The following is a 70629-nucleotide window of genomic DNA, read 5'->3' on the forward strand; positions in this document are numbered from 1 at the left end:
GGCTCCTGCATTAATGAGCCCGAAATGTCAAGTTCCATCAGTCAGGCAGGGCAGACACAAAATGCTGACATGTCCCAATTCTGGGAGGAGGTACCATTCTCTTGCTTTTTTCTGTTTCTGCAGCAACATTCATCACTGCAACACAGGGAGGGTCCCAGCCCACTCAGCAGGCTGATGAACAACAAATTTGAAAAGGGGCTGTCATTAGCCTAGGCCCCTGCTGGGGGTGGGCGAGGGGCTGAGTTGGGTCCTTCCAACTGTCTCTTCTTCCCAACAAGGTACTTCCCTAAGTCAGTTTCACCCTGGAATAGCAGTATCCCACAGCCACTCCCCCAAACAACAGGGTGATGGAAAGGTGAGCGGAGAGCAGGGCATTGCTCAGTGAGAGAGGAGGGGGACATCAGCTCTCAGGAGATGGTGCGGCCAGGTCCCCTGGCGCAGCAAAGCCCTAAGCCCTGTCCTGGACCTTTTCCAGCAGAACTCCTTGTCTCAAAGCCAGGAAGCTCCCCATAGTTGTTGGACCAATCCATTTTACTTTTGGGATCTCCAGGACAGGTTGCCAGGAATCTTGTATACATAGAACGTACCTTTTTTATATAGTCACGTTGGGGATCTTAGTTCCCAGACCAGGGATCAAACCTGCGGCCCCTGAAGTGGAAGCACCAAGTTCTAACCACTAGACAGCCAGGGAATTCCCCAGAAGGTGTATTTGCTGAATGTGTGCTGCACCCTGTCAGGGCTGGCAGGACGTTCTAAAAGTTTAAATAAATTACAAAAGTCAGCTCTTTTGGAGCTCTACTTTCTAATTTACTTGGACATCCTGCATTTTTATTTGCTAAATTTGGCAACATGACTCCCAGGATCCAGGCACTCTGAGACCACCAACCACACGACACACTGGGTGGGAGCAAGGGGTGTGGTTTCTGCACAGACCATGGAAGCAGCTGTGTGTGTGAGTGTGCATGTGACATGTGTGCATGTGTGTGCCCCCATGCCCATTGGGACGGTGCTCTGTGTGTGCGCAACTTTAAAACCGTGCAGGGCCTGGGCCTCTACCCAGCTCTGAACAAAGCATACAGGGCAGGGAAAGACTCACTAGAGGTCTAGGTGAATTATACTAAAAGAAAAGACTTTCCCATGGCCTTCCCCACCAGTTTTAAAGCTTAGGACCCTTCCTGCCAAACCCACCTGTGAGCCTGGTCAGAGGCTCCTTCTGAGGCCATTCTACACATGATGCTCAAGGTATGTCACAGTCTTATCAGGCTGAGAGGGTCCTGCCTAGGTGAGACCACTGAAGCCCAGAGAGGGAAAGGGCTCTTTCCCTCTTCACAAATCAGACAGCCCATCAGAAAGAGCTGAAACTGGAATCAGGTCTTCTGGTTCAAGCCCAGGTTCGTCCCACAGCATAAACTTGGACATCCTGCATTTTTATTTGCTAAATTTGGCAACATGACTCCCAGGATCCAGGCATTCTGAGATCCTGAGATCTCTGAGATCTATACATCCTGATAGCAGGATACAGTCAAGAGAAAGATGAATTCTTGAGAATTCAAGGGCAGTCATTTGCTCCCCAACTGTAGAGATAATTGCAGCATTTATTGAGTTCTTACTGCATGCTCTTCTCATTTAATTTACATGGCAACCCCATGTTATAAGTCTTATTATTGCCCTCATTTGTGGATGAAGAAACTGACGCCAAGAAGCTTACCCCAGGTCACACAGCTGCTGAGTAGCCTGTCCATGGTTGTTGGATCAATTCGTCTCAGACTTGGGGGCCTCTAGGACAGGTTGCCAAGACATGCACTTTAACCATGGTAGGAAACAGGCTTCCTCATGCTAAATAAACTGAGTCCTACAGTCAGTTTGTGGCTCAGTCAGTAAAGAAAGGCGAAGTGTTAGTCACTCAGTCGTATCCGACTCTTTGCAACCCCTTGGACTGTAGACCACCAGGCTCCTCTCTCCATGGAATTCTCCAGACAAGAACACTGGAGTGGGTTGCCATTTCTTTCTCCAGGGTATCTTCCCAACCCGGGGATCAAACCCAAGTCTTCCACATTGCAGGCAGATTCTTTACTGTCTGAGCCACCAGGGAAACTCTCAATCAGTAAAGCATCTACCTCCAATGCAGGAGATTGGCTGCAATGCAGGAGATGTGGGTTCAATCCCTGGGTCAGGAACATCCTCTGGAGAAGGAAATAGCAACTCACTCTAGTATTCTTGCCTGGGAAGTCCATGGACACAGGAGCCTGGTGGGTTACAGTCCATGGGGTCAAAAGAGTCAGACACGACTGAGCAACTAAACTACCACCACCATAGTCAGCTTTTCGGAAATCTGAACAGCTAGCACAAGTGAAAATCCATTAAGATGGGCCATATCTTTTTTCTTTTTTTTTTTTCTTTTCTTGGCTGCACTGCAGGGCATGTGAAATCCCAGTTCCCTGACCAGGGCTCGAACCCATGTCCCCCACAGTGGAATCATAGAGTCCTAAGCACTGTATATCAGCGAAGTCCCAAAATGGGCCATCATTTAATCACCAGGGTCTGAACCCTTTCCCTTCAAGACAAGAGCAGCTGCATCTACCAGCCACTTCTCATTGCACCCAAGTCATTCATTTCAGCTAAGATTTTTAAACTCACCACATAGATATTTTCCAAGACTGATGCCCTAGACAAGGGTGGCAAGAAGTGATCCTGTTTCTACCTTGTAAGCCCTGCCTGTCTACTTGCCCCATGAGATGAGACACCTTCCCCTTTTTCCTCCTGAATGGCCCGTCCCTGTGTACCCCGCCACGCCTGCTACTCCTGTTTCCCCTCAGACCTCAGCTCAGTCACTTAATTCAGCAGTGTTTGCCCAGCGGCCCCGACACCACACCATCGTGTACTATTGCTCACCTGCTCTCAGGAAAGTAAGTAGTCTTTTGGTGAGCAGCCAGGAGAGGGGACTGGATATGAGCGGAGAGGGGCACACAGACCCCTCCCCGGGGAACTGCCCCAGGCATGTTATCGAGTGTTCCTGAAACCCAATGCCCAGTCCACTGGGGCCGCCAGGTGTGCCCCAACACAAGGCTGTTTTTCCTCTTCTGGAAGAGGCCCCTCCTGCTGTGGAGAAAGGGGAGCTGATAAGGGCCTCTACTTTCTGCAGCCAGGCTACCTGGGCCGCCCTGGCAGGTGGAATCTCACCTCCGAGGACCCTCTGGCTAGGTCTGCTTCTACTTCGCCCCGCCTCCTCCTTCCAAGAATCTGGATCTGACTGCCTAACCCCCAGAAGCCCCTGCACTGACCCAGCCTTCATCCCCATCACTCCTCACTCACCGCTTGACATTCCTGGGTGGAAAGACCCCCTGATCCTCCTCTCCACCCTTCCCAGCATCCTGCTCCCCAAGGACCCTCCTGACCACTGCTGTCCCCAACAAGTGCTCTGTCCTTCCCAGGCTGAGCCTGGCATTCTTTGGTACAAGATGCAGAGGGGCTTATCAGAAGCCAAACAGCACCTCAGCTCAAACATCTGCTGTGTCATATACTGGCCTTGTGGCCTTGGACGAGACTGAATTCTGAGCCAGTGTCCTCATCTATCAAATGGGGGTATAGTCCCCACCTCTGGGGTTACTAGTGAGAGGATTAAATGAGCTCAGACACATAAAGGTCTGAGCCCAGCACAAAGCACACTCACTCACCATCACTGCTGTCACAGAACCATGACAGGCTCCTGTAACACATCCACATTCCAAATCCCAACCCCCGCCTCCCACCATCTTGATTCTTTTAATTTATGGTTTTCCCACTGTTAATTTTTACTGTTTTTTTTACATTATAATTGGTTTATATTTCATATGTATCTTGTTATTATTGTTCAGTCACTAAGTTGGGTCTGACTCTTTGCAAGCCCATGAACTGCAGCACACCAGGCTTCCCTGTCCTTCACTATCCCCCGAAGTTTGCTCAAACTCATGTCCATCGAGTCGGAGATGCTATCCAACCATCTAGTCCTCTGTTGTCCCCTTCTCCTGCCTTCAATCTTTCCCAGCATCAGTCTTTTCCAATGAGTCAGCGCTTCGCATCAGGTGGCCAAATGGTGCCATCACTATGGGTGCTTCGGTGTCAATATATATCTTAAATTTAATTATATTCACCTCAAATATTTTTTGTAATGAATTAGGAAAGACAGACACATGGAGACAAGCAGAAATGACAGAGAAGGAGAAACCAAAAATGGGGCTGAGAGAGGGAGCTGGGAGGAGAGAGAAGCAGGAGGGCTAGAGGAGGAAGGACCAAGCAGTTCTGGCCACAGCTGGGCACCAAGGAGCCAGCAGGAAAGACGAGGAGCAGCCCTGCTCCCACATGCATTCTTGGAGCCCACTGGAGAGATGGATTTACCTGATGGGAGAGGTAACTACCAGGGGCAGCAGGAGGAAATGACAGCAGGGTCTGTATGGGGAGAGGGCTGGCTGGAAAATCCAGGTGGACTTCCTGGAGGTGGAAGGCCTAGTGACGACAAGTAAGGGAACAGACGGAGGCATTTTAGGCTCTTGTGAGCCAAGACTGAGACCAGGAACGGAAAAGAAACCCTCCCAGGAAAACTCCCCCTCCTTGCTCCATTTCCCCAATGCACATACACACCCAGACACCCACACACATACATACCATATACACACACCTATGTACACACCCGCACACCTCCATATACATATATACCCATATACATCCATATACACCCACATACCCATGTATCTCCGTATACACGCACATCCATATACACAGCCTTCCCACACACATATACACATAGAGCTCTCTGGGGGGGCCTCTGCCCTCAGCACCCACGGTGTCATCCACACACACCTAACAAAGCTCCAGGCTCTTTTCCTGGCTGCAGCCCTGTGGACCCCCTCAGGCCAGGCCTTGCACCCGCTGTTGTCTGACCTTGGCGTGCTTCTCAGAGGCCACTGGGAGGGTTCCACACACAAAAGAGGGTGGGAGAAAGCGAGAGGTGGTCCCCTGGGGGTGGCCGTGGGGCAAGAATGTTCAGCGAGTCACAGGGACGTCCTGACTGGAAGGTCCAGAGACTCGGGACAAACACCACTGTTCCATCCTCACCTGCGTGCATTCCCTCTGCCACCCCCACCAGGCCTCTGGGGCTGCAGGTCAGTCTCTGACGGGCCAGTCTGGAAAGTTGTGGGGGCCTGCCCTCCTTGAGGCCTGCAAGGCCGCAAAAGCCCACTGACCAGCCTGGCCCCACCACAGCCCAGAGGTGTCCATTTCTCCCCCCACCTCTAGTGACAAGGCTTTGGAGGAAACTCGAGAGGATGGTTCTCTTGAAATGGAGAAGGAGGTTAAGACACATGCTTCCCAACTTTCAAAAGAAACTGTTTGGGATAATTAATCTGCACATCACCAAGATTAAGGGATTGTTTTATATCTGAAGACATATAACTAAGGAAACAATAGTAGGTTTATTGGGTATTTTGTTCCTAAAGAATGCTAATTATGTTGAGCATCCAGACACATCCAAAGGTTCTCCCCCAATATTTAGAAATCCTAAAAAAAACCTTGATGCTGGGAAAGACTGAAGGTGGGAGAAGGGGATGACAGGATGACATGGTTGGATGGCATCATGGACTCAATGGACATGAGTTTGGGTAAACTCTGGGAGTTGGTGATGGACAGGGAGGCTTGACTTGCTGCAGTCCATGGGATCGCAAAGAGTCAGACATGACTGAGCGACTGAACTGAACCGACTGAACTGAACTAACTGAACTGAAGTTGGCCTTGAGGTCTCTCTGCCTGGACTTAGAACAAGGCAGGTCGTGGAATGAAATGGGCTTCCAGCAGGTGCTGGAATGGGCTTCTCTGTCTGCAATTGCTGCCCAGAGAGGAAAGGCTAACTGCACTCACCATTGCTTCATGACACCTTCGGATCAGCACCTAATTTGCTTAGGGTGCAACTGACCTGGCATAGGTATAATTACTTGCCAGGGACACTGCTTAGCAATGCAGCCACAGCTGGGCCATATGGGGAACCAGGCTCAGCCCCTCCAAGTGGCCATAGCCCCACGGCTGTGGCTTCCACCCCTGCCCCCAGCAAACCAGAGGAAGGCAGCCCTGACCCAGTTGCTCCCTAGGAGCCACCGGGGTGCCAGGAAGCTCAGAAAGGTCCACCTGGAACTGTTCAGAGAGCAACGAGGAAGACCCTCCTGGGCTGCTGCTCCTGGTGGGTCCCTCCCCAGCTGCAGAGGTGATACTAAAGAGTGAAAGGAGCACTGCTCGGGTTCTGCCCCTCTGTCCTGGGGACCCCTGCTGATCCCCATGGGCACTCCATGCAAGGGCATGGCAGGGTAAGTAGTGGCCAGAGATGCCGGCACCCAAGGGAAGCAGGTTCATGACTGCAGGCAGCTAGACCCCAGATAAGGGAGCAAAGCTCCCTCTGAGTCTCCTCAGTTCCTGCTACAGTTTGTACTCTGGTCAGATCAGCAACATCAAGATCCACGGTCCCCACTAAGGAAAGGGAAGACACCTACTTTACCCTTCAACACAGACACACAGACTTTTTGGAAAGGAAATCCTCCAAATGGGAGGAGGGCACCAGCATTTATAGATGGACCTGCCCTGGGTCTCAGATGGGCTGTTCTTCACTATACTCGAGGGGAGTTCGCACCCCAGGCCACGAGTTACATCCAGACCCCTGTCTACTCACAAATCAGCCCATCACCTCATAGAGAGGAGAATAATTAAGGAGTCATGGTATTGTGATTAAGCTTCTAAAAGAATCCTGTTTAAAGTACATCCTAAAATTGTCACTAGTGAAAGATAGAGTGTCCAGAATGACAGATGCAGCAAAAGTGACCTTGATTCATCATTTGTATTCATTTGCTAGGGCTTCTGAAACAAAGTATCACGCCCTGGGTGGTTGAAAAAACAGAATTTTATTTTCTCACAGTTCTGAAGGCTGGAAGACCAAGATCAAGGTGTCTGCAGGAATGGTTCCTTCTAAAAGTCTGAAGGAAGGATCTGCTCCAGCCTCTCTTGCCTTGGCTTGGAGATGACTGCCTACTCTCCAGGTCTTCACATTAGCTTTTCTCTGTGCATCAGGGCCCGAACTTCCTCTTTTTAGAAGAACACCAGGTATAATGGATTAGGACCCACCCTAATGACCTCATTTTAACTTGATTGCCTCTATAAAGACCCTGTCTTCAAATAAGGTCACATTCAGAGATCCTAGGGTATAGAACTTCGGTACATGAATTTGAGTACACAATTCAACTCATCACGTAATTGTTGATGATGGGGGATGTATAAATTAAATAATTCACTTTACTACTGTTCGAGCTTGTATTTTTTCATAACTGGAGGGAAGGAGCATGGAGGCAGGCAATGCTTCAAACAACTGTCACGTCACCAGGTAAATTCCAAGGAGACAGGACATTCTCCAGCACTCAAAGAAAGTCCTATTAATAAAGGATTTTCATGCACCTATCCTCACCACTGCTACACACACATACACAGGCTTGCAGCCTTCTCCCACAAACTCAAACAACTGTTTGCGTCCACTCATTCATCCCTATGTGGGCACTCTGTTCCTGAGCCTCACTTACAAGTGCAAAGGCACCTGCGGTTACGAGCCTTTTACGTAATGTTTAGGAATGTCGTTGTGGCAGACAGAGGTGGCTGGTACACCCCAAACCTCCACACTGAGAAGGGGGCAGTCCCCAGCCAGTGAAGGAGACACAGCTTGGCTCAAAGTTGAGTCTCAATCATAAAGACACCTTCAATAATATCACACCCAGGGACTTCCCTGGTGGTGCAGTGGATAAGAATCTGCCTGCCAAGGCAGGGGACATGGGTTTGATCCCTGATCCAGGAAGATCTCATAGGTTCAGAGCAAGTAAGTCCATGTACCACAACTACTGAAGCCTGAGCCCCAGAGCCCATGCTTCACACAAGAAGCCACAGAAATGAGCAGCCTGAACACCACAACAAACAGTGAGAAGCCCCCACTTGCCGCAACTAGAGAAAGCCCCGGCAAAGCGATGAAGACCCAGCACAGACAAAAATAAATAAAATGTCACACCCAACACACAAAATCCCCACCAGAGCCAGAGTGTATGGCATACAGGCTGGGTATGGCATAAGTGGTCTGGGGGCAGCAGAGGAGTAGGGGTTGTTCATTGCAATCCAGCCCATATTTCACTCTTCAAGTCACAGGGAACCAACCACCCAGAAGGAGTGCCTTTTCCTAAGTTTTGTATGTGCTCCAACAGCCCTTTCACCCCAAGGCCATGTGCACACTTACACATCTGTGTATGTGTCCACATGCTCAGGTTACATGCTGTGCAAGCCACATCCATATACACCTACTTGTGTATCACATGCAAGGTGCACGGCCATCCTCAGGCACAAAATCCCTTCCTTACCAGACTCACTCCCAGGGGCCCAGGCACAGATCTTTCTGCTTGTCCTTCGCCCAGGCTGAAGGTGATGCCCTCAGCCGCCATTCCAGTTCCTGCACCCCACACAGAGGACCTTAGAAGGGTCGGGGTGGACAGGAATCCTGCCTCAAGATCCAGTGATAAGGCAAGTGCCCCCCAAAAGTCACTTCACCTGTCCCCCTTGCCTGGAACCAGGATAAGGCCATTGGTCACACAGTTTCAGCTGGGGGGAGAAGTTAGGCATGATGACGCCCTTGGGTGGCCAAGAACATGAGGGTGGTATGGGGGTGGCCTCTGCCTACAGAAAGTCCTAGCTCCCACCTCTCAGACTTCTCTTTGAACCAAATTGGGAGAGGCTAAGTCAGATCCATGATTTCTAAATAAGGCAGGTCTAGGACCCAACGGGAGTGCAAGGTCCAACATTCTTTCTCCTAAATGCATGTTTACCTGCCTAGGAAGCACAAGAAAAGGTCTTGGGACACCTGACTAACCGCGTCAACGCTGATGAGGCCTGAAATGTTATTTCCCATGGGTTCTCCAGCCTAAAAAGTTCTGGACAGGGGCCTAGGACACCCCGCCTCCCCGGCCAATCCTTAAGTACGATGCTCTGAAGACAAGGAGAAGGTGAGGGGTGAAGGACTGAAGACGATGCCTCAGCCTACACCCTCCCTACAGCCTCACTTTTCAAGCCGGGACAGGGCAGGGTTAAGCCCAGGGCTGGGGGTGGGCAGTTCCGGACGCCTCCCTGCCCCCACCCAGCTTCAGACCAGCTCCTCTCGTTAAGGGGAGAGGGAGGAGGGGTACCCACGTTCTCTGGGGAGCACAGCGAGGCCCCGCGAAGTGACCCCTTTTCTGAATGAAATTGAGCTGCCATTTTCATCTTCTTCCCAAATGTCAGCAGCGTTAGATCAGATTAGGAGCTAATCTCTTGCCAAAATTCATTTCCGAACAAGAGAGGTGGCTCTGGGCGGATGGAGGTTTGTTGTTTGTTTCGATATTCCTCCCCACACACCCTCTTTCCCTCCCTGTCACTGGGGTGCGGACGAGGGTAAAGGGGCGAATAGACCTCATGGAGGCCCCGAGGGGCCTAGGGGAGAACCCGAGGAGGATACAGCAGCAAGCCGGGCCGTGAAGGTGGGGCGGGGCGGGGAGGGCCGCCGCCCTGGCCCCGCGCCAGCAGTAGCGCCCTGCCGGAGCGTCTGTTCTCCGAGCGCTCGGATGGCTCCCGGGGTGCGCCCGGGGTCGTCCTTCCCGGCCGCGGAGGAAAGGAGCTGGAGCCAGAGCCGGCAGGGCCCAGGAGACCTGCGCTGAGAGGGCCTGGACGCCTGAGCCGCATCCTAGGTGCGAGACGGACCTCCCTCCCCAAACCCCGCCTCCCCGTCCCAAGCGACACTTCCTCCACCCAACTAGCCTCCCACCCTCTGGCCAGGGAGGTTAAAGGAAAAGGAAAGGCAATTGCAGCCTAAAGAGAACAAGAGGAAACGGAGGAAACAAACGCCCAAACGAACTGGTCAGTACCTTGCAGGAGGCCTCATTTGACAAGTGACCAGAATACAGCCGCTGGCCTGAATGCATAATTACCCCCAAGTGAAAATTCCCCATCTAATTTGATATTTGGTTCTTTGCAGAAGCTATAGCCTTCGTAAATAATATACAAAGTAAGAAACCTAATCCCGCCTGCTAGAATGTTTAATTCATCATTATGCGAGCTAATTGGAAGGTGATTATATGGTAATTGCTCATTAGTGGTGTATATTTATCGCTGTACCTTATGTCAAGGCCATGGGAATTGTGTAGAGTCTGTTCTCTCATTTCAAGGATCAGTTTCAGAAGCAGGAGCGAAGCAGGCAAGATCAAGTTCTTCCTGACGTCAGGGTCCAGCCTAGGGCTGTGGAGACCCGCGCTATATATAGGACCTAGAGCTAGCTGGGGGCAGGGGCGGCCTGGGGCCGGGCTGAGACCAGGAGCCGGGCAGCCAGACCACTGCCGGGCAAAGCAGGTCCTCGCCCGGGAAAGAGGAGAGGCGTGGGTTGGGGGCCCTGGATCATTTTCCAAACGCGACCCCATCCCCATTCCAGGCACCTCCCTGGCGCATCAGGTGTGTCTGGGTCTCTGGGCTTATGGTGGTAGAGGAGACCTTGCCCCTGCGCTCTCTGTAGGACTCTATGGCGGTGTGCAGTAGATGTGGGTTAGAGGGGGGACCAGGGAGGCTTGATTGGTCCACTGGGTGGGAGACAGGGAGAGGGAAGGTCAGGCTTGATTTAGAGCCAGGTAGAATTTGCAGTGGTGGAGACCCGGTCTTCCTCCGCTATCTGATCGCCTAACAGTTGGTCAATTCCCACCTCCTTGGCGGGCAAAAATATATTCTCTCAATCCCTTCACCCCAGTGAAACTGGGTGCAGGCGGGACGATAGTGCCAGCTTGGTGCCTAGAAGGGGGACCCAGAGCCGCTCGATGGCAGGCGGCTAGAGCAGGGCGAAAGAAGCAGGAAGAACGGCTGGGCGTGAGCCCAACTCAGTCCCAAAGCCAGTGCCTGCGCTGGGAACTTAGGAAAGGCAGGAAGGCAGGACTGAAAACCCGAAGGCGCGGAGAAAAGACGTGGAGACTAAGTCTGCATGCAGGTGGAGATGGGAGCAGAGACGAGTCCGTGGGTCTCCAGCAGCTCGGAGGATCCCGCGGGGGCTCTCGGAGACCCTGCCTCCAGCCGAGCATCCTCGCACGTGGGCGTGATCTTTGGCGCGCTCTGGCGCCCCCTCCGAGGAGTGCGACGCGCCTTTGCCCTACGCGGACCCCAGCCCGGAGCGCCAGGCACCCCTACTTGCAGTCCCGGCGAGGCCCTCCCAAGTTCCCCCAACCCCCTGCGGGGCAACAGGCACTAACGAACAAAAGGCCAATTAGACGCCGGGGCTCTGCTGATGAATGGACATTTCGCTTTCAAGCGTGGCACTGCCTCGGGTTTCCCGGAGTCTTGGGTCGCGCCAGGAGAAGCCACCTCCCAGAGCGGGGTCACGGTTGGGGTCAGCGGGTTCTCAAAACTCCCACTTCCCGCTCGCCGAGGGACGGGTTGGGGGACGTGAAGGCGGCGGCCGAGCGGCCGGCGCGGGAGCGGAGCTGCGGACCTGGCGCGCCCGCGGCCCCTCAACTCGGCCTTGGGGCACCGCCGCCCGCCAAACGCGGCAGGCCCCTCTCCCGCCCGGCCTGCCGCTGCCCGGAGGCGGCACCCACGTAAACCAAACGCTGATTGCCAGAATAAGAAAGGCCTGCCTGGAAAAATGCTCAGTTACCAAAAAACCCCCAGCTGTTTGCCAAACTTCGGGGCGAGTGGTGCGCTGCGGACACAATAACCAAACCCGAGCCTTCTCACTAGACATGCATGTCTAGATCCCGCAACACACAAGTGCCGCCATCACCCGGGACGCCACCCAAACACGGAGAAATGTTCCCGCGAGCCACACACACCGAGGTCATTCCCATCCTCCGAGATCCACAGCTATCGCGGGGCTCACGGCCACTCGACGCTAGCACACGAATCCACCCAAAACTGTGTTTCTACACCTTCCTGTCCGAACTCCATACAATCTGGACGCACAAGGAAAGCTGGCCACCTTGACACACTCAGATCTACACACACAGCACTGGCCTCTCCGGCCTCTTAACTCACGCAGTTAGCACAATTAGCACCTACACACCCTGACTTCACTCCTGGCTCAGACACACAAGCACAACTGTTTTACAGACCTAACTCATACACTCAACCTCTACAAAGTCACAAGCGCAGCCTCCCGCCCTAACTCACGTCCCCACCCTTATTCCGACTTGCAACTGCCCACAAGCAGGGAGCCCAGCCCAGATCCCCCCAACGGCGGCGCGGGGCCCCGGGCCAGGCCTCCGACCCGCCAGAGTTCCTCCCCACCCCCGCCCCCGCCCCAATGGGCCTGCGCGTCCGAGACTTTGTTTCCTGCGACTCGAGGCGGGGACGGGGAGGAGCCGAGGTTTCCAAGGCCGCGCGCAGGCCCGAGCCCCCTTTCTGCCGGGCCCGCTTGGCGCGGCTCTCTGCCTGCCACAATCCGCCCCTAGCACAAAAGTGGCCCGGCAGGTTCCGGGCCGCCGCCAAAGCTCCCGCTCCGGCTGCGCTTGGCTGCCAGAAACAGAGCTGGAGCGAGCCGGGGGTACCGGACACGCAAAACAAGAGGCAGAAGGGGATAACAGTCCGGAGGTCCCAGGCTTTTATCTCATGAGTTTTTGATGCCTTGAACGCAACCACCGCCCTCCCGCCCCAAACCTCTGCTTGCGCCTACCAGGCCCTTTGCCGCCCTGAGGAACTGGACCCCAAATGAGAAACGCGCGCCGAGCTCCTCTGTACCTCGCAGGAAGGAGAATGAGGTTGGGCACCCTTGCCTTGTACATTCCGTTTGACTCTTGGGGAAATATTAACGGAGAACCCATGCCTCTCGGCTCCCTAAACCCACTCAGCTCAGGTGAACGCACACAATTGACAAGAGAGCGGGTCATCGATCAGACGTGTAACCTACATTGCCATCCGGGATAACAGGCAGGACTCAAGGCAACATGCGTGCAGCTCCAGGTGTAGGGAGAAAAGCCGAACCTGACCCTGGATGCCCACTGAGCCCTGCCAGGGTTATCTAGGCCTGGTACCCATGAACCGCGAGGGAGGACACAGACCTGCAGCACACAGCTCCCACGCTCCCCTCCCCAAGGGGCTCCAGCCCAGCACGCGCGCACTGCGACGGGGACACGGGGACGCAGCCGCACAGCACACGCGCCCCGCACCCTGCCCCGCGCCCCGCGCCCAGATAGTCATCGTGGGATGGCATCTCGCAAATATTTATATTCCTCGGCGCCACGGCAGCCCGCGTCCACATTAGACCCTCTAATCCTGCCACTTTAAATAGATGAATTAATAAAGCAAACGAGCGGCTAATAAGCTGACTGTCCAGCCTTTTTGAGGCGGGGGAAGGACTCGAAAGTGCGCCAAATTTGTTTGCAGTGGATCAAGGCGAGCCGCCTCTGCTTCACTTTCTTTATCTTAATTCCGACTTGAAAAGATATAATTATCTAGTTTGAACAGAGCTGCTATCAAATCCTTCTTTGGGCCGGGAAGGGGGGCGTTGGAGTGGATTGCGGCTCTCTGAGCCGCTCCGTGCAGCCGGAGATAGCGCGTAATGAAGATGTGGAGGCCCGAGATACAAAGGGCATTAACCTCATTAGCATGAAACCTTTTCTTCTTACCATTGTGGGACCCTTTCAGCCGCCTAATCCCCCCTATTTTCAAAGCTTGGTTTGTAATAAAGCTTTTAGTTTTTTTTTTTTCAAAGCTAATAGTATTCTCTGATGATTTTATTGCAGTTACACTACATAGGACATTTACCAAAAAAATAATAATAATAAATCTTCATCACGCTCCCCCTTTTCTGGTACTTAAAAAAAAAAAGTATAGGCTTCTTGCAGAAATAAGCCTTTTGTCAAGATGGGAAATTTTCTTCAGGAAAGGCTAGTCTGAATTTTAACAGGTCTGTGCTCCGTATTTGAGGCGTTCTGGGCTTGAGGAAGTGGGTCGAAGGGAAAGGTAACTTGTTTAAAAGAAAGAGGTGCGGAGGTGCTGCAGCAGGGACTGCGAAGCACAGAAGACAGCTATTGGCCAGAGTCCCACTGTCCAAGTGGCTGGAATCCCCGACTGAGTCCCCAGGATACACAGGGCAGCACCTGTCCCCGTCTCCTGAAGCACACCCCTCTTCTGAATTAGCCCCTTCTGGCCCAGCATCCTCAGAGCCGAGTCTCCGCCAGTCCACCCACACCTTTCCAGGAAGTCTGTGTGGAAATGCCCCTACAAACAGCCAGAGTTCTCCAGAGAAACAGAGAGGGAGAAAGGGGGTGAGAAAGGCAGAGATAAAAGGGGAAAAAAAGAGAGAGAGAGACCAAGAATGAAATCTACTTTAGAAGAGAGGAAGGGAGGGGAAAAAAAAGAAAGAAAAATTTCCATAGTGCCCTATAGTCCCCACACGTGCACAGAATGTCTAATCTTAACTTTTCAAGGCAGGATGTTAACAAAGCTTGTATTTTTGCCCTGCATTGTAACTTGGCCTTATCACAGTGTAAAGGGTGGGGAGATTGTCCTAAATTATGTCCAGGCAGCCCCCCTGGATCCGTGGATTAAGAGATTAAAGGAGACCACTGGGCAAGGCCTCCTCTTTCCCCTTCATATTCCTGGTATGATAATTGCTTAAACTGATTTGCACTTTCACAAAAGCTCGCAGGACGCTTTGTAGCTCGAACAGAACAGACGAGGTTTCTCTATCAATGGAAATAAAACTGATTAATGCAGCCTATCAGGATAAGAAGCAAATGAAGCATGCAAAAACAACCTCGTACCCCCAGAAGGGGGAAGGAGGTGGGGGGAGCTAAGTTTCCTCCAAGACTGGTTACAACTTTTTCTTTACTGTTAAAATTGAGAGTTGAAGGTTTCTCAGAATGCTTGCCTTATAAGGCTGCTGAGGCCCTTGGGCTCATCTCATCACCTTTAGCAGATTGGGGCTGGAGAGAGGAAGTAAAGAAGAGAGGGAGGGAGGAGAGAAGGAAGGAAGAGAAGGAGGAAGAAAAAGAGAGGGAGAAGAGACATATTTCAGGGGTTTGAGGTCAGAAACACATTTTAAACATACTAGGATTCTGATTCTGCTAAGTGTTTTCCCTAATCCTAGGGGAATATTCTTCAGTGCATAGCTACATGTCTAGTTTTTGTTTTTTTTTTTTTTAAATAACTAGAGGTTAAGAGCAGTAAGCATGTTTAACCTGAAATTCAAATTAAACTCCTTCTTTAGGCCGTGCAATGGGCAAAGGTCTGGATGGAAAACTTTTCTTCCATCTCTTTTCTGAAGGACTTAAGTTTTCCTAATCCTCTCCCTTTTCCACCCTCTTCTCTCTTTAAAATGCCCAAGAATCCATCAGTCTGGCCCTTTTGTGGGTGGTGAGCCTGTGCTTCTTGAGCCTAGTTGGGGAAGGACCACACTCAAATTAAAAAGATGCTTTAAAAAAAAAATCACTTCAATTTCCCAAGACGACTACTCTGAGGGCATATTGATAAATCTTTATTGACAAAATATTGACATTGACATACTTCTTGGAAGTATATAGTGTGTTAGAATTCTAACAAATTAACACAAAACACAAAAATATTTACATTCTGGTATAGAAGACATTAAGGAAGCATTTGTCACTCTCTTTAGTAAGTCTATGATCTTGAAATAGAAACTCAGTGCTTGAAAACTTGCCGCAGTGTCCTTGGCCACACTTAACATCATCCCCGCTAACTACAGTCCTTCAGTTTTTGCAATATATAGATTTAAAGTTTGGAATGGCCTTTACGGCAAATGGTTGAACTCAGCCAATATCTTCAATGACTAAAAGGAGAAGTTTACTTCGTGGTTTTAAGCCTCGGCATGTTAGGAAAGGGAATGTCCAAGAAATAGAATTTAGATTTTTTGTTGTTTCTTTTCCCAGAACAAGTTCTGACTCCTCTTATGGGCACCCTCCCCCTCCACCCCCAGCCCCCCATCCTGTTCCCCATTTCTCTGAAAGAGGACCACTATTGCTGAGCCTACCTCATTTAGCTTTCACAATCACTTTGACATCAGAAGGTATCAAAAAGTGTTTACAGACTGCACGTTTCTTGAAAAAAAAATCAAAATAAAAACACACAGAACCTGTTTTTAAAAGGAAAAGAAAATTACAATTCATTTTCTGTCTTTAGACACCATTCGCCCAACAACTGCTACATGCAATTCAAGTTTTTGAACAGGTGTGGGATGGGGCTGGATATGGAATCTCGATTATTACTCATTATTTTTAAAGATTTGGGGGAAAAAAACACTTCGAAGGGCAAAATTTAAAAGTCCTGTGCCTGGTTGGGTTTTTTTTTTTTTATCATCACCATTATCATCATCATTTTAAAAAAAAAAATCGGACTGCGATAAACGGAATACCTGCCAATCATCTTGTCTCGCTGGTTTGGCGTTTGACTGACAGCTCCCCTTGTCAGAGCGCCTTCGGCTTTGCCACCTTAGGACCTCTCTCTCTCTCTCTTTCTGCCTCACTCACTCACTCAGCTGCCTCTTTAGACAAGGGTAGCGTGTTCATCAAGGAGCCTCCCGTCTTCTGCCATCGAGGCGCGGCCTCGGATGAGGACCCTGGTTCTGCCGCCCGTCTACGTCGCGCCGCGGCTCCTCTCTCTGACTCCCTGTCCCCTTCTCCGTGAATGTGTGTGTGCGGTTGTTTTTGTTTTGTAGGGTTTTTGTTTTTTTTTTTTTTTTTTTTTCGTCTTCCCCTCCTCTCCCTGTCTCTGTTTTGCTCTGTGATGTCCGTTTCGGTGGGGTTCTGTCTGTGTTTTTAATCGTCTGAGGTCACATCTATTTCCTCGGGACTCGCCTGCTTTGTGGCGATCCTCCACCGGTTAATATGGTGCGTCCCTTTTTTCTTTTGTTGCGAATCTGAGCCTTCTTCCTCCAGCTTCTGCCTTTTGAACTTCGTCCTGCGGTTCTGAAACCATACTTTTACCTGCAGGAGAGGCAGAGAGGGCGCGTTAGTATTCCTGCACAGCGCCCTCCTACCTCCTCCTCTATTGCCTGGCCAGACCCTGGGCTGAGACTACAAAAGTCCAGTGTCCCGGGCCGCGCATCCTGTTAACCGGCACCCACACCCCGCTACAGCCTTCCCTTGGGGAACAGAGCTCCTGTTGCCGGGCCCGGGGAAGCCTGATCCCGGCCCTTCTGAGCCCTCCTGGTGAAACCTTTCCCCTGGCCCCGCCGGCTCCGCGTGCTCGGTGCCCCTTTTAGCTTCAGCCAACTCAGGACACCCACATCCCCTTTGAGTGCAAAAGCCTGCCAAACATTGGGAAGCCCTTATAAAATAATAAGTAAAGGAAAATTAATAGGTCCCTGACTCTCTCTACCTAACCAGTGCCGCAAACAGTTGATTCCCGCTGCTGGGCCCAATGTGCTTTCTATTTTCTGCCGGTTTCCGCAGCCACTGTCTAAATATAGTGCCTCCTCTGCAAGGCCTGGGCCCTGGGGTAGGCAGTCAGGATTTGCCTGCGCTTCCTCCTCTGTGCCCAGGACTCTTGCAGGTGAGCAGGAGCGGTTGTGGCAGACAGTCGGGGGTGGGGGTTTAGGGGGAAAACCAGGGGGGACGGTGGGGGTACAGAGCCCTGGGGACTAACCCAGCTGAATCTTTTCAGCTCGGAAAAGAGGCTCTAAAGTGAAAGCTTCCGCAAGACCGTGGGATAGAGGGGAAGTAAAAGGAAAACCGAGAAAGATAAGGGAAGAGCCCCCTCTGTCCTCTTCTTGACCAGCTCCAGGGCAGGCCAGGGCCAAACTCCCACCCCATCGCATCACTTCCCACCAGGGCGGGGCTGGCGGCCTGGCCTCCCCAGAGGGCAGCTAGTAGTCTGGGGAGCACTTATGTGGGACTGGGTTGCACCGGTCCCTGGGGGAGATTGGTGATGGGTCCCTATACACTGACCAGACCAGACAGTGGCACTGCCCAAGCTTCTCAGCAGCGAGGGAGAGGTGAGGAAAATGGTGTTGACTGCACCTTCCACGGCCCCGGGTCTGTCCCCACTCTGCTGGCAGTACCCCCAGGCCCCTGAAGTCCGCTGGGCTTTCTCCTTTGAGTCGGCAGGCCCAGGTCCCGGCTTGCTCTCCCCGAATGCCCCCAGTCCCCCAAAGTGTTCCCATGAAAAAGCTGAGCTGGAACAAGGCTGAGTTTAATTTGCTTTGAGTTTGCTAATTGAGGGGGAGGACGATTCATTTCTCCCCGGCGCTCGCCCAAGGCGCGCGTCGGTGCGCTCGGGGCTTGACACGCACACAAAGACTCCAGGCAGCGTGGGCAGCGAGGCGGACAAAGACCACCGCCGCCTCGGCTATCCAGGAGAAATCAGCCGGGCGCGCCTTGTGCCGGGCCCCGCACCAACCCGCGAGGCCCTCTTCGGTTTTGTCTGGGGGAACGTTTTAAAACAAAAGCCTCGACCTCTTTGCGCCTCCCGGGAAAAGTGTTACAACTTAATCTGCCCGAAAATGTTACTGTTTGCCGGGAACTTTGACCCCGCCCTGCGGCTCCGCGTACAGTGGCGCCTACTGTAGCCCGAAACCACCTCCCCAACCCCGGGGCAGGCCGGAGCCTGGCCCGCCGGGGGACCCTGTTGCGCAGCAAGGGTCTACCCCCTGAGGCAGCCCCTCTCCGCAGCCTCCTGGCTCAGTTTCTCCGATTTAGGGACGCACCCAGGATGCCTGGCTCGATGGCCTGACTCTCCTGTCCCCTCAAGGGGAGTAACTGGGAGCTGTCCGTGTGAGCCGTGAGCCTCTGGCAGCACGGACCTCGCTCTTAACCCACTCCCAGCCCTCTCTTCCCAGCCTCGAGCCCCAAACGCTCCTACACCTCTTCCTGGCTCCAGCCGTGCCCGCAGACTCGCACCGAAAGTCTCATCAAAAGTGCAGAGGTGTCTCACCCAGGAGCTGCGAGTCCAGCCCGGCCCTACAGAAAAAGCAACTCAGCCGGTCCCCCTCACTCCTCGGAACCTCCACCGGGTCGGCTCCGACAGTCCGGTGCTGGAGCCCAAGGAAACCAAGAGCCCCTCAAAACTTACACATCTTGAGCCCAGGGCGTGGGAGTAACTCCCGGCCTATTGGCGGAAGGCCCTCTGTCCAGGGATCGGGGATGCGGTGGCCGCGCCAGGGCCCGCTCACCTGAGTTTCCGTGAGGCTGAGGCTGTGCGCCAACTGCTTCCTCTCGGCGCCCACCACGTAGTGATTCTTCTCGAAGGCGTGTTCCAGCCTCAGAAGCTGGGACGGGGAAAAGGCGGTGCGGATCCGCTTCGGCTTTCGGGCCAGGGCGTTGTGCAAAAGGAAGCTCTCCGGGCTTGCGTCGTTCCCTGCGGGGAACACAGCAGAAGTCCTGTTAGAGGTGGCCGTCCTAACCCGGGCCGCGCGCTTCTCCGGAGCCGGGCTGACCTGGCAGCGAGCTCAAGGCCTTCGCGGACGTACCCGGTGCGGCTTGGCCCAGAGGGGGCCGGGCCCCTCCAGACGCGCGAAGGGAACGCCGGTCCAGCCGCCTGGCCCTGTCCGCTGGGCCCGGACCTGAGCGGCTGCCACCCAGCAGTTGTCCTAGGCGGGCTTTGCAGACCCCCAGGCGCCGCGGGCCTCACCACCTCCGCGCCGGGCACCCGGGGATCGAGGAGGGGGCAGCAAGGCCGGATCCGGGGATTGGCGCCCTGGACCCAAAGAAACGGCTTTCTTTTTTTTCTCATCTCGGAGAAAAGTTTGCCCCCGGGGATGAGGGGCGGAGAGGTGATGAGCCGCTATCTAAAGTTTTCTCCGGTACGTATTTTCAAAGTCTTTATCCTCCGGAAAAGCGCAGAGGCCGGGCGTGTCGTTGCAGCCCGGGCTTCAGAGAAATCTCTCCGGCGGGTGCGCAGGGTTTCTGCTGCCGCTGCCTCCCCGAGGTCCCGGCTTCCCCGCTGCCCTGCTCCGGAGAACTAGGAGACGCGAGCGAAGGCATCGTAACCCGGGGGGGGTACGGAGCCGCGGGCACCTTTTAGGACTGTTCGCGGCCCCGAAGATCCCAGCTACTCCGAGTCTGGTGTGAGGACCAAGACCGTGGCTGCTGGAAAATGAGGAAAGGGAGCCCTAAACTTTGCAAGCAGAGCCAGTTTCAGGTCCACTCACTGGGGTGGGAAATCGATTCACCAAAAACCCAAAGAAAAACAAACCGACAGTTCGGGGGGATGGAGGCAAATTCGGTCTGGGAATAAGGGTAAAACGTTGTTTTTGTTTGGTTTGGTTTTTGAAATTAAGGAAGGGGGGGGCGTCTACCCGACTTTAGGCGCTGGCAGGAATGCAAAGGGTTAACAAATGGACAAGCCGCCGAGTATTGATCGGCTGCCTCCGGAGGTAGGTCTTTTCCCCGCTCGGATCGCCAAACTAATTACTTGTCCCGTTTACCGGAGTTTTAACTTTCCTCCTACCCTCCACCCAGAGAAAAAAAAAAATCCAAAAAAAAACAGCAAGAAAGGAAAACACCCAAACAGATTTCCTCTAGCCCATCTTCCGACCCGGTTCATTTCTTTTAAAAGAAAAACAAAAACAAAAATCAGTCCGAACCTGCTTTCCCGCCGTGGCGGCTCGGCTCCGGAATTGAACAGGTCACCGCGAGAGTGCCGAGCCTCGGAGAGGTTCCTACCCGCGCGGGTTCCCGCCCCTCCCCAGCCTCCGAAATAAGCAGGATCAAACAACCCCCCCAGACTTTGCTCCGGGGGCGTAAGGGTCTCTTCGCTGCCAGAAGAGGGTCAGAGACCGAGACGTCGCAGGTCTAGGAGACAGGGGCGCGGAGTGGGTGGCGAACACGTAGTGGAAGGCGAACCTGGGGCCGGCCCTTGCCTGCGCCCCTCGGAGCCAGGGTGGCGAGAGCATAGCCCAGGAGACGGAGAGCCTGGGCACCCCGCGGGCCATGGATTCCTCGGTGGCCAGCACTCGGAGCAGGCTAAGACAGCCCGCCTTGAGAGCATTCGGAGGCAACTCCTCTGCGTCCCTCCTTAAAGGGTCAAGCGGCCGCAGGCCAGCCCCCAAACTGGCCGCAGCTCGGAGACTGGGGACCAACACCAAGCCCGACTCCTCGCCGCCCAGTTTCCAGACGCAGCGAGCGGGCGGTCGAGCCGGAAAAACCTCCATCCAGGCCTCGCCGGGCGCCCACCCGGAGCAGGCCGAGGGCAGCGCAGGATGCAGCGCTCCGCGGCCCCGCGACGTGGCACGTACCTTGGAAGCGGTGGCCCAGATATCGATAGCGATGGATGAGCCAGGGGTAGAAGGTGGACGGGTCCCGCTGCTGCGAGGCGAAGAGGGGGTGTGGCGAGTGCGAGGAGGGCAGGGGGTGGGCGGCCAAGGCGTGCGGCGGCGGCACCGGGTGCACTGGCACGGCCGGGTTGGGCGGGTGCGAGACCGCCTCGGCGAACACCAAGTCCGGGTTGGAGTAGACGCCCCTGCCGGCGGCAGCGGCGGCGGCGGCCGAGTGGAAGCCGTTGAGGAACGGGTTTATGGGGCTGGAGTTGGCGTAGCTGAGCGCCGCGGGACGGATGGGATCCTCGGAGCGCGAGGCGGGCAGGGGACTGTCCTTGGCCACCAGCGACTCGATGGTGAAGCAGCGCTTGGGCGCCGGCTGGAACATGCTGCGCCAAGGAGCGGGCGCCCGGGGCTCCCGGCTCCCGGCGACCGCGGCGCGCTGCCTCCGCCGCCCGCTGCCCGCTGCCCGCGGCGAGAACGGACGAGAATTGGGGACTTGTTGGGTGGGGGTGGGGGTGGGGGGAGGAAAGGGAGAAAGAAAGGAAAGGAAAGGAAAAAGGAAAGGAGGGGGGAGGGGGAGGGAGAGGCAACGCCGAGGATCCCGAGAATCTTGCACCAAACGCGCCCAACCTGGAGAGAGGGGGAGAAATCCTTCCAGAAGAATTTGCAGGCGTGGATTGGGGTAATTTTTTTTTTTTTTTTTTTTTTTTTTTTTGGCGAGATGGCGTGGGGGGGGGTCGAAGTTAGAGGCGGAGTGGGGGGGGGTAGTTTCTCGGGGGAGGCAAAAAAAAGTTTTCTCTCTTCTGCAAAAGGCGGGCAGGGCGCCCTAAGTCCAAGGACAATCCATGGAAGTGTTCGCTTCTTCACAAGTTGTGCAAACGATTTGTTAGTTCATGAGCCTAATTAGTGCGGGGATCACATAAACAGCTTCCTCCGAAGCCTGGTAAATGGCTTGATGATTGGTCGCTATTACTCGCCCTGAGGTGGAAGGGGGGAGACTCTTTAAAGTGCGTCAGAGGGAGGCGAGCGCCTGGGAACCCGGAGGCCTGGATCCGGGCCGAGAGTGGAACGGAGTCGCCGCCGTTGCCGCGGCAGTGCCTCCTGCGCCCGCCGGGCCGCCCGGCCTCTCGGCGCCGTCGCCCCGCGCCCCCAGCTCACTCGCTCCCGCGGCGCCGCAGCGGCTTCTTCTCCTCCTCTTTCGCCTCCTCCTCTTCCTTCGCTTTTTCTCCTCCTCCTCCTCTTCCTCCTTCTCCTCCTCCAGTTCTCCCTCCTCCTCTTTCCCCACCTCCTCCCCCTCGGCCACCGCCTCCTCTCCACCACCATCACTCCCTCCGGGGCACCCCGGTCTCTGCAGAGCCCCCGGTCGGCGCCGTCTCCTCTGTGGCCCCCTGGATTCCCCAGCCTGCCGAGCCCGGGCTTGGGGGTACAGACGGACGCGCGGACACTACAGATTCCTCGCGCCCAGCGCTTCCGCGCTGCTGCCCTCCGCAGCCCCGCGTCTGGGGAGCTGGAATCGCCACGGGAGCCCTCGAGGGTAAGCGGGCAAGGGTGGGTTCCCGGCGAGGGTTAATGGAGCTGTTCGGTCAGCTATACTCCCGGCGATTTCCTAGGTGAGGAGGGAGCCTGGCGTGAAGGGGTGCTAGGTCGTCCAACCGCGCGTAGCCTCGAGGTCTCAGGGTCGCTGATCTGTCCATCCTTGACGCGGCTCGTTCTTTTTCAAGTTGAGACCGGAGTGGATGACCCTGCGGGGACGGTGGGCGCTTCCAACTTCCCCACAGGGTCTCGATTTTCCTTTCCGGGAAGGGGCTCATCTCCTTCCCCCAAAAGCTCCTTCTGCAATATCTGGGACTAGGGGTCCAAGGTCAAGGGAGAGGCTGATGTGCTGTTACTATTACCATTAGGTTGTCGTTATTATTTTTGTCAGTGTTGTTGTCATTATTATTATTTATTGTCACTATTTCTATTATTATTCTGCCATCTGTCGTCCCAGGGGCGGGTTGCTGTGCAAACCCCGGGCTTACAATTAGGGAGTGCAGATCGTTTCTCCAGTCCCAGGCCGTGTCCGCATTTTCGAGCTTGCCTTCGGTTTTGGGATGATTTTAGGGCCGAGTTCCCTCGTCCCCATTGGCTCACGCAGCAGCATAATTATGATCACATCCCCCAGGCTGCTGGCGCTGCTCTCTGTTTATTGGTGGTTAAAGATCTATTATCTATTCATCAGCCGCCTCTTTTTCTCTCTCTCTTTTTTTTCTTTTTGCCAATTACATTCTTCTAAAGTGAAGTACCAGCAGGTATTTTGCACGTTTACAATTAATGATTAAAAAAAAAAAACTGGCATCCTTTAAATCTCTTACTTGGCGGCCCATGTCATTTTGCTTAAGGACGAAGAAATGCCTGTGTTTGGTGATGAGGTTGCCGTGAGACTGAAAAAATGTCGATTGGGAGGGGGAGAAAAGGGAAGTCCTGTAAGTCAGGCTGCACCGCCCCTAGATTCATCAGTCGTAAGTCCCCAGGTCTGGGAACATGTTCCCCTGTGTTGCCAGCTATCTGTTCCCTGCCCTGGGGTCACCCCTGATCCTCTGTGGATTCATCTACTGTGTATTTATGTTCATGTCAATTTCTCTTTATTCCAGGCATAGTCTGTATTGGGGGTGCAGTGAGAGGAGGGTCCAAAAACCCCTTTTGGAAAACACTCTAGGCGAGAGAGGGGTTAGGAGTGTGTTTTCTGGGGTTGTCCGGGCACCTGGCCTTAGGGAGGACCCAGCAGAGATCATGATGCTGCTTCCTCCCAACCTTCCCAGGGCATATACATACACATATTCACACACAAGACAGTCTTGGGCCTCAGCTTTGTGTTCATGTCCCAAGAAGCCTGCCCCTGCCTCAGACTTCAGCTCTCTTATGCCAGTTATGGGCAAGGCTCTCGGCTGGGTTTTCACTCTTAGCAGTTTCTCTCCACCTTGCTTTGTGGCATCCCCCCATCCTTTCCTACAAGCCCAAGGAAACAGGGTGCTTGATCCAGCCTTTTGGGATGGGGTGTATTTTGGATACTATCTCCCTGGGTCCTAAACCACAGACCACCAAAAATATCATCTCCAGTTCAGAAAACCTTCCTTCACTTAGGCTGTAGGGATACAAGCCCCATTGTGCCCAGGCCAACAGAGAGCCTGAAGCCACAAGGAAAACTGGAAGTTTTTGGGCTGCACTAGCCAGCCAGTCTGGGGTAGAAGTAGAGGTCAGCCTTCTGTTCCCAGAAAGAAGCACCCAGTTTAGGTGGGTTGTAGATCCCCAATCCTGGAGTCGATGGGAGAGGACCCCATTCTGCACAGAAACATCTCCAGGAGGGCTGGAGGTTCAGATTCGCCTGCAGACCAGACCTGTCAAACTCGGCCTTAGGCTCCAAATGGAAACTGGGGGTACTAAAAGCCCCACCCTGTCTGCAGGCAGGGAACGGCCATTCGTAGCACAGTCAATATTAGTGATCTTAGCTGAGGGGAATAGCAGGACACGATCTTGAAGGCCAAGGGCCTCCACTCAATGTCTGGGCAGAGGGGTGAAGCCATCTCTCCTAAACTCTCAGGCTAAGCACTCAAGTGTTACCGCTACCACCTTAAACGCTTTCCCCTGCTTTGGTCAAGATGTGTCCAGAAAGTGTCCTAACGAAGTGAGTGGTCTGGAGCCCAGACCCCCAGCCTCCCTCCCAAAGTAGGATCAGGGCAGAGGGCCCAGGCTTCTCCCAGCCTACAACAAGAAACAGGCCACCGGCCTCATGCAAACTGCCCTGAAGGGGTCTGGCTTTACCCCCAGAGGGATCTAGTTATCGGCAGGTGGGTGAGGCCGAGAGAATCTCCTATCGGCCTTCTTGGCAGCAGCAGGACAAGCCAGTTCCTCTGCCCCTGTTTCCTGCTGGCCCCATGCCTTTCCTGGGCCCCCGTGAGGACGAAGCGGGTTTCCAGTGAGTGGGGGGCCTCACTCGGAAGTCCTGGAAGGGGAAAGTGATCTATGCTAATTCATGCTCCAGGACCGGGAAGCTTGGAAGAGATGGCGCTGCCAGCCTCGACGTGCAGGGGAATTAACTAGGAGAGTAACTCATTAACCAGGCTGGCGGTGGAGGCGCATCAAGTCGCTGGGCACCCTAGTCTGTCTGGACCCGGAGCCTAAGCTGCCCCTAGACTCCGTTCCCTGGACCCAGAGGCTGCTGTTCTCTTTACGTGTGGCTTCCCCAGCCTTGCCGAATTTGGCCTCTCTTTGTTCCTCACCCTTTCTGGAAGGGTGGGTGTTGGCCTAAGTACCGGTGCGAGCAGTGGAGAGTGTTGGGGGGGTGGGGGAGGTGGGGATTTCGGAGGCTTTTCCCTTCCACACCCCCAGCCGCTGAGGGTTGAGCTCAGTAGATTTAGGAGGCTACACTGTGCAGGTAGCTGATCTGGCAGGCACATGATGAAAGTTCAAGTCACTGATCTGTCCCTTACTAACTGAGCGATCTTAGGCAACACCACCACCTCTCCCAGACTCCATTTTGTCATCTGTTAAAATCATGGCCAATGCTGCCTGCAAGGCTGTAGAGGGAGTGATAGAACCCCTCTACCTCCTGATCATGGCAGGCAGTTATACATCTGTGTGTGTGTTTTAAAAACTCAGAATTGTGCACAACAAAGGATGAGTTTTACTGTATGTAAGTTACACCTTAGTAAACCTGCCCCCACCCCCGAACCTCCCAAAGCCAGACCTGGATGATCTTAGGCAAAGTTACCTAACCTCTCAGTGCCTGTTACATCTTGGCTCTTGAGATTGCTCAGTGATAAACCTAGCTGATTGTCCAAGATAAGCCCAGCAAAGTGCTTAGTGTCTAGCATGTAATGAATGAGCTGTAATAAAGGTAGTCCCTGTCTTTGATATTGCTGTTATCAAAGCAAGGTTCCCCTCCAAGGCTTCTCACTGGGCTTCAAGACTGAACAATAAAGTTGTACAAACATAAGCTACTGCTCACCTCATGCTCCTGACATGTTCTCCTCCACCTTCTCCTAAAGGCCAGGGACTTCTTTAAGGGGACGCTGGGGGTGAGAGAGGCTTGCATTTTTGGCTAGGGAGACATCAAAGGGCAGCGATTTCTGGTCCTCTCTCCCATACCATCTGCTCTGAGTTTCCCAGCAGACCCCCTACCTTTGGAGGAGCAAACAGCAGTGCTTTTCCCTCCCCAGGCTCCTGCCAGGCCTGTTTGACAACTGGGGTGGATGCATAGCTTCCTGCAACCCAGGATGGACGCCAGGTGCTGCCTGGGCCACTACCTGTTTGACCTTCACCTTCTTGAGCCTTGGTTTTCTTTCTGAAAAGGAAATTTAGGATTATTATTATTAGTTGTTTGAGAGGAGTAAGTGAGCTAATGCTTGGCACAGTTGTTTTTGTTCAGTTGCTAAGTCCTGTCCGACTCTTTGCGACCCGGTGGACTGCATCACTCCAGGCTTCTCTGTCCATCACCATCTCCCTGAGTTTACTCAAACTCATGTCCATTGAGTCAGTGTCCATTGAGGCAGTGATGCCATCCAACCATCTCATCCTCTGTCGCCCCCTTCTCCTCTTGCCCTCAATTGTCCCCAGCATCGGGGTCTTTTTTTTTTTACCGTTTATCAAATGTTAATGTCAGGCGATGGCTTTGTACCTGCGGCACTCCACTAAACGCGGCAGTTAGGAGCCTCCAGGTGAGCGGTACCAGCTGTACCATGAGGCTGCACTGTGGGCCCGCCTAGCAGCGCGGGAAGCGCGGATGTCGATAGAGGGGAAGCCGCTTCCTGGGACCAAAGCATGAGAAAGGTGTCCGGGATGGCTTGAGAAAGGTGTCCGGGATGGGGAGATCCTTGGGACCCGGCTAAGAATTCCTTCAACCTACTGTGATTCCCAGCCACCCGGCCTCTCCAAATGCGTAGGACGGCGGTGGGACAACGAAGAAAACAATTAATATCCTAGAAACATTTCTTAAAATTGTTACTACGGCAAATCCCTTTCTGCTGTCCTCTCTAGAGGCCGTTCGCTGGGCTGGCGCAGCGGCCTGGGGCGGGTATCCGCGTGCGCGCAGCGGCGCCTAGTGGCGAGGGCCGGGCGCTAGTCGCATCCCCGCCGGCGGCTGAGCCCCTGTGTGCCCCACTGCCAAGATTTTTCCCGCGACCGCAGCCTGAGCCGGGAGAGAACGTCAAAGTTGGCTCAGAGAAAGAGAGGGCAGCTTGGAAATCCGTCTCTCCTCCCTCCATCAGCTCGCGTTTTCAAAGTTCACCACCCACGCTTGAATTCCAGCTTCACCCCAGTGGGGCTTCTTTCGGAAGGGTGCAAAGAAGAAGAGCGAGCGGGTAGTGCTCCAGAAAGGACGGCGAGGCCCCAATCACCTGTTGTCGGGGCGATACCAAGCAGATGAGACCACGATTTCATGCGTCAGGTCCTCTCTCCTGCGGCCTGACCACGGTGGCTCAGAATGGGCCCATGCCGACTTGCGCTGGCCTGGCCTGGGGTAGAGTCGAGAGGGCTTTCCCGTGCGGTTCTCTCCCGTGGGGGTCTCGCGTGCGGCTCTCCTAACTTCACGCCCCCTCGCGGCCGGCCGAGAACGCCCCAGACAAGGGTCCCGATGGTTATTGCTGGGGTAGTGGTTGATCACCCAGTCGGATAGGGCGGCCGTGGTGACTGGCCGCTTTCTCTGAGAGCCCTTATCTGTCCCAGGGCAAGTCGGCTCCTCCAAGAGATGAAGTCCTGGAATCCGAGCGGGGTTCGTTGGAAACCGGTGTGTAACTGTTCAAGGCGTCCACTGAGGGGGGGCGGGGACCGAGCCTTCCCAGGAGGGTTGGACCCAGGTCCAGGCTTCTGCAGCCCCAGACGACTGCAGGAAACACCCTATCTTTCTCCAGCAGTTAGGAGGAGGCTGCCAGCATCTGGGTCTCGGAGAGCCATCCCTTTTGAGAGCCAGCGTTTCAGGAGCCAGAAACTCCGCACTGATGCAGAAAGTTCAGGACCTGACCGTCGAGTTTACCTCCTTCACGACGCTGAAACTCGTCAATCTCTTAACACACAGGCTGTCCCTTTTCACTATTGAAAGCAAAGAAACAGATCAAAGGAAGTTTCGGTTTCTCTCTCCCTTGGCTACCTTCAAATGAAAGTCTAAAACCCAAGCAAGGATAGGCGTGGGGGCAGACTGACGGCGCAGGAATTAAGGAACTTGGACGCTTTTGCTCAGGTGACTGCCCGGTCAGCAGTGGAAACAGCTCCCTCTCCCCTGCCCTCTCCCCGCTGGTGGGTGTCTAGAGTTGTTGTTCTCCCCTCCAACAGTCCCAAAAGCTTTGGATTCATTGGGCCTCCAGGTCACTGACTATTGCAGGAGCTGCCTGCGGCCGAATAAGGTGACCTGCAGCACAGGGTCACAGGACCAGCACGGGCAGCGGGGAACTCATCTGCTGACTCTTACGCTACTTTCTCTGCCGTCTTTTCGTTTCAGACTCTGCTCTTGACACCCCTCATGGGCCTTGTAACTTTAAGTGGGGCCCAGTCCTTTAAGGACATCCTTCGGGGTGTCAGTGGCAATCCACTTTCAAACCTAGGGACAGTTTCTGAAATGCTGGTGGGCCGCTGGGCCCTCTCTCAGGAACTTGTCTCCTCTTTTTGTACTTCCTTGTTTTCTGGGCTCTGGGGGCTGGACTAGGGCTTAGAAAGATCATGGCTGTTGGAAGAAAGAAAGAAACTGGAGGCTTTTTCTCTTAGACAATGCAGCTCTCCAAGAAACCCTGGGAGGATATTGGGGAAGACTTAGAAGGGCAATTCCTCTCCCTGTAACGAATTTTAGCTTTTAAAGGCATGTTTGTGCACACTCAGTTCTCAGTGAACCTCGTCCTCTGGTATAGAAGGAGTCATGATACCCATTTTCCAGATGAGAAAGTTAAGGCTCAGAGAGGTCATCTGCAAGGAGCCTTGAGGCCGGGTTCCTTCCGCTTCCAGCTCCCCAGCGTCCAACGTCAATGCATTCAAGCCAATGAGAAATGGCAGTGAAGACGCGGCAGGCTGACCGGACACGATGCGAAGCCAGTCCAGGCCGGTAACCCCATCACTTGCCTCGAACTCACTTGCCCACTATTGTCCTCCAGGCCACTGTTTCCACCTTAGGCCTCACCCCACACCTTTTCGCTTCCTCCGGGGTAGTCTTCTGCGGACTAAAGCCCTGAGTTTAGGATCTCAGGGTCGGCGGCCTCACTGCGGCCAGTCAGCGCAGAGGCTGACCCGGCTGAGACTTAGTGAGCTCCACACCCTCTTGTTGCTCTTCAAAGCGGCCCTGAAATCTCTGCGGATACCCACAGAGCGGCCCTGCGCCGGCTTCGGGGATCCTGGAGCGCGACTCGGGACTCCTCACAGCCAGCAAGGCGCCCCGAAAGTCCCTGGCCTAGCGACCGATCTTTGCCTCCCTGGCTCTGCCCAGCCTGAGAGGAGCTGGCCTGGCCAGGGGACAGAAGAGTGGCCGGCAGCTGGGAGCTTCCGAAGAGGCCCACAGTGAGGGTCTGATGGCCCCCTTCCTGAGGAGACCCTCCTCCCGGAGCCTCGGCCCTGGCGATCTTTAATTACAGGCGGCCCCGACACGGCCAGGCCGCTCCCCAAGACGATCCAGAAGGAACCTTCTGAAGGTTAGGGCTCCGAAGCTGCTTGGCTGCCCACCACACTTATATTCAGGGGAGGGCACCCAGAGCTTGGGCACGCCAGGCCCCGCTCCCCTATTTGCGTCCCCTCTATGTCTGAGCTGGGGTGGGGGGGGGGGGGGCGCGCGGTGCTGCCCGCTTCTCCCGAGACCCTACCAAGCCCCTGGCGGTGGAGGAGAGGCGAGAGTGGGGCCCCACTGCCGGCGACCCGAAGCACAGTTGCGTCCCGCGTGTCCCCCAACCCGGCCACACCCCCGGTGGGGGGAGGGGGGACCCTGAGAGGCCGGGCCACAGCCGCCCCGCACTTAGCCGGCCGCCAGCCGCTCGCCTGGGGCTGCGCAACAAAGGGTGGCATCGCGGGCAGGGACTTCATTGGTTCAATATTAGCTTTTCATTCCAGTCTATTGTGCCCATCTGAGATAATATTGACTCTGAGGTGAGAGCCCACAGACGACAGGGCTTGTCTAACACTCCATGGCAGGGCGCTCGAAGGGAAGAGAACCAGAAGCGGGGAGTTCAAGAGGCTGCAAATAAAAGCTCTGGCGCGGCGGCGCGCCTGGGGCCGCTTACGGCCCCGCCGCCAGGCGCTCCCAGTGGCGTGCGCCCCGGGCCTCCGACTCGGAACCGGGGCTCTCGGAAGAGGGCCTTGGGGTCTGGAGGCCGCTCTGAGGCCGGCCGCTCCTGTCCATCGAAAACCGCCCTCATTTACCACCCTCCTCCCCCATCTTCCACATTACTGATTTTGAGGTTCCGCTGCTGGGTAACTCCGGAGAAAAAAGAATTCCCACGCACATTGTTTTAGTTTGCCAGTAAGCCACTGAGCTATTTTTTCCCGTTTAAACGAGGTAATTCTTCAGGGTGACTTCGCTGTCAGTTTCTCCTATTTCCCCCGGTACCAGAAGAGTAAGCACGCAGCGATGGTAGTTAGGCTGCAGGACTGGCGAGTGCGCGGTTAATATCAAATTTCTAACTGCATTTTGCTTTGCCTTGAGTCGTCTCCTGCAGCCCATCCTCGGGTTTGTTAACCGCCTTTCTAACCACAACTTTAAAGGGCCTCCAGAACATTCAAGTCTTGCGTATAAAGATTCGTTTCAATCTCCAAATTGCCTCTAAATGCCTACGTTGGAAAATGTCCCTTAAAGTTGTCTTAGGTGCCTGAGAAAAGAACACTTAGGTTTACACTCGCGGGACAGAAGGCCAGATTCAGGGCTTGCAGTGGTCCTGGGAATGGATGCCCTCAGGTCTCCTTTAGGAAATCTGTGTCTCCCGGTCATTTGGAGTCTGACCTCCTCGGTTAAGAGCATGGTAACTATTGCTAAAAATGTACTAAATACTTGAAATTTGCTAAGAGAGTATGAGTTTGGTGCAAATGTAATAGTTTTTGCATTGTTGAAATTTGCCATTTGATACTGGAATACATTCTTAAATAAATGTGGTTATGTTATATATCAAAAAAAAAAAAAAAAGATAATCTGTTAACTCCGTCACTCCAATAAGGAGCTGATCCAGCCCAAGACACTTGGGTGTCTTGTGGGGAGCTGGGGTGGCAGCATCAGCACCCAGGAGCCACTGTGAGCCTCCCTCCTTCCTTTTAGGTGCCCTGTGCTGAGCTGGGGTTCAGGGACATCCAGCTCCAGCACTTTGGATATTTCAGAGAAGGATACTCTGTCTAATATAACATATGGGTCGTTTGTTTTCTATATTGTTTAATATAGAACATATATTATATGGATTTCATCATATTATGTACTGCTTGGCATATATTTAACCTCTAATATTACAATACTGTATTAGTTATTTAACATCTTTTTATACATTATATATTATACTGTATGTGTAGATAGTTCTTAATATATAAGTACATATAAATATATTTATTTTATGTGTGTAAATGTATTTAAGGAAGCCTTTAATCTTCCTGCAAGTACATATTTGATCGTTTTCATGCAACGTTATTTTTTAAAATCCTAATCGAAACCACTTTGACACCAGCCATGTCTTTATAATAACCCTGGAGTCCAATTTCGGCTCCAGGGACCGAAGTGGGGTGGGGGAGGGAGGGAACTCTGCCGTAAGGGACAGCAGGTTCGCTCTGGAAAGTGGTTTCCAAATGTCCAGTCCCTGGGGACCGAGGAGCCGACGTTCTGGACTGGGCGGCCCTCCCCTCTCCCCGCTCGCGTGGTTGTTTTGGTTTTGAGAGAGGCTGTTTAGAGGCTCCTGTGGTCCCTACACTGATGTCATGAATTAAAAATGAATTTGGAGAGTGCAGCATATGTTCGGCTGCGGCGTCTGCGAGAGCAGCGGAGGCCTTTCACCCCGGGTTCTGGGCTCCAGACGCCGGAATGACTGCTCCGGCCTCGGCGCCCGACGCGGGCGCGCACGCAGGGCCCGGCTCCAACCTGCAGCCGCCTCCGCCGACCCCGCGCCTGGAAAAGCTGTCTGTGGCTTAGACCGCTTGCAGATCAGGTGGTCGGCTTCTAATATCTATTAAGAGCCGAAGAAAGCAAGCAGTCGGGAGCTCCCGCAGGAGGGCTGGGGCCAGGTGGAACGGAATCGGGATTTCAGATGTCCCTAGGTTATTAGCCCCACGCCGGAGATCCAGTTTATGGAAGGAGGAAAAAAGATCATTGACGTCTAGTGCCGACTAAAGCATCAGGAAAGAGAAACGCCCCGACTTTACAGCCCGATGAACCTGAGGGGTCTACTTCTGAGGCCTGGCAGTCGGGAAGAGAAATTGGAGTGGAGGGGGAGGGGGAATGGGGGGCGGGAGGAAGACTTGGAGAAAGGGCAAGAAAAATCAGAGACCGCCAGGAGGCAGGGTGTGGCGAGCTGTTTATTTCTTGAAAGTAGATCTCCCAAATGGCTACCTGGCGAACACCTTGTGGAACAAAGCAATGAAACTCGGCTAAAATCTGACCAAGAGATGGGCTTCCCACTTCAGGCAAAACCCCGGGTTCAGCGAGACCCGGAGTCCTCCTCTGATCTGGTCCAGTCCCCAGCCTTAGGAAAAAGGTTTTTGCCGACGTGGAAGAGCACAGACTATGCCCTCGCGACTCGGTCCCTGGCTGGACTCTGGGGTATTTGCTAAGATAAGCTGGGGACCAGGAAGTGGGAAAATGTCTTCACGTTGCTAAAAATAAAACAACTGACCCCTCCTCCTCCTCCTCCCCACGGCTACAGTCTCGGAGCCTGGCTGCCTGGGGAGGCGTCTGAACACGCACAGGACTCCAGGGCTTCCAGATGAAGGGTGGATCACAGTGCCAACCATGTGGATCGCCCCCAGATGGACTTCAGCACATCTGGCCCATCTGTAGTATTTCCTTCACCCAGGTGATTTGTCTTGCCCCTGCCCGGTGTGGTAGAAAACATTGTTCTAATTGTGGAAGTGTTAAGAGTTGCCTGTTTCTGCCCCTTGCTCTGAGCCCCCACCCCCTCAACCCTGTCCTGGTTTAAGGAGCAGATGCTCATATGTGCTGGGAGCAAGAAAGGGTCTTTGCTTGCCATCAAAGCATCTTGCGTGAGATGGTCCATTTCTATTACTCATGCCACCTGCCAAGGGTACTGGGCTAAGCAGTTATTACAAGGACCTCTCTCATCCAGTTCTCAGAACAATCCATCAAAATACTTCTCACTTTCTAGATAAGAAAATAGGGGCTCTGAAATGTTAAGAGGTTCACCTAACGTCACACACAGCTAGTAAACGAAGGGGTCTGGATTCCAAGCCCGTCTATCTGATTCCAGTATCCCACCCCACCCCCACCATCCCACCATCTCATTTCCTATCAAAACATCTCCCTTTCCCCAGTGAGGAAGTTCCACAGGGTAAGAAAAGAGAGAACACTTTGCTCTTGAGTCCACCAGAGTCTGGATCCCCCATTCTCTCCAGAGCATTTATTCCAGTTCTGGAAGAGACAATAAGCAGTTGGCATATGGCTAGTATATACGGTGCCTAAGGAGTTTGTTCACACCTCTCTTCAGTCATCCCTCCCACCAACCCCTTCAGGTGGGTACGGCCACTATCACTGCAGTTTAAAGAGGCAGAAACAGGCTCAGTGAGGTTGAACTATCAGTACATGATCACTGCCCAGCCAGTTCACGCAGAACCCTGGCACTGGCCTGAGCTGGCTCGTTCCAAGCCTCCCAGCTCCACAGATACCACATATGAGACCATTTAACCAACAGAGTTAGGCCTTGCATTCTGTTGTGAAATTGCTAGGTTGTTTTCTCTTTGTTTTAAGTATTTCTGCGAATGTTATTTTGGGATTCAAAACTTTTTCTTCATTTCTGCCCCTCTTACACACATTCTTTCTCCATGTACGTACCAATCTGTATCGCAGGACCATCAAGGAAACAGAACAAGTTGTCGCTATCTGAGTTCAAATATTAGAGACCATAGTGTACAGATTTTATCTACAATTTTTGCTGTATTATTATTTGTATATTTTGTTCAATTACCATTTGCTTTACTTGCATCACTCAAATGTGTGATCAGGAGTTTAAAGTTGCATATGTGTGTGTATTTTTTCATGACTTTAATAGCATTTTTAACTCTTGCTTGGACAATGCTTTTCTTTGCTAAGATTTAAGGGGAAGAGTTGGAGGTTGGAGAAATCCTTTGAGCAAATAATTCCACATCTAACAGGATAATTGAGACTCCAGGTAGGAAACAGCTCAAGGTGTCTCTGACTTTGAGATGATGTACCATGTCCCCTGCCACCAGCAAGTCCTTAGGCAGGGACTGTGTTCTCAGCCTTCAGGTGGCCATGGCTCCATCCTCACACTCATTCTGAACAGTCTTCACTGTCTGGACAGTCTTCACTGTCCCCAAGAGCCATGGCCCCACCTCCCGTGAAAAAGCTTTATTTGTTCTCATTATTATAAAATTATATGTATATCTGTATACTAGACTAATGCTTCCCTGGTGGCTCAGATGGTAAAGAATCTGCCTGCAATGCAGGAGACCCAGTTTTGTCCCTTGGTCAGGAAGATCCTCTGGAGAAGGGAATGGCTACCCCTCTCCAGTATTCTTGCCTGGAGAATTCCATGGACAGAGGAGCCTGGCCGGCTATAGTCCATGGGCTTGAAAAGAGTCCGACACACCTGAGCAACTAACACATACCCACATACTAGATTAGAATATATAATGAAGGTAGTAACAGTCACTTAAACCCCATGTGACCAGCGGTCACTACTGTCAGCATTTGGGATGTTAACTTCTGACAATCTTGGAAAAGAAAAGAAGTTTATATTTATACCTTTTCATTGCCAGTGTTCTGGTAAGGAAAGGAAAGGAAAGAAATATACTATATGATTCCATATTTACTATATTTACTATGATTCTATATTTACTATATTTACATGAAGTTCATAACTGGGTATAGAATTCAGAAGAGTGGTTGCTTCTGGGAGAAGGTTCACTGAAAGGGGAATAAGGGAACTTTCTGGGATCCTAGAAATGTTCTATATCTTGATTTGGGCCATGGTAACACATACAACTGCCAAAACTCACCGACCTTAAGGCCTGTGTATTTTACTGTAAAATTTTATGCCTCAATAAAGAAAAAGAAAAGAAAGAGTCCTGGAAAAATACTATAGCAAAAGACTAAACTAGGAATATGGAGAAGGAGAAAAAGAAAGCAAGAGATGCTGAGCTAAGACAAGGCAAATACAATATCTGGAACTAAATAGAAGAGGGTAATAGGATTGGCTATCCACCTCCCAGTGCACTAGCCCCCTGCACTGCTTCCCTCTGCAGGACAGCAGTTAAGTCCAAAAGGCCTTAAAAAGGGAATACAATCGGAAGATCCAGCTGGGCCCACCACCTACCAAACTCCCCCTCTTTGATGCTGTTACTCTTTTATATTTACAATGAGGCATTGCATTTCCTGATAGAGGCAGGGGATGGAGGTGAAGGGGTGGGAGGGATTTATTTGGATTTTCGGTATTTTTAAAGGGGGGTAAGGTGGTGAGGATGTGTGTGTGTGTGTGTGTGTGTGTGTGTCCCTTGGAGCCTAATAAGAATCTGTACCGGAGTCAGAAAGGGAGATTGAAGGTCTTAATTTTCAAATAGATTATGTTCCAAAAGTTTCTTTCTTAATCACTATCTAGGACTCAATATGGAGAAGGCAATGGCACCCACTCCAGTACTCTTGCCTGGAAAATCCCATGGACAGAGGAGCCTGGTGGGCTGCAGTCCATGGGGTCACTAAGAGTTGGACACGACTGAGCGACTTCACTTTCACTTTTCACTTTCATGCATTGGAGAAGGAAATGGCAACCCACTCCAGTGTTATTGCCTGGAGAATCCCAGGGACAGGGGAGCCTGGTGGGCTGCCATCTATGGCGTCGCACAGAGTCGGACACGACTGAAGTGACTTAACAGCAGCAGCAGGACTCAATATGTTTACACCTCATAGAAACGATGTTATAAATGATGGTCAAAGTTCCAAGTTTCTCTTCTCCCAAAGTCTACTAAGTGAACTGTTCATAAGATATAGAATTTCACACTTGGTATAAACATAATTATAGTGGTTGTGTGCTCCATAAAATGGAGAAGGCAATGGCACCCCACTCCAGTACTCCTGCCTGGAAAATCCCATGGACGGAGGAGCCTGGTAGGCTGCAGTCCATGGGGTCGCTAAGAGTTGGACACGACTGCGAGACTTCACTTTCACTTTTCACTTTCATGCGTTGGAGAGGAAAATGGCAACCCACTCCAGTGTTCTTGCCTGGAGAATCACAGGGACGGGTGGGCTGCTGTCTCTGGGGTCGCACAGTCGGACACGACTGAAGCGACTTAGCAGGAGTAGCAGCAGCCCCATTAAAAAAAAATAGGAATAAAGCAAAATTCTTTTCTTTTTCCAGAAACATATCTTGCTATCTTCAAGGCACTATGTTGACATCTTATAGGTATTTGGGTAGAGGTTGTCATGATTTTTAAAAAACAGAAAAATAGAAGTGAATGTTAACTGACAAGAGAAAACACATTTCAAAGTAGGCAGAGTTGATGGGATAAGGAATTAGATGAAGACTTATGGAGAGACTATAAGAGGTCCTGGGGCACTTTGAAGGTGGCCCTAAATCTGTTTCTACTTCAAAATATATGTTTTCCCTTTTCGCTGCTACCAGAGTATTATAGTTTGACTTCTCAGTCATGATTGGGGTTGGCTGGTTGTCCTTTACTTTTAAATAATTTGGAGAGAGTAGAGGAGGGTAAGACTTACAATTCTAAAGAGAAAAGGAAAGGAAATTTAGAAGGTATGTAAACTTAGAAGAAGGATTGTCAGAGGTAGATTTGAGCCAGTAGTGATGGAGGAAAAAGCATATCCTGACGCCGTGGCGAAGAAAGAAAAGGCGATTTCCCCACAAGCCACCAGGTGGCGAAGTTGGCTCAGGACAGCTTGGTGGCCATCTTGAAAGCAGATTGGGCTAGGAAGCCCTGTGCTCTCACAAGGATGGGACCACTTAACATTTATAGTATCAGGGGATCATTTATTCATTTAACCAATATTGGGCATTTACCATTTATAAGGAAATTTGCAACTGACTTGCAATTAACAGGGTTAAGAAATTTAGTGAATTATGATCCTTACCTTCAAGGGCTAGTTGGAGAACTAGAAAATTAAATGTGCTCAGACTTGAAATTTCCTGTTTCCCCTGTATCAGTAAGTTGGGGGCAATAACAGTGCAGGCTTTACTGACCTCACACAACTGTTCTAAGGCTAGAATATGATGAAAGTGAAAATGAAAGTCGCTCAGTGGTGTCCGACTCTTTGCAACCCCATGGACTATACAGTCCATGGAATTCTCCAAGCCAAAATACTGGAGTGGATAGCCTCTCCCTTCTCTGGGGGATCTTCCCAACCCAGGGATCAAACAGGTCTCCCACATTGCTGGTGGGTTCTTTACCAGCTGAGCCACAAGAGAAGCCCAAGAATACTGGAGTTGGTAGCCTATCCCTTCTCCAAGGGATCTTCCCAACCCAGGAATCATACCAGGGTCTCCTGCATTGTAAGAGGATTCTTTACCAACTGAGTTATCAGGGAAGCCCTAGAATATGATTAGGGAGTACACATGCCTTTGTAAAGTATGAGTGTTAGGCAATTACTTGTGAAAATGATTTTCAGCTGCGTCCTCCCTTTATGGTCAATTATTCATTCAACAAATGTTTATTGTGCACTTAGGCTGAGCAGGCACTGTTGTGGGCACTGGGAACATAGCAGTGAAGAAAACAGACAAAATCTCTGACATCCCTTAGTAGGACCTTCTGATGACATGAATGAGGCTCATCAGTCATGTGATGTGAGAGAGGCAGAAAGCTTACAGCTAAAATGAACCTATATATATACTGTTTAGAATATTGAAAAATCAGAAACAATCCAAGTATCCTTTAATATGGGACAGGTTTTTTTTTTAAATTATGATGCTTCCACACTACAGAAAACTGTGTAACTGTTAAAAGATGGAAGTTAGCTATCTGTGTATAGTAGTATGGAAAGATTCCCAAAGCCTGTTAAAGGTGAGGGAAACAAGTTCCAGAATAAAACATAGTATGATCCTATTAATGTTTCAAATAAACACTATCTATCTGTGTTTTATTCACATTATAATGTAAAGTTACATGTGGATACTTACATGTAAACTCAGGGAAAAGTTCTTGAAAGATACACAGCTGACAACCGTGTTATTTTAGGGTAGGAGAGCTGACATGGTTGGGGATGGTGTGGAAAAGGGACTTTTACAACCTGTTGTTCAGTTGCTAAGTCATGTTTGACTCTGACATCCCATGGACTGCAGCACGCCAGGCTTCCCTGTTCTTCATTATCTCCCAGAGTTTGCTCAAATTCATGTCCATTGAGTCAGTGATGCTGTCTAATCATCTCGTTCTCTGCCACCCCCTCTCCTTTTGCCTTCAATCTTTCCCAGCATCAGGGTCTTTTCCAATGAGTCAGCTCTTCACATCAGGTGGCCAAAGTATTGGAGCTTCAGCATCAGTCCTTCCAATGAACATTCAGGGTTGATTTCTTTTAGAATGGACTGGTTGGATCTCCTTGCGTTCCAAGGGATTCTCAAGAATCTTCTCCAGCACCACAGTTCAAAAACATCAATTCTTCAGCGCTCAGCCTTCTTTATGCTCTTTACAACTTGATGATGGTAGTTTCTGACAACAAGGGTGCATTTATGCATTATGTAATTAAATAAGGAGACACATACATGTGGGTACAATTGAGTTATAGCAGTATGATTACAGATGACAATTGCTACTCTTTTAATCTCCTATAATGTTGTTTTAATATGTCTATAGAGAGATATACACATAGATGAGATGATGCCAAAACATAAAAGGTGGAATTAAAACACTGTGTCCTGGCTCAGAAATCTTGCCTCTCCCTACCCCACCTGCAGTTTATAGTGAAGCTTTTTCTAAGAGCATCATGGGATGTTGGAATAGAAACACTTGATCTCCCAGTTTTGAGGCCCATGTAATTATTTCACAGTTAAGTAGCCTCAAGGATCTTTGCTAAAGATATTATTTCATTATGAGAGCATCATGCCTCTTCCAGCAGTAACTGAGCTTCAGCTGGAGCCAACGCAGGGGATCTGGTATGGGATCCCAACAGGGTCCCCTGGTTCCCAAACTAAGCCAAGTGAACTAGCTTTAGCTTTGGCTGATCTCTGAAAATCAGATCAGGCATCCTGGCTGAATCTCTTCCATCATCTCTGTGACCTTGGGCGGGTCTTTGCTGCTTCTGAGTTCAATGGCAGGAGCCGCACTATATGGCCTGTAACATCATTGCTGCTCCTAAGCTTCAGATTTCTATTGTGGCAAGTTGTTGAGATCACACTCTTCACATGCACGTGCCGTGTGCTGGGACCAAGAAGCAGAAAAGCAAGGTCACTGGCTGTAGGGAGCTGTGGTGAGTCAGATTCTTTCGGGGGGCGGTGGGGGGGATGTTGAAGCTGATGAAACTGCTGGAAAAGTGGACTCAGAAGAGAAGCAGGGAGATCCTCCTCCACTTCTTTGCCATCTCTGGCTCTAAATCTCTTGGAGAAAGCTGTCCTGTGTTCTTCTAGCCCCTTCGTTCCGAAGCTAAGCTGGTAGCAGGGCCCCTAGCCATGCTGGGTGGCTTCAGGTCCTAGAGATGAACCACATTCATGTTATTTAGGAAAAAGAAAAAAAAGAGTCTCAGTGAGGACAGGGATAGTGGGGGATCAGGATGAGCTTTAGGAGGACTGGAGATAGACCTGGGCCTTTACAGTCAATCCACTGAGATTCAACACACTCTTAGCGAGCACCTACTGTTTACCAGGCACTTGGCTAGACTGTGGGAGCACAGACTCGAATCAAACACAGGGCTTACAGAGCAGGGATTCAGTGGTTAGAGGCCTGTCCGCTAACCACTTAGAAACAGGACACAGGTCTGTGCCCTTCTTCAGGGAGCCCCAAGAGAGCAGAAAGCTGGGGGTGTTAGCCACTCAAGAGCCAAGCCAGTGTTGCCTCAGAGCTGCTGGTGGAAGCCCAGGTACCCTAGACACTGAGTCAGGGGATGGGGATCAAAAGTCATCCTCAACTGTGCAGAAGACTCCACGGGTTCCCTGTGTCCCAGCCAATCTGGAACAAAGGGAACTTGCTTCCATGGGCTGCGGGCAGGGGGTGGGAGTGGGGGTGGTGGTCCCCACACCAAAGATTTAAATACTTATGCTGGTAGAATTGTTAGTTTTCTCCTTTCTGGAGTCTGAGATATGTCTCTTTTTAAGAAAAGCCTTCCTCATTCTCAAGGTTATGGAATTCTTATTTTTAAGTTTCTTTTCCAACTTCATATCATTTTTTTAAATGTATACATCTTTAATACATTTATTTTTGTTTTTTCTGTAAATGTGGCATAAGGTGAAAACCGACTTTTTTACCCTCCAAACAGATAACTATTTCAGCATTGTTTATGGAAAAATCCGGTCCTTCTTCAGTAAGAAGAAATACAATCTTTGTCATATATAGATTCCCATAGACATATTTTATTTCGGTCATCTCTCTTCTATCCTATTCTCTATTTTATCCGTTTATCTATCTGATATTCCTACAACATTGCCATAAGCTTCCCTGGTGGCTCAGACAGCAAAGAATCTGCCTGCAATGCGGGAGATCTGGTTTTGATCCCTGGGTTGGGAAGATCCCCTGGAGAAGGGCATGGCAACTCCCTCCAGTATTCTTGCTTGGAGAATCCTCATGGACAGAGAAGCCTGGTGGGCTATAGTCTTTGGGGTCGCAAAGGGTCAGACATGACTGAGCGACTAAACACACAGCACAACATTATCATACTGCTTAATTACTCTGACTTTGTAATAGATTTTAAAATCCAATAAAGCAATCCTCTTCTTTTTATTCTTTTATAAAAAATGTCTATTCTCATGTGTATGGCTTAGATAAAATTTAAAATCAACTTGTCTGTTCTTTTAATCAGAAATAGTATTGAAATTGCATAAGAATTATAAACTAATTGGGGAAGAACTGAAATCTTCACAATACTTAGCAATCCCAAGCAGAAGAGTAATTTACTTCATTTGATGTTATTTGATGTACTTCAGTATGTTTCTAAACAGGTCTTAGATATTTCTTATATGAATAAGTCATTGTATTTTCAGTTTTGTGGGAGATTTATGCTTTGTTTTGTTTTTGCTATGGTGAATGGAATAATTTTCATTTTATATTTTTAACTATTATATGAGAAAACTAGCTTGTGCCTGGGAATCCTTGCAAAGTCTCTTATTGTTTCTATTAAGTAATCATCTGAGTCTCTTGGATTTTCCATTTAATAACTGCTTTACTTATTACCAAAATAAAGCATGTCTCTTGTAGAAAATGAAAACATACAAAAGGAAAGAAACAAGCAATATCTGTAAAATCTACTCTTCAGATGTAGTCATTCTTTACCTTGTGATGAATGCCCTTCAAAAAAATACATGTTATATACACATATATATTTAAAATAGTATCATAATAGATATAACATTATACATATATCTACTGATGTAAACAGACATATATACCTAAGAATTAAGTAGACATATGTCTATAGAGTCTTACCTGTAGCATCATAATATGCATATTGTTTTCTAACCCACTTTTCCTACTTAATAAAATTTCACATTATAGTTCTAAATTATCATTTTAATGGCCCCATTAGGTGTATGAATTTAAGCAATCCCTTATCTTTGAACACTTAGAGTCCATTTTTTAATATTATAAATCTACAGTGAACATCTTATGACATAAATCTTTGTGAATATTCATGATTATTTCTTTAAGAGAAATTTCTAGAAATGGACTTTCTGTATCCAAAGGCATGCAGAAATCTAAGGTTTCTGTGATAGAGTGAACAAATTGCCCTCTAGAAAGCTTATTCTCCCACCTCCACATTTTAATACATATTTCTTCTTTATGTTTCCCTTTCATCAATGAACACTATACCATACGAATTTCTTAAGTTCTTAAATGCACTAGTACCATTATTTTAATAGTAGCAGAGTATTCTGTCTGCCACCAACCCTCCCTGGAGCCTTCATAGTTATTTCTGTTTTCTGGGATAACCCCAAATTCCTGACTTCCAGAAAGTTTCTGACCTCTAGCAGCTTTGTTCAGTGATGGGGAGCCTCAGTTTGGGGTTCCAAATTCTCAAGTAGAAATAAAATGGTTAATTCAGCTTTGAACTTGTCTCCTCTGGGTAGCAGGAAGGTGGCCAGGATGCTCCTGAAATGTTAACTATGCTAAGAGTTTGCTACCTACAAGGAGCAGAAGATCCATTTATGTTTTACATAAAACACCCCTTCACTGTCATTTTTTTATCAGTAGGAAAAGGTGTCATATTTCTCCCCATCAGATGTTTGTTTGGCAAGAAACTCCTAATTCAGAAACCCTTCCAGCAAGGGGGACACATTTTCTAAGCAGCAAATGACTACAAACACATCTGCATTGACAAGTCACAACTTATATCCTTCTATGGTGTTTCTGCTCTTTTGAAAATGTTAATAAAAACTTAATGTGGAAAAAAAACAACTTTTTCCAAATATGTGTACCAATGAGCCTGAGGCAGCTCATACTTTCTTATAAAATAAAGTAGGTCACTCACATCAATCATGTTGTCTTAGCACATTTTTTCCAAATTAGGAATTCTCAATCCATCATACCATGTTATGGCATCCCTTTTCCAAACATTTCCTTTTAATATGCTCTTTAACATGATAAGCAAATCTAATAGAATACATTAGTGTCACTTTCCAGTGATGGAGTGTTTCCTCCTGTTGCGATCCACGATGAGTTCAGGGAAAGATTTTCACTGGTTCACTCTCTAATAGCAATTGCTTATTGAAAATATGACAATGCCCCCAGAGTGGCCAAGGCCACACTGGGGTGTTGGCCTTAGAAAGATCACAGGCTTCCCTCCTCACCTCTCCATGTGCCATAGATGTAGAAAATTCAAAAGATGTGTGTATCCCAAAGCAAAACAATAAATCCAGATTCTGTACGTGAGGAGTGTTTAAATTTAGCCCATCAGTTCAGTAGAGTTTCACATGCACACATACTATCCCATATAGATCAAAAGCTTGTACTGGGCTTCATTTTAAAACCACATTGCTTGCAGAACATTTCCAAATCTCCTGAATCATGCAGTAAGGGAGGATCCCTGGCTTAATGTGTGTAAAATTCTCCAAAACTGGTTACCATCTTGTTGCAAGTGAATTTGGACCCCATGTGAGATGTACACTCTGTTTACAACCCACTTGAGATAAATACATTTGCATGTTTCTGTATTTGACAACATTTACCTGGCAAAAGCAGAGTCTTTGTTTCCACTTGTATCTCTAGTTCTCAGACTCATGTGCTCAGTGTTAGCACTTGACTTTCTTTGGAGATTTTTTATTTGGACAGAGTTTTGGAATAAAACATTTGTGAAAGATGGGAAGCGGAGAGAGTTGAGGGTGCCCAGGAATTTTGTTCCGGACTTTTGGCCACCCAACAGGAAGACATCTGAATGCAAAAGGGAAAGTTCCCTTTGTTTTCTGGACCTCTCATTTGGACACATGGGGGTCTCGAAGTCACTGGTTTTGATTGCACATTCCATAAGTCACATGACTTTTTCCTCCAGTCTTGGAAAAGAAGACTTGACACTGTCCCATCCTTGCCCAGAGCAAATGACTTGAGGCTGTGTGTGTTCAGGAAATGTCATTCAGTAAAGTTCAGTCGCTCAGTCATGTCTGACTCTTTGCGACCCCATGAACTGCAGCACACCAGGCCTCCCTGTCCATTACCAACTCCCAGAGTCCACCCAAACCCATGTCCATTGAGTCGGTGATGCCATCCAGCCATCTCATCCTCTGTCGTCCCCTTCTCCTCCTGCCCCCAATCCCTCCCAGCATCAGGGTCTTTTCAAGTCAGCTCTTCGCATCAGGTGGCCAAAGTATTGGAGTTTCAGCTTCAACATCAGTCCTTCCAATGAACACCCAGGACTGATCTCCTTTAGGATGGACTGGTTGGATCTCCTTGCAGTCCAAGGGACTCTCAAGAGTCTTCTCCAACACCACAGTTCAAAAGCATCAATTCTTCGGTGCTCAGTTTTCTTTATAGTCCAACTCTCGCATCCATACATGACCACTGGAAAAACCATAGCCTTGACTAGACGGACTTTTATTGACAAAGTAATGTCTCTGCTTTTCAATATGCTCTCTAGGTTGGTCATAACTTTCCTTCCAAGGAGTAAGCGTCTTTTAATTTCATGGCATTAACCCATCACAAAAAGGACTGTGCTGGGGGCAGTGAAGGACACAAAAATGAAGCATAGCTCCTGCCCTTAAGGAGTTTGAAGTCAAGCTTGACATCAAGTAGAACATGACAAGGAAAAGCAAAAACATTCAGGGAGTTCAGAGAAGGGAGAGGTCACCGCCAGGTGAGGGGGGATGTAAGAAAAGATGGAGAAGATGACCTTGCAACCAGGTCCAGCTGGTGAGCACGCTTCGGACCTACACAGAGGAAGGAGGAAGGGAATTCTAGGTTGAAAGCACAGTGAGAGTCATGGGACAGGTGTGAGAAAGCACGCAGGGAAGTGTGGAGGCATGACAGACAATTCAGGACCCGAGGAACACAGTCAGTGTAAAGAGAAGCATGAAAAGGAATCAGGGAAGGGACATTGACACAAGCGTGTGAGGAGTCTTGAGTGCCCGTGTAAGGAGCGAAGTCTCCAGGGAATGCTCCCCCTTCATGTCCTCAAAATTGTTCTGGTCACATCACCACATTTGTCTGAAATAGGGAGAATATATGTATATATATCAGAGAAGGCACTGGCACCCCACTCCAGTACTCTTGCCTGGAAAATCCCATGGACAGAGGAGCCTGGTAGGCTGCAGTTCACTGGGTCACTAAGAGTTGGACATGACTGAGTGACTTCACTTTCACTTTTCACTTTCATGCATTGGAGAAGGAAATGGCAACCCACTCCAGTATTCTTGCCTGGAGAATCCCAGGGATGGGGGAGCCTGGTGGGCTGCCGTCTATGGGATCGCACAGAGTCGGACACAACTGAAGTGACTTAGCAGCAGCAGCATGTATATATATATATATATATGTATATATATATATATATTTTAATAAAAAAACAGGGAGAATATTAGGGTGACATTTGAACCCCCTCAGTCTTCTATCTCTTTATACTTCTCCTTCTATACATAAGAAAATGCCATGGCAAATTCAAGTGTTTCACATTGCTGAGCTTTGGAGCACCATCCTGGAAATTCCTGCTGGCCTCAAAACCATTGCTCACAGAGGTTAAATATTCTCCCAAGTTTCAGTGTTTCCTATGAGCTGATTACATTTGGAGAAGCTGCCCTGTCCATGGACCAAGAAGGGACTGTGCAACACAAGGCTTGAGGTGCTTTGGGAAATCCATCAGTTTGTTCACCAAACCTTTATCGAGCGACTACCACGTTCCTTCCCATTGCTCTACGTGCTGGCGACAAGGTGTGTAAACAAGAGAGATGGGGTCCCCGTCTTCACAGGCTTTACTTTCTGGTAGGACAGACAAAAAGTCATCAAGATCATTTCAGAGTTACAAGAGAAACAAAGGAAAGATGCTAAGGTACGTGATAAAGAGTGATGGGAAGCGAGAGAAGGACAACCACATCCGAGAAGGTGGTCAGAGGAGACCTGAAGGATGGAGCCCGAGAAGGAGCCAGCTAGATGAATGGTGGCCAGGGGAGAAACATGGTGAGCAGAGACAGAGCAAGTGCAAGTGTGTGGGGAGCTGGAAGAAGCTAGCAAGTGAAAGGGGGAGGGTGAGCAGATGGGGCCGAAGCCAGGCGGGAGCCCATTTGGGATTTGAGGTGCCATGGGAAATTCCTGCAGGGTTTTCGGGGAGGAGCGACTGAGCTATGAAGGTTGGGGTCCCCACTTGAGAGGCGCCATTCACCACCATCTGCTCTAGCCTCACCCTTGCTGACTTTCCCTACAAAGTCAAAATGAGTGCTCGGAGTGCATCAGCTTTTATTTTTACAGCAATCTTTGTACCCAAACCACCGTAGCATTTTTAATAACAAACTGGCAGGGAGTCAGACATCTGTACTTGAAAAAAACAGCCCAAGCCAAGTATTTCTAAATGTTTTATATTTACTTGTAACATTAGAATAACCATGAGGTTGCTTTTTGCATAATCGGAACCATTCTCATTAGGGTTCGACAGATCTCATCCTTCGTGGGTTTGGGTGGTGGTTTTCATTACAGCAGTGGCATTGATCTGACGAGAGTGAATCTCTCCTTGAACGTTTGTGGATAAAAGGGGGAAGAAGCTGAGAGAAGCCAGGGCAGGCTAGGAAAATAAGAACTCTGTAAAGATAGCCATCAGCGTGGCACTGGAGTGCCACGGAAAGAGCCCAGCTCTCCAAGTTCAGCAAAAGTGTCCTAGAAGTTTAGCTGGGTAACCTTGGGTGAGTCACTTAACCTCCCTGAGCTTCTGTCTACTCGGCCAAGTGAGGATGATAATAAAAACTACTTCATGGAGTTACGGTGAGATCTAAATGAAATAACATCAGTAAAGAGACTTGGCACAAGGTTGCTTTCTGCTTGCCTACCTCCAAAATCTGTACTTAACATCCAAGATTGAGATACTACCCCTCATCCTTTTTCTACAGTAGGTTTGCAAGATTTATCAAACAAAAATACAGCATACCAGTGAAATTTGAATTTTAGGTAAACAGCAAATAAATATTTAGCATAAATATGTCTCAGACCATACTTGGGATATACTTACGCAAGGCATCCTGTATTTTATCAGGAAACCCTATTCTAAAGGTTTACTAATCCTAAGAAAGAGGGTTTTTTTTTTTAATTTTATTTTTAATTGAAGAATAATTGCCTTACAAAATTGGTTTGCTTTCTGCCATACATCAACATGAAGTAGGCAAGGTGTACATAGACGCCCTCCCTCTTGAACGTCCTTCCAATCTCCCACCTTTTCCACCCCTCTAGATTGTTACAGACCCCCAGTGTGAGTTCCCTGAGTCATACAGCAAATTTCCACTGGCTATTTTATATATGGTAGTGTATATGCGTTCTTGCTACTCTCTCCATTCATCTCACCAGAAAGAGGGTTTTTGAGACCCAGTTGGGTCCTGGTATTCTACCTGGGCACCTGTGTCGGAAGCAGTTTGACATCCTTGTTAAGACTGTGTCTTTCTTGCTCACTGAATCCCCAGTGCCCAGAACAGAACCAGGCATCTAGTAGGTGCTCAATAAAAATGTATTGCACGAGCAGCTAAAAGCCTGTAAGACCTTGTTATAAGTCCATCAAATTGGGGAGGCATATATATTTTAAACACACATCATCTTTACCTGAGGTTGACATGAAGACAGACCCATTGACCACCCCAGCCCTCACTCCCACCCCCAGAATGAAGCTGCAATTGAAAAGCAGGGTGACTATCACATGTGCAGTCAGATCTGTGCAGTTTATACCACAGACCCTGCCCTGAACTCCCCCCAATCCATCACTCCCCACAAACGACAGGTGTTGCATGAGTATTTTATGCCAACTCATTCCATACTTCATTAATCTTATTAAAGGGGACAAAACATCCACATTCAGAGTCCGCTTATCTTTCTTCCCCTTCCATCTGGGAAGCAGGACACCTCTGGGGCTGGGACAGGGGAATGGCAGGATCTGGGGCTGGGAGAAGCTGCTCCGCCAGTAGAAGGTAAAGAAGTCTGTTGTGGCCCCTTCTAAGCTTCCTAGGCCCGCCCATGTCTACATTTCTCCAGAAGTTGTGATTACAGAAGATTTCCCCAGGAATCCAGGCTGGGCTTGTAAAGAAATGATCCCAACATCAAGAAAAGAACCCGGCCAGTAAATTCCTAGTTAGTTCATTTTCTAAGACTTCTGAATGTGTTTTGAATTTTCTCTAAATTAAGATAATCATAAAAGGTTAAGATATTTAAACAGAGCTCCACCTGATCCCAGGGCTTGATGTGTATGCTTAATTGGTTCCCGAACATATGGTTCAGAGCTTCTTATAAAAACAGGGTAATGACTGGCGGTATAGTGGGTATTAGATTGAATAATGTTAAAGGGACATTCAGACCCATCTCAAAGGCCTTAACCTGCCCTTGATCTGTGCTGGAAGTTTTTGCTGACATCTGTTTTAAAGAGATAACAAAAAAAACTTTCCATTGGCCCCCTGATAAAACTAAAATGCACACGGAGATAGATATCAGGCATTAAAATACTTAAGATTCAACACTGCCTGAGGAATGTGTGGCCCCAGATTATAACCTTTGGGGTGGAGGGGTAGATGAGGAGGGTCGTTGCCTCCTACAAAGTCAGAAAGGGCGGCTCTGAGAACGCAAGGCCTCGGCTCCGGCTCCGCACAGAGAGGGAGCAGCTGGGTCACAAAGGTCCCCAGGGCCCTTTGTTCCTTCCGTGTGTTTCAGCCCCAGATAATAAATCGGGTGCTCCTGTGTGGCAAACAAAATTCTGGTCGCCAGGAGTCACCTCCGCAGCTCCAAGATCGACCCACGCTTCTCCGCCCCCTTCCCTCCGCCCCTCCTCTAACCCTAACCCTAACCCCTCCCCCTTCCCTCCGCCCCTCCCCCTTCCCTCCGCCCCTCGCCTCTCCTCTCCTCCTCCCACCCCACCCCCCGCACCCCCTCCTCTTTTCTACTCTCTTATTTTTCCCGCCGCCGCCGCCAGGCAGGCGCCCTCAGGAGGAGGAGTGAGGTATTGCACTCATTGGCACTCCTGGGTACCGCTGTGCGCTGAGCCCCATCCCCTAACCCAAGTACCCAGCGAACACGTGTGCTTGCTCTTCAGAACACAGCTGTCCCACGCCAGCCTGCCATCCCATTTCTGCCCCTAAACCCTTCCTGTCTGGGCACTCTGGATCCATTCTGTATGTGAAAATTTGGGCCATAAAACAGGCCCCCTGAAGGGATCAGACTCATCTCTTCCCCTTCCAGTGCATCTCATCTACCGAAATTCATTCGTTCATGCATCCAGTCAGCTGTCCTTTCAACAAGTACTCCTCAAACACCGATGGTGTGGGGGGTATGATCTGCCATGGGAAAACCAGAGCTGATTATAGTCCAGCCCTCGAGGGGCTCACTGTCTAAGGAGGGGAGGCAGATATGGGAAAACAGGTACTATGAGGCTTCTCACGGTGTTTGAAAGCAAGTAAGCAACACGACTGGGTACCCAGTGACTCACTCAGCAGGAAAGAATCCGCCTGCCAACGCAGGAGATGCAGGAGTTGCAGGAGATGCGGGTTCCATCCCTGGGTCGGGAAGATCCCCTGGAGTAGGAAATGGCCACCCACTCCAGTATTCTTGTCTGAGAAATCCCATGGACAGAGGAGCCTGGTGGGCTACAGTCCATGGGCTCTCAAAGAGTCAGACACAACTGAGTGACTAAATCAACAACAAACAAACAAAAGCAACATAATATAAGAAACATGAGGGGGGAGATCATTTCAGGCAGGGTAATGAGAGTGACTGCAGGGAAGACATGGTGTTTGCCCTGGGCTCTGAAGGATGAGCCCAGGCGGTCCATGGTAACTGAGGGTAACTAGGCACTCCAGGTGGAGGGAATGCCAAGAACAAAGGACACCACTGTGGTCTAAAAACTTTGAGTTTTTAGAAACTGTGAGTCACTTTCAAGGTAGAGTCAGCATACCCATCCCCACTCCGACCTTCAAACATTCTTGTGAAGTTGATAAGGCAGGGATAATTATTTCCACATCACAGATAAGAAAACCAAAGGGCACTGAGGTTATATACATTCCCTAGGGTTTCACAGTTCAGATCCAGCGAAGCCTAGATTCCAACTCAGGCTTCAGCTTCCCAGATCCACCTACGGCTGGAAAGTTAAGAAGAGGTCAGTTTGCCAGGGGTCTTAAATGAAAAGCTGTGAAGTGTAGTGAAAGTCGCTCAGTTGTGTCTGACTCTTTGCGACCCCATGGACTATAATACAGTTCGTGGGATTCTCCAGGCCAGAATACTGTAGTGGGTAGCCTTTCCCTTCTCCAGGGGATCTTCCTAACCCAGGGATTGAACCCAGGTCTCCCTCATTGTAGACAGATTCTTTACCAGCTGAGCCAAATGAAAAACTGAGGCGGCTGCTATTTCCTCTGCCGTCACGGGGAGTCATCGAGGACTCTGAGCAGGGCTGGAAGAGCCATGGGGCAGCTAAGAGCAGAAGCCAGAGCAGAAAGAGGCTGGGTACAGGAGGATGAAGGAAGAACACATGGCAGTCCCTCAGAACTAGTGACATCCAACCTGGGTCAGGAGCCAGAGGAGAAAGAGAACAGGGTGCAAGAGACTGAGTTAGACTCCAATCATGCTGAAGGCAAGAACGAGGCTCCAAGAACCACTGTGGGGGGTGTGCTTCGGAAGAGCTGGCTCTGATTCCTCCCCAAACCAGCTGAGACTTCAGCATCATTGACAGCTACAGTTTAGAGTGATTACAACGAGCCAAGTGTTTCCACATATACATCCTCAATTCTCATAACAACCTTGTGGTTTAGTCACTGAGTTGTGTCCGACTCTTCTGTGACCCCGTGGACTGTAGCCCACCAGGCTCCTCTGTCCATGAGATTTCCCAGGCAAGAATACTGGAGCAGGTTACCATTTCCTTCTCCAGGGGATCTTCCCGACCCTGGGATAGAACTCATATCATTTGTGTGTCAGGCATTGGCAGATCTTATGAGGCAATTGCTTCCCAGGTGGTGCTAGTGGTAAGGAATCCACCTGCCAATGCAGGAAACATAAGAGACGCAGGTTCAATTCCTCGGTCAGGAATATCCCCTGGAGGAGGAAATGGCAACCCACTCCAGTATTCTTGCTGGGAAAATCTGTCCTTGGGGGGAACATCCTATAGGAGCCTGGCAAGCTACAGTCCATGGGGTCTCAGAGAGTCGGACACGACTGAGTATGCAATGCATGCTTGAGATACTGAAGCAATTATTACCTCCATTTTACAGATGAGCAAACTGAGGTCCACAGTGGTTAAGGCTCTTGGCCATGATTACCCTGGGAGTACATGGCTTATCCTGGAATGTGAACAGGTCTTTCCACCTGGTGCCTGAACTCCTGATGACTACCTCTAACCACCCCTCTTAGGTCTTACATGCCACTCAGACAGCCAGGGGCGGGATGGCTTCCATCACCCACCAAAGTGCATCTGCCTAGCTGCCCTTGCCTGGCAAACCTCTCCTCAATCTGACCCAAAGTTACCTTTTTCCTTTGTTACCTCCCCTGGGTCCCTAGGGCTGCTGCTGCCACAGCCCAGCAGGCAGGAGGCCAGATCCAGGCTGTGATACACAGAGAGAGAGAGTCCCTGTGAGCTGGAGTCCCAGCCTGGGGCGTCACAGCAGGGGACCTCGAAGCCCGGCCAAGCTCTGTGAGACTGTGATCAAAGCCGGCGGGTGGGGGGGCAGAGCAACAAGGAACAGAAGTGAGCAGGGGTGAGGCTGGTCGCCTATCATTCCTGTGGCTGCATCCCTGGGCTGGGGCTGCTGGAAGGTCTGGGACACCCTATCCCTGGGTGCAAGGCTGAAGACCTCCCTCCTCATCCTGTTCCCCTGCAGCGGCTGGGGGCTAACCAAGTGGAGGCTGTTGTTGTCTGTGGACAAATGAGAATTCAAGTCTTCCAGCCTGGCCTCAGCGACCTCTCCTCCTTCAATCACTGCTTGCTGGCATCTCAGGATGCTGTACCCACATCCGTGTGCTCTGTCGTAGCTGCTTTTACTTTCCTACATGGCAGATGGATGTGGGTCCCTCTGGTTCGGCGTGTTACACTCTTCATGGCTCTGGGCACAGCACCATGCACACTGTACGACTGCTAGAAATCCTGGAGACTGCTTGATGGAGAGATATCCTTTGTGTGGCCCTAGGTCCATAAAAGCATTGGAGAGAGACATTTAATGAGAGTCAAACTGGCACACAGCATAGGAAGAGCTCTGTCTGTCCAGGAAGCCCAGACTCAAGGTCTAATCCTGGCTTTGCCACCGACGTCCCCACCAAGCCATGTCACGTCCGTTTCCCAGTCTGTGACGCTAAAGAAAGGTTAGCTGACCTAAAGTTTCCATAAAGCTTCCCTGTCTTCTCCTACTGGCTCCCTCTTGGTCATTGTTCCTTCTGGGTCACCTCCTCCCAGAGGGCCCCCTGGACCACTCAGGCTATAGCAGTTTCCTCTCTCCCCTGTGCGTTAGTCGCTCAGTCATGTCCGACTCTTTGCAATTCCACGGTCAGTAGCCCATCAGGCTCCTCTGTCCATGGGATTTCCCAGGCAAGAATATTGGAATGAGTTGCCATTCCCTTCTCCAGGGGATCTTCCTGACCCTGGGATTGAACCCAGGTCTCCTGCATTGCAGGCACCAACCATGTCACTTTCTTTGCTGTCTCCATCTGACCTTTTCCTGTTTGGGTATTTTTGCACTTTTTTATTAACTGTCCCCCTGAAGAGGATATAAGTTTCAGAGTAACAGGGAGCCTGTCTGATCTCACCTTTGCTGCTCCCCCCTCTGTCTCCAGAGTCCAGGATAGAGCCTGGCACAGGGTAGGTGCTTAACTGATGTCTGTTGAATGAATGAATGAATGAACTGTGAGCTCTCTTCCATGTCATAACATATTCTTCAAAACCATGTTTATAATGACTACAAAATAAAGTGTGGGTATATTAAAATATACTAAACCAATCTCCTATTGTAGGATATTTAATAACCACCATTTACTAGGTGCCTAAGCACGATCACTTTTGTAGCCCTATTTTCTGTCTCCTAACTATAAGCACATCAGACACAAGGGAACTAGGGTCTTTTCTTCTTAGGTTTCACTGTCTCCAGCCCCAAGCACGGCCTGGCACACGGGTGCTGTTCAAAAGTATTTATTATTACATAAAGTAAGGGCTTCTTCCTTCCCAAGAACATTTTCAATTATTTTATTCTTCTCTACAGTTCTACATTTTGAAAGTTGTTTGTTTACCCAGCAAATGCACTTACCGTGTTCTAATTACGCTCTTATTTTAATACGTCAGTTTCAGCTGCAGTCCTGCCCTTCTGGCAGCTTCTGGCCACCACGAGAGAATCGGCATCACCATGTCCAGCTGATGTCCTTCCAGATCACGGCAAAGGAATGTGAAGTATCAGTCAGCCCAAGTGATCTTTTCGGGAGCATCTTCCTCATGTCATGAGACTCTTAGAAATTGCAAAAGTGCTTAGGAGTCTACAGAAAAATCTCAGCCAACCCTGTGGCTCTGAGATCCCGGTCCTGTGCATCCTTGCCCCTGCCAGGTTACCTGAAGAATGGCAGGTCTTTATCTGTCTCTTCTGACTGCAGTAGCTCACTGCAGACCACCCACGGACCAGGCTCCGCACTGAGACCAATTAGGGCAGAATAGTACAACTTCCAAGGTGTTCACTTGGTTCTGGCCCCAGAAACACATAGAGTGGGCACACGAGCCTCTCTGTGACTGTGCAAAGCAAGTCCAGATGGCACGAGATGCCAAGAAATCCTGGGGTTACCCCTTGGGGTGCCCCCTCCAGGGGCAGGCACAGCCCAGGCCTGGTACACTTCCGGATGGCTGTCTGAATGAGCCCAGAACCACCAGCCTGTAAAGAAAACACAGTGAATTGCTGTTAGATCATGTCAACTTTAATGTGCTCCCATAGTATTAAAAACACATCTGCAAGGAAATTTTTGACTCTTCAAAGGCTCCCTACAGGCAAAAATTTCCCTTAAGCCTCATTCAGGAGGAAGACAGAGAAGAAGACATCATGAAGTTTGAGCGAGATATTGGGACAAATCTGAAGTCAACCAGAGAGATGTGGGTGGAGAGACCAGGACCAGAGGCTCATTACTCACACCAGGTTTCTGCCAGAGGATACAGATGGGGACCATGTGCCCAAGGAGACTATCCAGAAGTTAAGAGCAGGACGGCTCCATACAGTTGGGCAGGTTGTGCAAGGCAGCAGGGCACCCTCCCCTCCCCAGCAAGGAGGTGCCAATCACCTCTTAGATATGGTAGATTTATATATTTATTCTCTAGACTGGGATAAAATGTCTAATAATCGATGTATTATAACACTTTTCCAACAGATAGAAGTAACATGTCTTGGGGAAGAAGCCCCTCTTTCTAATCTGCCCGGAGGTGCTCTGTGACTTGTGATAACCCTGAGAGAAGTTACTCTTATTTGGGAAGCCTGGGCAGTGTTTGGATATTGGTGTATATGGCAGATTCCATGTTTGTCACACAGATGCCAAGCTCAACTTCATGTAATCAAAGGGAACAGAAATCAACAAGGAGAATATTTTTGTACCCATCAGATTAACACAAGTTGAAATAATTGATAATATCCTCTGTAGTGAAGCTGCAAGAAAACACATACTTTCACACACTGATGGTGAACATATAAATCGTACAGACTCTTTAAGGGAGAATTTCGCAGTATTTATTAAAAAGCATGTATTCTTCCACTTAGTACTTTCTTTCCCTTCTAGTAATCCACCTTGGGGAAACTGTCACATATGTGAACAGAGATACATGGTACAAAAATTATTGTTGTTAGTTAAGTCATGTCCAACTCTTTTGCCACCCCATGGACTGTAGCCCACCAGGTTTCTCTGTCCATGGGATTTCCCAGGCAAGAATACTGAAGTGGCTTGCCATTTCCCTCTCCAGAGGATCTTCCTGACCCAGGGATCAAACCCGCATGTCCTACTTTGGCAGGCGGGTTCTTTACCACTGAGCCACCAGGGAAGCCCCATTTACAAAAGTACTCCTGTAATAATGAAAATTTAGGAATTAGTTTAACATCCAGAAATAGGGCAAGAAGGTATAAACTGGAGTAGTTGGTCCATGGAATAGGCAGGGGTGAAAAATCCTGGAATCAGTTCTCATAAACTCCTATGAGTACAAACTAAAAGGAGAATTATATTTCTCATTGGCCTCATGTAAACATATAGGGAAAGGTCTGAATAGACGCTCTTCAATCTGTTGACAGTGGTCGTGGCTAGGAAGAGAAGCCAATTTTTGCTGTATTTATTCAAACTTTCATAAATGAGCCCTCTTCCTTCTATCCTAAAGAGTCGAGTGGTTTAGCTCATTGAACTCTGAGGTTGGACTGATTTGAATTCAAACCTTGGTCTTTCTGTTTTCTTAAGTGTCTGACAGTTAATGATCCAAGCATTAAATGAGAAACATCCATATAATATGCTTAATGCAATACATAGCATATGAGACTGGCTCAATTAGCATTGCTTGTATCCTGGTATCTCTTCTCTCTCCTTGCCCCCAACCCTTTCAAAGCCTGAGTAGACACTAATAAGTGTTTGATGAATGAATAAGGTGGCTCAAGGTAAGATTTTTTCTGAATGTAAAGAAATATGAAGAGAATAGGCTTAGAGAGGCAGATCTTACCATTTTCACGTTTCCTCCAACTCAAAGTGTTTTTTAGACTGTAGATTACACTCAATTGGTGGGCTATCGGTCAATTTATGGGACAGCAACTGACATTTTAAAAATACAGAATAGAAAATATCAAAGTGTAAGAAAGAAGCACTATTACATGAACTTCATTTTGTGGATGTGTGTACAAGGTAAGATTAATCATGGTAAAAATTACATGGGGAAACCCTGCTTCAAGTGCAGCCTTATTCTATTACAGTCTGAGCATGTGGTTCCCAGCCTCTGCTGCCCAATTCTCTGCTAAACATCATGGGCCAGGGGGAAGCATCATCTGATAAAGCAGCCACGTGAACCTATTGGATAGACAAAGGTAACAGTGTCCACATGACAGCATTCTCTCTTCCTGCCTCCCAGTATTCATCAGGATGATCCTGACACTTGGGAGAATAGGAATCCCCAGCCCCATATGGGTTTCCTAGGGCTGCTATAGCAAAGCACCACAAACTGGGTCAGACAGTAAAGAATCCGCTTGCAATGCGGGAGACCTGGGTTCGATCCCTGGGTTGGGAGGATCCCCTGGAGAAGGGAAAGGCTACCCACTCCCGTATTCTGGCCTGGAGAATTCCATGGACTGTATAGTCCATGGGGTTGCAAAGAGCCAGACACTACTGAGTGACTTTCACTTTCACAAACTGGGTGACTTAGAACAAAATAAAAGTATTCTCTTACTATTTAGGAGGCTAGAAGTCATCAAGATGTCATCAGAGTCGGTGTCTTCTGGAGCCTCCGAGGGAAAATCTTTTCCATGCCTCTCTCCTAGCTACTGGTGATTGCTAGAAATCCTTGGTTATTCCTTGGCTGTGGCAGTTATAACTCCCATTTCTACCTTCTTCATCTTCACCTTGTGTTCTCACCCCTGTGTGTCTATGTATTTCTGTTTCTAAACTTCCTTCTTCTTATAATGACACCAATCATTTGATTGTTCATGCTATGGTTCAGTTGCTATGTCATGTCCGACTCTTTGAGACCTCATGGACTGCGTGCAGCACACCAGGCTCCTCTGTCTTCCACTGTCTCTCAGTTTACTCAAATTCATGTCCATTGAGTCAGTGATGGTGTCCAACTATCTCACTTGATTAGGTCCACCCTAATCCGTTATGACCATCATCTTGATTATGTCTCCAAAAGCTCTGTTTCCAAGTAAGATCATATGCACAGCTTTTGGAGGACATGAACTTTTTGAGGGACACTAGCCAATGCAATATCTCTAGCCCCAAAGAGAGAAAGGAACCACATTAATACTTTCTTCTGGAGGAGAATCAGGATGGAAGTGATAATAAAGTCCTTCTCTGGCCTCTGTGCTCTGAGCATCAGACTGGGAGACTAGAACTCAAGACCCTTGGAATAGAAGGAACAAGTTCTACACCATGGAACCTGTATCCACAGCTTTGGAACAGCTAGATGGGTTTTCCTAGTTGTTAATAAGATTGGGGCCATTGAACGTCCCTGGTGGTACAGTGGATAAGAATACACCTGCCAGTGCAGGGGACATGGGTTCAATCCCTGGTCTGGGAAAATTCCACAAGCCATGAAGGCAACTAAGCCTGTGTGCCACAACCACTGAGCCTGAGTGCTGAAACTACCGAACTACAGAGCCTGTGCTCCAAAACGAGAGAAGCCACCGAAATGAGAGGCCCACACTGCAGCAAAGAGCAGCCCCCGTTCACCGCATATAGAGAAAGTCAGTGTGCAGCAATGAAGACCCGGTGCAACCAAAAATACAAAATAATTTTAAAAAATGTTTGTACCATCATCGTTATCATTGACCTTTATCAGTCTATGACCATTATCACAGACTGAAGGTTTTTGCTGGGGGGACACTGAGATCACAGCCACCATCTTCTTATATTATAGTAGAAAAAACTGAAGTCCAAGGAAGCTAAATTTGTTTCCTTAAGTCACATGTTTGCTGAGTGGTCAAGTGAGGTCAGGAGCCCAGCACTGGACGCTGCCCAATTCCCTTCATACATGGCCATTTGTCTTTTTTTTTTTTTTTCCCCTAAATACTTAATTCTAAAAACAATGGTGGCACCTACAGGTGGCTTGCAGGAATGGAGGAGAATTCAGTTCTTTCACAATGTTCAACGTCCTCACAAAGGCACCTCAAATTTTTAGAAAATATATTATTTGATAAAGATTGTTTCAACTTTATAAAAGTGTGAAAACAATGCATATCAGAATCTTTAGAAAATTCTGTGAATTTTTTTTGTTGTTGAAACATTTCACCTAAACTGATGCAGTCTGCTTGATGCAGTCTGTAACTCTTGCAGCTTCAGTCCATGACCCTTAGTCACCTGTTCCTTTCCAATCAGGCTGTCCCCAACAAACCCCTCCAACAGAATTCGAGAGTCTCATGGAAGAATGACAAGACCCACTCTGTCTCCTGAGTGTCTACCATGTGCTGGCCTCCGTGCTAAGTGCTGTACGTGAGTTATCTCATTCTTCCTTCCAACGGTCCTTTGAACAAGGAGGTTCTGTCTCTTCTAGTAGATGGGGAAACTGAGGTCAAACCTCAGCCAAAACAGGCATTTTTTAATATAAATGTTTCTAGAAGGAACACACACTGTCCAGTGTCACAGGCCTCATCACCCTCTGTTATGGTTGTTGCATTCACATAAAAATAATATAATATTTACAATATAATACAAACTAATATAATTTTATCTTATAAACATAAGATAATATTTTATTTTCTTTTCTAAAAACATTTATTGAGATAATTCACATATCATACCATTCACCCATTTAAAGCATACAATTCAATGGTCTTCAGTATATTCACAGTCAATTCTAGAACATTTCCATCACTCCATAAAGAAACCTTGTTTACCCTTTAGCTGTCACCTCTCTATCTTCCCACTCGCCACCAGCCCTCTGTGTGTGTGTGCCCAGTCACTTCAGCTATGTCCGACTTTACAACCCCGTGGACTATAGCCCACCAGGCTCCTCTGATTATAGGATATCCAAGGCAAGAATACTGGAGTGAGTTGCGTTTCCTACTCCAGGAGATCTTCCCAACCCAGGGATTAAACCCCTGCCTCCTGCATCTCCTGTGTCTTCCTGAATTGATAGGTGAATTCTTCACTGTGCCACCTGGGAAGCCCCCCACTAGCCCTGAGTAATCATCAATCTACTTTCTATCTCTGTATGTTTACCTTTTCTAAACATTTTACGTAAGTGGAATCATACCGTATGTGACTTTTTGTGTCTAGCTTCTCTGACTTAGTGTAGTATTTTCCAAGTTCATCCACATTGTACCTATACTGCCTAGATCCATATATCTACACTGCATTTCTTTTTATAGGTGAATAATATTTCATTGTATGGATACACCACATCTGGTTTATCCATATATCAGTTGATGGGAATTTGGAAGATAATGCTTTCTTAATACTATATGCCAGTTCCTGTTCTAAGGGCTGTATCTCATTTAATCCTCACAACAACTTTTATCAGGTGTTATTATTACCTCTATTTTACAGAGAAGGAAACTGAAACACAGAGAGATTATCTAGCTTGCTCAAAATCACACAGCTAGGAATACTGGCTTGGCCTTTAAGTTTCTTTGTAATTCCCAGTGGCACATGATCCCTCTCTTTATTGGAGTCTTTAAAGACAACTCATACATACCTCAGCCCACTCATGTATCCCTATGTGGAATCCAAAATGGCACACCAAGAGCCTCCCATCCTCATTACCCACCTCCCCACACCCCACCCCTTCCCAACTATCCAAACTTGACTCTTTTTCCAATCATTCTTTTGCTCAATCACCTTCACACTCAGGAACATTCCAGAAAACCACTTTCACAGTACAGACAAACACCTTTATTCAACAATTGATGTTTGGTCAACAAACCCATTCAAGAGGTGTCATCTGAGCTCTGTAAAATCCTCATTATTTGGGGCCTCACTAATTCAATATTTGTGATCTTTTCATGACACTGCTGGAGTAGAGTATGATTTCATTAGTAAACGTTTCTTCACTGTGAATTACAAATTCATAGTGTAAAGAAGATTGTAGAAATCATATTTAAATAAAGTGTTTTCAAGCCTTCTCAAAAATCACAGAAATCTTCCCCCCTCTCCCACAAGCAACCTAAAGCTGACATGCAAGTTACACACAACTCTTATCCATTCTCTAAGTAAGTCCCCTAAAGACCTTCCAGGTAACCTTGCTAAACAAGGTAGCAACAGGAGTCATTGTGCATGGCTGCTTCCCTTCAAAATACATGCTATTTCAGACTGATTCTCTGATTCTCCGAATCCGTCCTGATCCTCAGCTTCACTTCTTTGGAAAGGCTTGTTTTTGCCAATCAGACATTTAGATTCCCTCTTGGAATTAGGTACTGAGCCTCAGATTCCCTCTTGGGCCACACCAAGTGGAGAAAGATTTTAGTTCAGATCCTAGGAGGGAACCAGCAAGAAAGGGCCCCACAAGAGGCAGAAATTCTGAGCTTGAAGACCCCTCCTTCTATTCACGAAACCATCATTTTTCCCAGAGAGAATTTCTGCCTGGCAGAAAAATCTGAGGACACGAGGGAGAGGCTGCAACCAGCCCAGACAAGTGCTCAATACCTTTGGCCTCTGCATCCTGGTTGTCTTTGATCTAGGCATTTCCTGTGGTCCAGCAAGTGAGAGGGAGGTGGGAAAGGCTGCAGTGGAGAGAGTCTGCAGATGCTCATGTCTCCAAAGTGAAACTTTCCACTTCTTTCTAGAATCTTAAGCCCCAAATCATAAACCAGTTCAAGCTGTCCCAGTCTGTCTCAGTTTAGGGGTTCAGTTCAGCTCAATTCAGTCACTTGGTTGTGTCCAACTCTTTGCAACCCCATGGACTGCAGCACGCCAGGCCTCGCTGTCCATCACCAACTTCTGAAACTTGCTCAAACTCATGTCTATCCAGTCAGTGATGCCATCCAACCATCTCATCCTCTGCTGTCCCCTTCTCCTCCTGCCTTCACTCTTTCCCAGCATCAGGATCTTTTCCAATGAGTCAGGTCTTCACATCGGGTGGCCAAAGTATTAGAGTTTCAATTTCAGCATCAGTCCTTCCAATGAATATTCAGGACTGATTTTCTTTAGGATTTACTGGTTTGATCTCTTGTAGTCCAAGGGACTCTCAAAGTTGCAGTGAGATTTCAGTCTTCTACACTTTCCCAGGGGACACCTTTCATCCTATCTGCAGAGCAGCTTCAGTGCCATCCCATGAGGTGAGGGGCCTGGGAGAGAGCAGCGTGTGTGTGCATGCTTAGTCGCTCAGTCATGTCTGACTGTTTGCAATCCCATGGACTATAGCCTGCCAGGCTCCTCTGTCCATGGGGATTCTCAGAGACCTGGCAAAAGGCAGAGGCTTCTGACCCACTGTACCTTGGCTTCCACTATACCACCAGCTCCACTGCAGTGGATCCAGAGAATACCAGACAGGGAAGCCAGACAGTCACTAGGTTGAGGAGGATTTTGAGGGTTAGCCGGAGAGGGAGAGAGAGCTGGGATCAATTAGCAATGTCTGCTGTGAGCTTGGGAAGGAGAGCATAGCCACCTTTCTTGCCCTATATTTGCCGCTCCTGACATAGATCTCCAAAATCCTCTTTGGCTCAGATCTTGTACGATTTTCTGAGTCTTCCTTTCTGTGCTGTTTTCTTGACCTTCTCTGAAGACCTATCTCAAAGTCTGTTCCCACCCACTGGGAATTGACAGTGGTCTGCAGACCATTGCTTATAGAGTTTGGGGCATGCCAGTTAGGGACCCCCAAGGCCAGTTAGATACCATCAAGGCCAGCTCTCCACCTTGAGACTAGAAATAAGCTCTAAAGAACGTCTCACGCCGTCAACACTGAACTGAAATCCACAGGACATGAAGCACAGGCAAGGCAGATGACTGCGTTAAAAGTTTATCTGCCATGAGACTGATGTTGGACATGGCCTCCATCTGCATGGTAGAGGCATGGAAAAAGTCAAATACCCTCTGAAAAAATTGTAAAGAATTTCGAGCAGAGGCCTGCTGGGAATAGGGGAGTCTCCCTGCCTGTAAAGCAGAAATGAAATAGTGCTTCCTTGGAGAGGGGTGGTTGAGACGGTGGAGTGAGGTAATGCATACAAAGGGCTCAGCACAGAGCCTGGCACAAGTGCTCAATGCCCAATAAATGTAATTCAGGGTCCACAGTATTATTTTTCTCTAGGGTCACCCTCTGGTGGCATTGGGCCTAAGGATATTAAATCTACTCCGAAACCAGCCCTCCCATCAGCAGGGCGGGAGCCTTCGATCTCACCACCAGGGCCCCGCGTTGGCCAGTTCCAATAACCCGATTAGTCATTTTTCATTCCTGAGATGTCTGCCCATGGGTGGGTGCATGTGTGCAAGTGTGAGTGCGAACGCGCCTCTCAGAGCAGGGGAAAATCCATATTCTCTCTCTTCTGACCGAATTAATCAAATAAATCTTCTGTAAGGAGCTGCTAAATGAATCACAGATGGCTCTGCCCTTTTACAGGTTGCAGAAAGCACCCGTTACAGTTCTTTTAATTTATCAGAGGAAAAAAGATGCCCTTGTGTGCCCCTTCCCGCTTGCAATAATAATCAGAACCAGTCTATTTTCCAAGGGTCCGAGACTCATTTTCAAAAAATGTGTATCAATAGATGTAACAGCGGGAAGATTATTTTGCCAAGTTCCAGCCTCCAGCACGGCAAAGGTGCCCTGGCTGGGGAGAGCGTTTATAAAACCACATTTAATAAAAGAGAGTGTTATATTAAGTATGTTTGCTAGTGTATTTAAGCATATGGTTTCCATATCAGGCGTAAAGATGGCAAACACATGCTTTACCTTCTTTCTAACCTTTCTTAGAGACGTCCTTTCCAGGGGGTGGTGGGATGGGAGGCTTTGGGGTGGATGTGAGTGAGTGTGTGTTGTTTTGTTTTGCTTTTTACAACTCTGGCTCACATGGAAAAGCACTGAGGAATGTTCAAGAAAACATGGGAAGACTCTCTGCTACTTATGTAATTAACCCAAGAAACTTGCTTTTCTTACTTTCTTCAACTGTCCCAACATTCTCCCAGCTCTCTCTTGCCTCCTCCCAGGCGCTGGGGGCTGGCTGACTTTAAAGTGTGAATCAATTTCAGCTGCAAAGAACTTGAGCTCCTGGATTTTAAACATGAACCCCTTGGTAAAGCAAGGGCTCTGAAGATGGCTGCCTGGCTTTGTGTCCCTGAGTTCTTGTTTACCAGTGAGGCATCCAACTCCAGGATTCGTCTGTCTGTTGCTGTTGTTATTTAGTCACTCAGTCGTGTCTGATTCTTTGTGACCACATGGTCTGCAGAATGCCAGCCTTCCCTGTCCTTCACTATCTCCCGGAGTTTTGCTAAAACTCATGTCCATTGAATCGGTGATGCTAGCCAACCATCTCAAACTCTGTCGCCTCCATTTCCTCCTGCCCTCAATCTTTCCTAGCATCAGGGTCTTTTCCAATGAGTCAGTTCTTAGCATCAGGTGGCCAAAGTATTGGAGCTTCAGCTTCAGCATCTGTCCTTCCAATGAATATTCGGGGATGATTTCACTTAGGATTGATATTCTGCTTTTTTGGTGTCTGGATTCGGTACTGAGGATGTGATGCTTTTCTTCAGATCAGAGGCAACAGGCTATAGTCCTATAGGCCTAGGGTCCCCAGAAAGGTAGCCAGGAAAGGTCTCCCACAGCCCATTCCCCTAAAATAGTTTCAACAATCCTTCCATTCTGAGATAATCCCAGAAGCCAAAATGCCAAACTAGGAAGGGAACTGGGTGGGGGCGTCTGCAGTGAGGCCGCCATGCCCGCCCCCACCAGCCCAAACAGATTTGCCGGAGTGAGTTATAAATCTACTGGTACCATTTCTTTTTCGTCACTTGCCTAATCCTGTGCCCTTCGTTTCATGTGCTGTAATTATTAACATCTGCTTTCTGAGCCTGGCCCGCATGGAGTTTGCAAAGGCAGTTTTCAGTCCAGAACAATGGTGACAGCTGTTTCATTTAGCCTAGGGCCAGCACTTCCTGTTCAGTCTACATCTGCCCTCCTGTGTCCAATTTCTGATTCAGGGTTTTCTGTTTTGTTTTCTGGGGTTTTTTTTTTTTTCCTTCATCTGACCTTACTATATGTTTAAGAAGAATTTCTAACTTAACACTCCGGCTAGTATTTCTAGCACATATGCTTATTAGATTGGCGACAGCCAAAGAGAGAGATAGGAGAAAGCCAGGACTGTCTTCCGCAGCTAACAAGGTGGAGGGCAGACAGAGGTACAAAGGAGGTCTGACCATGAATCTAGGGGACCAGACTCAAGGAAACTTCTGGGCCTTGAAGTTGAAGTATAGGCTCACCTCTCTGGAAGCTAGGCACAGGAAGAGCGGCCTTAGCTCACCTGTCCCCTGGCCCAGTATCATCTCCATAGCTTATTTGGTAAGAGGTCACCCAAATGTATCTCTGAGGGAACCGTGTGTCTGGGTGGCCACCAACACACGGCGGCCCTTCTTCCTTGGGAATCAAGGAAGCTTGTCAGGTGAGGCAAGATTCAGAGGCCCCCAGTTCACTGTTTCCCACTGAGGCTCCAGCAGTGCAATACAAACCCTTCCTAATTTGTACAGGGAAGTCCATTGGATGGGAAAGGACCATACTGCCGTGAGGCAGTGCTCGGTATTTATTGCCAAACAGGGCGAAACCTAGTCTCCACTTGGATAAGAACTGCAGGGGGTGGAAGTGTCCTGTGGGTGCACAAGGCACAGCGTGGAAAGGCAGACTCACCCATCAGAGGCTCCCGATCCCCAGAGGCTGCCTCTGTCTCTCGCAGGATGTCTAGTGTGTGTCTGCCCCTCTCAGGGATCTCAGGGCATCAGGACTGGAGATCTCACAAGAGCTGATGCCCAGCTCACCCCCTTACAACTCTTAGCAGATGAAGAAACTAAACACCAGGGAGAGGGGGTGCTTTCCTGCAGTTGTCGCTTGGTCGAGCTTGATGCTATTGGACAGAGAAGCAAAGGAAGGTAAATCTGTGCTGCTTCCGGGAGCCTGAGGCTTTCCCACCGTTTCTACATGAAACCTGTCTTTCAATCCCAGACCCTCTCCACCCTTCTCAGTGGCTCAGGAAAAGAGATCGGGACCTGCTCCCAGGTAGGAACAGTGAGGTGAGTTGGGGAGACCCCAGCTTGGATGTCAGTACCGCAAACCCAGTCCAGGACTGCTTCTGGCTGCCAGAGTCAAGTGCTGGACTCAGCACTTGAGAAAAGAGTTCATGCTGGCTAGACACCTGGGGGTCACGGAGGTTCTTAACCTGTGACCTAGGCCCCGTGTCTTTGCAGGAGCCAGCGAACAGAAGGCACAGCTCAGGTGTGAAAGAGATGCAGTTGAGAGGGGCCTTCTCCCCAGAATCCTCACCAGATGTCAGGGGTGCAGAGTCAGGAAGGCTCTGGACCTCACCCCCCGCCACCCCACCCTGAGAAGAACCAGCCCTCCCAACGCTTGGCTTGAGCCTGGAGCAGCACAGAGGCCACTCCTGCAGGCACAACGATCATCAAGGGCTATCCCTAAAGTCTGGAATCAAAGGAGCTGATGGATGGTCCACAGGAGGCTGGGCCCTATGGCCCCATTCACCCAGCTCTTCCAGGAATGTCAGCCCCGCCCCTTTCCCTGCCCCCACTCACCATCTCCCAGCCTCGCCCTCCCCCTTCCCTTCTCTCTCTCTCACTCACTTCTTTTCTTCTTAAAGTTAATTGCAACTTTTTTCTCAGCGCCCTGATCTGGATAAGCCACATCTCATTAGAAAAAGATTTAGCTGGAGCCAAAGCAGGCTGGAGAAGGAATCCCTAATCAACAGAAAAGATTCGGGTGTAATTGCTCTCTCCCGCCATCCTCCCCCTCCTTCCTCCAATCTTTCTCTGCTCATTAATCTGAAAAGAAAGTCACAGTTGAACGTCTTGGTGTTCAAGTACCTGCTGCTGTGGCAAACAAATCGAAGTACTTGGGGTTTTCTTTTGTGGGGGTGTCTGTATGGAGAGCTTTGGCTGTTGTGTGTAGGAGTAAAGCATTTTGCTCTTGTGGGTGTGTAAGAAGCACCTTGGTTGGGGGAGTAAAACTCTTTGGGGTGTGTGTGTGTGTGTGTGTGAAGTGCTTGGTTGTGGGGAAAGTGTGAGTGGGTGTGTGAACCCTTTGGTTGTTGGAGTGTGTATGTGTGTGAAGCTCTTTGGTATGAAGTGCTTTGATTATTGAGAGGGTGTGTGAAGCTCTTTGATTATGGAGAATGTGTTTGTGGTGGGGGGAAGCTCTTTGGTTGGATGGGGCAGTAAAAACTCTCAGTGCGTGTGTAAAACACACTGGTTGTTGGGTACATGTGTTGTGGATGTGGGATATGGTTGTGGGGTGTGGGAGTTGTTGGTCCATGGGATGCAGTGGAGGCCTTCAGTTGTTGGTGTGTGCTGGTGTGTGCGTGTGGTGCTTTGATTGTTGGATGCTTGTAAGTTCATTCATATGCCCTAGTAGCCCCTTTGATGGTTTCCTTTTGCCCCAACTAAATCCCAATGGACGCTTAAATGGTGACACATAGAAGATGAATTTAGAAGCAAACCATCTCCCCACGTAGGGAGAGGAGGTGGGTCCCTACTCCCCCCAGAACCTCTGGAGAGCCCAGGCCCCTGTGTCTCAGCTACCTTACCTGCGATCCCCACTCTGCCTCAGTCCAACTCTTTTGTGACCCCATGGACTGTAGCCCGCCAGGCTGCTCTGTCCAGGAGATTTCCCAGGCAAGAATACTGGCGTGAGTTGCCAGTCCCTTCTCCAGGGGATCTTCTGGACCTAGAACTCAAACTTGCATCTCCTGCTTGGCAGACAGATTCTTAAATGAAACAAATTATGGAAATTAATAATGATGTGTGCATGTCAAGTGCTTTGACGCTCCTGTTTCCTTTACTTCGTTTCATGCGGCTACTGGAAAAAAGTTTAAGTACAATGCGGCTTGCACTTGTGGCTCATGTTATATTTGCATTATATAGCACTAGCCTAGAATATAACACACCCTTTCATAAATACTGGTATTCTCCTTCAACCAACGAGCAAACCAGCTCAGGTTAAGTGGCTCCAGCCAATGATACCAGCTGCAGAAGCCGGAATGCATGAGCGATCCTGGCTGGACAGTCTGCTACTTGATGAAACTCCTAAAACAAGAGCTATATTGTTGTGACACAATCTTACGCAGAGTGTTTAGTGCCAGCAAGACTGAAGCACATTTGGAGTCTGGGGGAAATTAAATAAAGCCTGTGACTCGGGGATGAAGAGGTTTTCCTGGCACTAGCCGAGGATGTTAAGGTGTAGGGTAGTTCTTAGTGAGTAGTGCTTGGGCAGGCTTCCGGGATCCCTGTGTGAGCTTGGGTCAGTCCCTTCCCCACACTGGTCCTCAGTTCTTCCGTCTGAAGAGAAGGGGCTGGATTAAATATTCTCTGAGGTCCATCGGGGTCTCTTGTGCCTCTCAGCAGATTCCCATTCTCCCAGGGATTAAGAGTGAGCTTGTGAGCAACGTGCTGGGTCCTGGGGCAAATAACACCTCTCTTGTGTCACCTGTGAGATGCAGAGAACATTGTGGACTTGGAAGTGATGCTCTAAGGATTAATGAGAAAATGCAGGTGATGCACGCAGCACATGGAGGGCACATAGGAAATATAAATGCTAGCTCTTGTTATCAGTATAGCAGTAAGCAGGTTGACCAGCTGGCTGGGATAGTTCTGGGTCAGCAGACTCAGATCTGCAAGCAGTATCTATCTCGGATCCGCCCCCTAAATTGACACATTCTGAGGCTGAATTTGATCCAAGGATCACCTTGAACTTGGCTTTTGAAGGGTTTGTTACCACTGCAATTCAATTCCCTGATTGCGTGGGTAACAGAAGCACCCAGGAAGAGTACAGATTGGCAGGGATCCAGAGGACGGTGGAAGAGAGACTCAGGTTCTTGTGAGAGGGCATCTTCGGGAATGTTCAGAGGAAGCAATGTTAGTTCTTAGTGTTGTTTCTGTCCTTTGGTGGTATAGCAGTCACATGTCACTTTTCCATCCTTTGGAGGACTGATGCAGATCCGTGACCATAAGCTTTCTTCACTGCTTTTTTTTCCCACCGTGGGAGGACTCTTGTGTTTAGTTCTTCTCAACAGCTATGTTCATTTTTTCATCCCTGAATTGTGTGTAAACAACCTCCGATAGTAGATAAAGGCTTTATCAGCTCAGCAGCTCACCTCTTACATACAGCCTCTTTCTCATGAATACAAGTCTGTGTTAGGAGTAGTTCGACTTGATTTTGTCTGCAGGTTGTTATCTTGGACTTAATTGGGAGGAATCTTGCATTCAGTGTGTAGGCTCCCAGCTGTCTCTAGCGTTCCTCGGCCGCCATCTGCTGGGTAATCCTGGCATGACATAGTCTCCTCGGCTGGCGAGCTAAGGAATGGAGTGTCTTGGCATTCAATCAACAAATATACAGCAGGAACTGTGTACCAGGCGTAGTTACAGGCACTTGGGATTCATTAGTGAACAAACAGACAAATATCTCTTTTCTTTTTAGCACTGAAAATATTCCACGGTCTGGAATATTGGGTGGATTTTTGTTGTTCACCCACAAAGTCGTGTCTGGAATGTTATTTATTCACTTACCTACTGAAGTGTATTGTGGTTGTTTCCAAGTTTTAGCAGTCATGAATAAAACTGCTGTAAATATTTCTGGGCAAGTCCTTCTGTGTACGTTGTCAGTGTTTTGGATTTGAGCCATTTCTATAGGTATGTAGTAGCATCTCATTGTTTTAATTTGCATTTCTGAGGTGGTACATGATGCGGAACGTAGTCTCACACACATTTTTTGCCATTTGTATATCTTCTTTGCTGAGATCTGTTCAGATCTTTTGCCAATTTTTAAATCAGATTGGTTGTTTTCTTATTATTGAGTGTTAAGAGTTCTTTGTATATTTAAGATAATAGTCCTTTATCAAATGCATTTTTTGCAAATATTTTCTCCTCCTTCTCTTGACACTACCTTATCAAGCAGAAGCTTTTAATTTCTAATTAAGTCAAGCTTATCAATCACTTCTTCATGGATGGTGCCTTTGGTATTGTATTTTAAAAAGTCATTGCCACATCCAGGGTCATCTGGATTTTCTCCTATGTTGATTTGCTGTTTTTCTAGTTTTATAGTATGGAAGCTTAAACGATTGATTTTTTATATTTCTTCTTTTTTAATACATATATTCAGTGTTACAAATTTCCCTCTAAGCACTCTTTTCGCTGCATCCCACACATTTTGATAAATTGCATTTTCATTTTATTAAAATATACTTTCAAATTTCTCTTATGATTCCTTATTTGACTTATGTGTTATTTACAAGTGTATTGTTTAACCTCCAAGTGTTTGGGGATTTTCTGGCTTTCTGTTGTTGATTTCTAGTTTAACTCCACTGTTGTCTGAAAGCTGATGTGGCATGATTTCCATTTCCTTTAAATTTGTTAAAGTATGTTTTATGTCCCAGGATGTGGTCTATCTTGATGAATACTCCATGTGAGCTTGAGAAAAATGTATATTCTGCTGTTGATGGATGAACTTGCTTATAAATGTCAGTTACATGAGGTTGACCGAAGGTACTGTTGACTTCAACTATGTCCTTACTGATTTTCTCCCTGCTGGATCTATTTTTGATAGAGAGGTGTTAGAGTCTCCATTATATTATTGGATTCTTCTTTTTCTCCTTATAGTTCTGTTTTTCTTCATGTATTTTGATGCTCTGTTATTAGGCACATACACATTAAGAATTGTTATATATTCTTAAAATGTTGATGCTTTTATTATTATGTAATGCTTGTCTTTATTCCTGATAACTTTCCTTGCTCTGAAGCCTAGTCTGTCTGAAATTAACATAGGTATTCCTCCTTTCCTTTAATTGATGTTAGCCTAGTATATTTTTCTCCATCCTTTTATGTTTAATCCATAAAAGTGAGTTTCTTGCAAACAACATATAGTTCAGTCCTTTTTTAAAAAAAATCCATTCTGACAATCTCTGTCTTTTAGCTTGATATTTAGATCATTGACATGTAAAGAGATTATCGATATAATTGAATTAATATATACCACATATGTAGGGATTCCTTGGTGGCTCAGTGGCAAAGAATCCACCTGCCAATGCAGGAGATGTATGATTCAGGTTCAATCCCTGGGTGAGGGAGATCCCTTGGAAAAGGAAATGGCGACCCACTCCAGTATTCTTGCTTGGAAAATCCTGTGGATAGAGGAGCTTGGTGAGATATTGTCCATGGGGTCTCAAAAGAGTCAAACACGACTTAGTGACTGAACAACAAATACCTTATATGTTACTGTTTTCTATTTGTTGCCCTTGTTCTTTGTTTCTGTTTTTGTCTTCACAATTTTTCTGCCTTTTGTGGCTTTAATTTATTTATTTATTTATTTATTTTTTGAATTTACATAAATTAATTTTATTATAATTAATTTAATTATATTAAATTATATGTGGCTTTAATTTAATGTTGTATATAATTTCCCTCACACCTTTCTTAATGTACTTCTTTTTTAAAAAAATCATTTTAATGGTTGCCCTTGAATTTGCAATATGGATTTACAACTACTTCAAGTCCTCTACTTTCAAACACCATTTTACAGGTAGTGCAAGTACCTTATAATAACAACAAAATAACGCATAATAACAAAAACAACAAAAAAAGTCTTG

General features: G+C 48.9%; 2 protein-coding genes across 3 annotated transcripts; one reads left to right on the plus strand and one right to left on the minus strand.

The window, feature by feature from the left end:
• Nucleotides 1-16722: 16722 nt before the first annotated feature.
• On the minus strand, nt 16723-21782 carry EMX2 (empty spiracles homeobox 2). Of its 2 annotated transcripts, XM_005899385.3 has the most exons (3): nt 21239-21782; nt 19175-19359; nt 16723-16988 (listed from the first exon to the last, which is right to left on the minus strand). In XM_005899385.3, exons 1-3 carry the CDS (start codon nt 21645-21647, stop codon nt 16821-16823), a joined length of 762 nt encoding a protein of 253 aa, XP_005899447.2. In that variant the 5' UTR covers nt 21648-21782; the 3' UTR covers nt 16723-16820. The 2 variants fall into 2 exon arrangements, with proteins under 2 accessions (XP_005899447.2, XP_070219587.1); XM_070363486.1 differs by lacking the exon at nt 19175-19359.
• On the plus strand, nt 21646-55692 carry LOC138985808 (uncharacterized). Its single transcript, XM_070363603.1, has 3 exons — nt 21646-21765; nt 22281-22796; nt 53484-55692. The coding sequence occupies exons 1-3, from the start codon at nt 21646-21648 to the stop codon at nt 53637-53639; spliced, it is 792 nt and encodes a 263-aa protein (XP_070219704.1). The 3' UTR covers nt 53640-55692.
• The last annotated feature ends 14937 nt before the right edge of the window (nt 55693-70629 follow it).

The sequence above is a fragment of the Bos mutus genome, chromosome 26 (assembly GCF_027580195.1).
Source record: "Bos mutus isolate GX-2022 chromosome 26, NWIPB_WYAK_1.1, whole genome shotgun sequence".
Lineage (NCBI taxonomy): Eukaryota > Metazoa > Chordata > Mammalia > Artiodactyla > Bovidae > Bos > Bos mutus.

What these genes read in the sequence shown, in the direction of transcription:
- EMX2 (XM_005899385.3), bottom strand. Translation starts at nt 21,647, where the DNA reads ATGTTCCAGCCGGCGCCCAAGCGCTGCTTCACCATCGAGTCGCTGGTG. An exon ending in TCTGGGCCACCGCTTCCAAG is followed by an intron (nt 19,360 to 21,238) that starts GTACGTGCCACG and finishes TGTTCCCCGCAG; the next exon opens with GGAACGACGCAAGCCCGGAG. An exon ending in TCAGCCTCACGGAAACTCAG is followed by an intron (nt 16,989 to 19,174) that starts GTGAGCGGGCCC and finishes CCTCTCCTGCAG; the next exon opens with GTAAAAGTATGGTTTCAGAA.
- LOC138985808 (XM_070363603.1), top strand. Translation starts at nt 21,646, where the DNA reads ATGCTGCGCCAAGGAGCGGGCGCCCGGGGCTCCCGGCTCCCGGCGACC. An exon ending in GAGAATTGGGGACTTGTTGG is followed by an intron (nt 21,766 to 22,280) that starts GTGGGGGTGGGG and finishes AGTGCGTCAGAG; the next exon opens with GGAGGCGAGCGCCTGGGAAC. An exon ending in CGCCACGGGAGCCCTCGAGG is followed by an intron (nt 22,797 to 53,483) that starts GTAAGCGGGCAA and finishes TTAATACGTCAG; the next exon opens with TTTCAGCTGCAGTCCTGCCC.